The sequence below is a fragment of the Lytechinus pictus genome, chromosome 9, assembly GCF_037042905.1.
Source record: "Lytechinus pictus isolate F3 Inbred chromosome 9, Lp3.0, whole genome shotgun sequence".
NCBI classification, from domain to species: Eukaryota; Metazoa; Echinodermata; class Echinoidea; order Temnopleuroida; family Toxopneustidae; genus Lytechinus; species Lytechinus pictus.
The window spans coordinates 13,180,525-13,252,613 of NC_087253.1; the positions used below are offsets into that span (position 1 = coordinate 13,180,525).

Below are 72,089 nucleotides of genomic sequence, written 5' to 3' on the forward strand. Positions count from 1 at the left end.
AGCCAACTTGGATTTTAAGGCAAAATGGATAACTGCATATCATGGTAACCAGTCCCAAAGTATTTTTTACCCTTAAAACTCTAGTGTAGACACCAAAATAATATACCCAAGGTGTATTTGTAATGCTCTATGTCCACTTTTAAGTAACAACAGTCATTTAAGACCCCCATTTTTTATAAGCCATCTTCGATTTTTTGACACACCTGACTGTCCTTTCAACTTAACCCAATGTATTAATTGACCCTTTAAACTCTAGTGCAGACAGCAAAATCATACCTCCAAGGTGTATTTCTAATAAACTATGTATACTTTTAAGTAACAACAGTCAAATTACACCCCATTTAAAAAAAAGTCATCTTGGATTTGTTTAACATACAGACAACTGACTGGTCATGTATTGAACTTACCCTAGTCTATCACTTGACACTTTAAACCATTGCTTAGACACCAAATTCATATTCCCCAGACATATATTGAACAAACTATGTTCTTTTATAAGTAACATCATACATTTTTTACCCCATTTCTAGAAGCCATCTTGGAATTTTGGACATACTAGACCACTGACTGTCATTGTAACTTGTAATACATAATTTGACCCTTGAAACCATAGTTTGGACACCGAAATCTAATCTCACAGGCGGATATAAAATGAGCTATGCCACTTCAAAGTATCAGCAGCCATTTTAGAACCAATTTTTGGAAGCCATATTGGATTTTCGGTCATACCAGACCACTGACTTTTCTTAAAACTTGTCATTATGTGTTATTTTGACCCTTGAAACCAGTGGTTTAGACACCAAATCGCATCCCCCAGAACGGTAAAGAATAAGCTATATCCGCTTTAAGCAACAGCAGTCAATTTAGAATCAATTTTTGGAAGCCAAACTAGATTTTTTGACACAATTAATTATATTTTAAACGATTTTGTAACCCTCAATACAGTAATCTTAAGTGTGATAATTGTTTTTCATAAGCCTTTAAAGTTGCTAATAACCAGGCAGCTTCAGGGACGCTACCGATTAACCTCCGCCGGGGGCTCTGCACCTGGACCCCGCCGGAGGCCTAAGCGACCCCTTGGACCCGACTGCTGGTTGTCCAGGGGCCCGTTGTAGAAAGAGTTACGTTTAAACGCAAGTCAAAAAATCAATCGCAAGTCCCAAATATGCGCTGTTGATTGGTTGAAAATCAAGTTACGCATGATTTTTAGAATTGCGATTGATTTCAACTCTTTCTGCAACGGGTCCCATATCTTTTATTTTTAAAATGTAGGCAGGTATCAAATCGTCCTCATATCCCAATACACTCAACCCTAAAAAAAAACCCACACAAACACAATGATGGAGTGAATGGGGGTCTCATATGACTTATAGGCAAAAGCCAAATCTATATTTGACTATGATGTATACATTGCACACATTGCAACAATAAGTGGAGTTAGGTATTCCCCCTCCTGGCTCCCTTTTCTCCCCTCCTGCTCACTGATGAATCTCCTCCCCGAGCTATATTATGTTTGGAAACAACTATTTTATTTTAGTACATATACGTGGGCTCAAAAACGGAATAGGTTAGAGTAACCCACAAGACAATACCTTTTCCCCGGTATTCGATGAATGTTTTTTTCAACTTCACATCTGAGGGAATCTCTTCTTTTTGCATATACCCATTTCCCACCTTATATACCGACACTCGCACCCAACCACAACCCCAAATATCTCTCCTAGAAAGATTGAAGTGCTAGACAGTGTGTTCACATAGTAGACTATGTAGAAATGTAATTCAGACCTGTAAAATATTACAATTTAAGACAGTACCTCACCGCGGACACCTCGACAGTGTGAAAGTTCACAGCGTGTTCACATAGTGGACAATGTGACAATGTAAATCACACTGTTAGAATAACCAAGTTCGAGATAATACCTTGCTATGGACACTCCTACAATGTGAGTGTTCACATCGTGTTCATATATCGAACTAGCTGAGAGTGTACTTTACAATGTTAAATGTTCAAATTTCACAATGTGAACACCTCTACAGCGTGGGTGTTCACATAGTGGACTATATGAAAATGTATTCACGCTGTTCAAATTTAACATCCGAAGGGGATTTCACATTGTGTAATCCACGCTGTTTTAATGCTCAAATTTAACATCTGAAGGGGATTTTCTCATTGTGTAATTCACGCTGTTTTAATTGCTCAAAGTTAACATTTGAGGGGGATTTCTCATTGTGTAAATCATGCTTTAAATGCTCAAATTTTATATTTGAAGGGTATAAATGTTGAAAAAACCAACAAATTTTACCGAAAGCAAATATGTACTTCCACCGTACATACCTAATACATACAATATTAGCAAATAATATCTGATTTCGAAAGGGAGGCCGATCAACTTGAGAAAGAACATGCGATTGATGATAACACGGAGGGGGTGGGGCATTATTCGCAAGCAATGTACATCATTTAAGTGAACTAGCGTTTATTAGAGCACGTGTGCATTCGGATAAAGGAGACATTCTTGTCTTTTTTTTTGTGACAGCTCGTGACTTTATTCGTAAAAGTAGGTAGAATTCTAAGTTCACAATACACCCGAACAATATTATTGTTTGACCTCATGAATAGGTTTGATATTGAAAGATGATTCATTTGAATTGTAAATTGGCTGTTCACATTCATTTGTCCCTTAGGCTACATTACGCTTGCTCTTTGTGAACATTTGTGATTACTTCGTGGCTCGAGAATTCGGTGGGATGATGAGCCGAAAATGTGAGGGTGGTCAGGTATGGCGAATAAGGCCAAAAAAATGTTTTTAAAAAGCTGCGACCGAGAAAAATTGGCAATTTCTTTAAAGAAAGTTTGATCTAATAAAATAGATTTTTACTTATTCTGATATATTAATACCCCCGCAAAACGAAGTTTGAAGGGGTATATAAGAATCACCGTACGGTACGTCGGTCCATTGCAAATTTGTGCATCGAGCTACTTCCTTAATTTCTAACCAGTTTTCATGAAATTCGGAACATACGTTGGTCTTGGGGTAAAGATGTGTAAGACATAATTTTCTCATGTTTGACATTTTGTTTTAACCATGGTATCATATTATGTTAAACATTTGGTAAAAATCTTGTGGTCCGAAATACTGCCTCGAGTTCCTCAATTTTTAATTAATGCTAATGAAATTTTTCTTGAAGTAAGAATGTGCAAGATATTTTGTGTGCCAGAAATCACGTTTCCATGGTAACAACATCATTATATGGTGAAAATTAGGTGTAAGCCTTGCGATTCGAACTACTTCATCAGTTATTAGCCAGTGCTCATGAGAGTTGGCACAAATCATCATCTTAGGGGAAAGACAAGCAAGATTCATTCATAAATGTGTTCAAAATTGCATTACCTTGGTAACGCCACAGGGCGGCGGTATTTAAATACTTTTCCTTTCTTCTTCTTTAATTGAAATTGACATTGAAAAGGTTTTATTAAAATTATTGCACTTTGCAGCCAAAAGGCTGAATTGCGTACAATTTGCAGGTATATATACATAGAGTGTACAGATTTAAAAACATCAAACTTGAAATGATGACGAAAATATAATGCAACTTAATATATCATGTATACTAACAAGAAAAGATGAAGTAAAACAAAAACACTGAAAGGTGGTGGTGGAAGGATGCTTATTGATAAACATCTTAATTCAAACAATAAAAAACTTAGTTTTAAGCATGAACAAAAACGAAAGACAGGAGGGTGTCTGGGGACGAGCGAGCAGTCAAGTCCAATGCACAGCTCCAGCCAAGGATTGCTAATCCCACAACACCATTCAACCTGAGCAATGGAATTGGTTATTCAAATCCATTGCTCAGGTGGAACTTTGTAGGGTCAGCTATAACTTCACCGGAGCTATGCATTAATAGGGCCGACAAACAATCACTTTCAAAACAAAACAGACATTCATACCACGCTGCTCATTCATCCAACAACCATAAAGACACTAAGTCAAACAACTGAACTCACCCACCCAGCAGTCACCCCTGGCACCTTGCACTCATTAAGCATACGGATTAAAAAAAAAATAATAACATATGCGGGGGGGGGGGTGAGTGATCGCTCGTCCCAAGAATCCGTCCTGCTCAAACCTGAAAACATTTACTTAAAATATAAAGGATGACGTAGTTTTGTAAAATGATATAAATGTCTTCCACCACATACATAAATTTTGATAAAAATTAGTGAAATATTGGTATAAAAATCCAAACATCGTTTCCTTTTAGTTGTTACAATGTGCATTAAAAGCATTACGAAAACAACTGTAAACCTATTCAATTATGTTTGAGTTTGAAAAGTTCTAAAAATGGTAAAATTGTAAATTTTAATCACAAGCTTATGAACTAATAAACAAATTGGTATCAGGCGCGATGTATTAGCATAACACGACCTGTAGAGCAGAGGTTTGTGTGTATATCAACCGGGTAACTAAATAACTAGTCAAGATCTGAACGCCGGCAGCCGTTCTTCGGCGGAACCCCACGGCCACCCGTCCCATACGGCGCGTGCACCAAAACCCGCCCAATCCTCCCACCCCTCGCTCTCTGTCACAAGAGCGAAAAGTAGGAGGGCGAGGCTCCCGTGAACGTACCACGTGGGACCGGTGACCGTGGGTCTCCCCAACGCCCAGCAACCAACATTCAGATCCTGACTAATACCACGGTCACATTTGCTCTACGGCGGCCGTACGGCGAGTCGAAAACAGCAGTTTTATTCATTTTTCATAAAACCAATTATGTAGCTGGTACAAACAAATGTTAAAACGGCTGTTTTCGACTCGCCGTACGGCCGCCGTAGAACAAATGTGACCAAGGTATAAGGAATAATACAAGCTTATTTCAAATTACCGTTTAGTAAATTTATAAAGTAAGGTAATGGACTGTTTAGAAAACGTTTGGTTTTACAATGAAACTGACGATATTTAGGTCTTCTCCTCAATGAGTAATCAACATCGTTGTTGAGAGGTAGCCAATGGTTACAAAGTGGACTGTTGGCAAGGGATACAGCAAAGTTCATACACAATTGTTTTCGTCTTTCAGATAAAGATTGTAAAGAACACACTTCCAAAGCATCGGTATAATTAGTGTATTTTTCACCCAGCATAATTATGCATGCTCTTGACTGAATACGTTCTAAACAGGAAATTTGGTTTCGTGTTAGGTTTCCGTAAAAAAACTGGTACTCCAAAATCCAAAATTGGCCTAATGTAACCCTTATAAAAATTATACAGTTATTAAATCGCAAAGTGGTAATTTATACGTTTTGAGACAACGAAGCATATAGAGTTTTTTATTACTACGACGTAATAGGTCTGAAATATGACTATCCCATTTTAAGTTAGACTGAACCGGACAATTATCCCTAATATTTTAGCTTCTTGCACTGTTCTCAAGCATTCATTTCCAACGAAAATACGACTTTGATCAACAACATTTTTAGAGAAAGTTATATGCATGCACTGACATTTAGATGGATTAAGTGTCATGTTATTGCTAACAGACCATTGGTTAAATTCATTAAGCGTATTTGGAAGTTTGGATGGTTGTAATTGTACCCGACTTTCAACCAGAGTGAGATCATCAACATATTTAAAATATGGAACTTGAGATTTTATACATGCATCATTAATCATTATTAGAAAGAGAATAGGCCCAAGTTTTTTACCTTGAGCTACACCTGCATGTGACACTGACCAATCTGAAAACTGACCAAGGTACTTGACTCGTTGTCGTCGATTTTCGAGGAAGTCCAAAATCCAAGAAATAAGACACGGTCTAAATTCAAGGTTCAGTAATTTTTTTGCAAGGATATTGTGATTAATTCTGTCGAAAGCTTTTGAGAAGTCTGTAAAAATGAGTGTTGATGTAGTTTGGGATTTTTCTGCATTTTCATACAATTGGTGAAGCAATCGAACTAGGTAATGATTTGTTGATAGCCCTTGTCGGTTTCCAAATTGGTTAACATCAATGTGATCTGATATATCTTCTAATAACCATTTACATATGAACGACTCTGCTATTTTTATAAAATAGCTAGCTAATGCTATTGGTCTTAAGTTCTGCACTGTTACTGGTAAACATTTATGAATGGGTATAATCTCAGAGCGTTTCCACTGACATGGTACAACAGACCGGTAAAAGGAATTGTTCAAGATATCAGTTAGTGGTGAACACAGTTCCAAGGCGAACTCACGAATGATTCGGACGGGTAAGTCATCACTTATACCATATTTTTGTTGGTTCAAAGTTTTCAATTGTTTATATACTTCGTAAGGTTGTACAATAGGGCAGGTTTTCTAAGATGGTAAATAAACAGGTAATTCATTTCTATTTAAACTTTGTAGATCACTTGCTAAGTTCAAGAAATGCTGATTAATATAATTAGCAATATTTTTATAATGATTAGGATCATTTGGGTCAATATTCGGAATTACTAGTTTTCAAAGTTCTAACTCTGGTTCTAGCTGGATTACTAGTTTTCAAATTTCTAACTCTGGTATTATAATATGCAACTTTTCTTTGTCTGATTAAGCGTATCACTTTGTTTCTTAAATAACGCCACAAACTTTGGGAGTTGTTACTGAAAGCTTGCTATCTTTGATGTATAACATCTTTGACTTCCGCATTGATCCAAGGCTTATTTCTACAATGCATTCGAATCTCTTTTGTCGGAATGTGAATATCTAAGTGAGTCATCATAGTATCTAATAACATTTGACATTTCAAAGATGGATCATCTTCCCTATACATTTCTTCCCAAGTAAACTTAGTTAACCAACTACCAAAAGCTCTTTTGCCACTGTCAAGAATCGGGCGAACAATTCTTTTTTTAACTCGATTAATACGATGAGCCTTTTCTTTGGGTATCCAAAGGATACAGTTATGATCACTCATGCCAATAGGGGCTAATATTTCGGTTTCTTGGTACAATGGGTCTACAGTGGTTACAATCTTTTCTTTTTTCTTAGTCGTAAAGATTTTGGGAGATCCATGGCCCCAAACCCGCTACCCAATATGTACACCAGTGCACGTACATGGATTTGCAGTTCTCCCTAGCCACTATTTCGTTTAAATAAAAATCAAAACAAAACAAAACAATATCCACAAACGTCATTTATTTCAATAGTTTTTAGTGAAAGACAGCGATACACAACAGCATAAACCATACTAGAATACTTAATGTATATGCAAAAATAGAAATCCTTTTTTTTTTTGCACGAGAAGAACATCGATCTCACCATTCATTTAAAAAACATCACTTTAAAAAACCACCTAAGAAATATACCTGAAATATCACCGGATTGCCTGAGATGGTGTAAAAACAACAACACTAAAAGTTTCACAGACTGACAGATCAGGAGAGCGTTTCATGAAAGGACTTGTCAGACGTTTTATCCGACAAGTCCTGTCAGTTTTATCCGACAGTTACCATGGCAACAGTGCTTCTCAGCCAATCAAAATCAAGGAAAGTTGTCAGATCCGACAACTTGTCGGACAAAAATGTTGATGAAATGCTCCCCATGTGATATGTCAACACAAGATGGTGCTACGCAAAAACTCCGGTGTTGATTTAACCCAAGCCCGGAATCTATATATGTCCACACCAGATAAGTGTTAAACAACACCAGTTTCGTTTTGGTCTAACACCAGAAAGGTGTTTATACAACACCAATTAGTATTAAAACAGCATCGGTTTGATTCCAAACTGGTGTTGTTTCAATACTTCCCTGGTGTGGACATATATATATATATATTCTGAGCTGGTGTTAAATCAACACCGGAGTTTTTGAAGTGTGTCAATATGGGCTGCATCTAATTTTACCTTGACCAAAGTCGTTTCTCATGTTAAAAAACTTCTCATAAAATCCTCAAATCAGATACATGGACGGTTTTGACGTCGATGGCGTGCACTGTAAAAAATGAAGTGCTAATTTAGCACTTACAGTGCTTTTAAAGGGACTGCACTACTAGTGCTGATTTCTAGTTCAATTTGAACTAGAAATCAGCACTAGTAGTGCAGTTTGGAGTTACATGATGGAAAATTGTGGTCGAATGACTTCATTTCTTTATGCAGATTTCAAAGCAAGATATTATATAAGCATGCCTTACATAGCAGGACGCAGGAATTGCATAGACCAGGTGACTAGAATAGCAAAGCAATGAACACTTTGTAAAGGGATGTGTTGCATTTTCTACTTTGAATGCATTAGTATGTTAACAATGTACTTAATTGGCCAACTGTGAAATACCAGTCGCTAATGGATGCGTTTTTTTTTTTAGGAGTTAATGAAAAACACAAGTCAAAAGAATACATGAATAATCAAGACATTAAAGTTTGTGCTTATATCTCATTTGATATAAAACCACCATGTCACGTAAGTATAAATGACCTTCTGATCATGAACAGAATGGAACTCCGAACGGGCTTATCTACCATCGTATTTGGCATTCAAGTGGTTAAATCTGTTTTCTTGAAATGATAAATAGCTTTCTTCGCCGTCGAATCGTGGGAAGAAGCCCAGTGAAAGCATGACAGTTTTAAGTAGATTTTTGACACTCATAGCTTCCCATAATCTTAGCCCGGACGTAGACCTTGAACCAGAGTTCAGAATATCAGTACGTGTATTTATATGTCATTAATGTTAAACTTAAATTTACCGTGTAACAAGTGGTAGGTAGGTAAGGAGTCGGTTAATGTATAGGACGGAATGTATTGTGTGTATGCGCGCGTGTGTGGGAGAGGGTGGGCATTTGCGTGTGTTAACTGAAGGTTGAAGGTGGAGAGTGAAGAGAGGGTCCGGGTTTATTTAAGCCTGAATTATTTTGTATATTCGATTGTATGTAATCATGATTAGACATTGCACAAAAAAGATTTTTTTTATGCAGACATATACAGCTGAATTTGTTGCTCTGTATACACTATACAGAAGTGAAATACGTGAATGAAAATATATATTTCTTCCACCGGCATTCGACATTCAATACTAAAAGTATATATAATTTTATTAAAATCTCTAAATAAGAAATGCGACAGGAAACTCGCAACAGTTTAGTGTTTTCCGAGCAAAATGCATATTTCTTTTTTCAAACAAATTCGACAAGTAATCTTTATGGATTTCAGATACACAAGCAACTCATCCTCTTTAGTACACATTTAGGTTTACTGACGGTTGGTCTAATCATCATATGGGCTAACAACATTCGGACTAAACCCACTTAGTCCAATTCTCTTTTGGTGTCATGACTACTTGGTGTAATAGCCCATTGGTCTAATGACCACTTGGTCTAATAGCCATTTTGTCTAATGACCACTTGGTCCAATAGCCAATTGGTCTAATAGCCAATTGGTCTAATGCCCAGCTGGGCTAATCGTGACTTGGTCTAATTTTCATTTGGTCTATTTACCATTTCGTCTGTTTTTTTCACTTGGACTCTAATACCAGTTTGTCTATTAGTCGATTAGTCTAATACTAGTTGGGCTCATACCAGTTGGTATAATCCTCACTTTGGTCTATATTGCAGTAAGTCTAATGTGGAGTTGGTCTAATGTCCAGTTGGTCAAATGTGCAGTCGGTCTAATGAGCAGTTGGTCTAATTTCCATTTCGGCTAATTTCCACATGGTCAAATTTCCATTTCGGCTAATTTCCAGATAGTCTAACATCATTTCGTCAACATACCACTTGGTCTAATTTTGTAAAGTTTGGTGACTTGGTGGCTTCGAATCTTCACAAGCGCGCTTGTATGTGCTCGATTGGAGTAGACTTTCAGATTAGACTCATGCCGTGAAACTAAACTGTCTTCCTTTACCGAGGCTCAATCATCTAATAATAATTGTCGAACTTGGCTTACATCTCAGACGACATGGGAGTTTTTAAAACTTCCAAAGGCAAGTCTTGCATATCCTACCAAGACTTCTCCTACACGGAGAGGAGGAGGGCAAACGGGTATATTTATTGACGGTGCAGGAACCGGAGTGAGGGGAGAGGAAAGGAAGGGGGAAGAAAAGGGAAAATGGTAAAGGTAGGAGAAAAACGGAAAAATAGAGGGAAAGGAAACGAAAAGGGTGAAAAGAAACACACGGCATCGAAAAAAACGTACCTTATACCAGAAGTAGTAACCACATACAAAACTGCAATTAATTCAAATATTTTGTTGGGGACAATATTCATAATCTTGGGCATCGCGCGCCCGTTGCCCCCCACCAGGGTTCCCTGCTTTTCAAGAAAACAAAAATCCCTGAATTTTCTCTGATGAAGTTTAAAAATTCCCTGATAATTATTTAAACCCATTCCCAGTTTCGCATGTTTCTATGTTGTTTCAGTGAATTACATGTATTATTATTTTTAATTATAATTTATGTACCAATACTTAGTACTGCAGTACCAGTACTGCAGTAAAAGAGGCTACACTAAAAAAAACCCCACCATAACCAGTCATTCAATGGATGTTGTTGTGATAGGCAACAAAATATAACAGAGTATGACTCACTATATATTCCCTAAATATTCCCTGACTGGTAAAATGTAAAAAAAATCCCTGATTTCCTTTATGGGCTTGGAACCCTGCCAATCCATTTTTAGGAGGAGGCGAAGAAGCAGAACAAAAACAGAATGAGAAGATAAACTTAATGACCACTAACAAAACATTCGAAAACAAAAGTACGTGATCTAATGGCTTTATAACCATTATAAGCTACAAGGTCCTCAACTTATTGATCACCCAATACCGGTACTTAGTATCTGTAAATGTGCATGTGGTAATGTAATGATTATGCAGGGGCGGATCCAGCCTTCGCCAATAGGGGGGGGGGGGGGGGGGGCCGGAATTTTTTTTCAGCCACATTTCCCCCGATCGGCCGCTCGAAGTTAATTTTTGTTTGTTTCTTTGAAGGGGTAGTCCTAATAGTCACTTTTAAGCTTTATATATATATATATATTCATATAATATCATAAGCCTTATTTAAAAAGTGCGAGCGCGAAGCACGAGCAGAAATTTTTAATATGCATTTTGATCTGATAAAAAAAGCAACTGTTGACGGTAGCTTCTTAGCCATGAAGACGTTTCATATTTCAACTATCAAATGATGCGAGCGCGAAGCGTGAGCTGAACATTTTGACATATTTACCTGAAGAATGGAAAACAGTTAGTATATAACTAAATAATGATGCGAGCGCGAAGCGCGAGCTGAAAAATTCGAGATCTAAACCTAAAAATGGGATACTCTATTCATATTTTGTAAATCATGAAAAGGATGAGTAATTGGAAATCTTCCTATATTAATAATGCGAGCGCAAAGCGCGAGCAGAAATCTTTTTATTTATTTTTATTATACGTTTTGATCTGATCAAAAAAGGATCTGTTAACGGCTGCTTGTTAGCCATGAAGAAAATTTTGACATTTCTACCTAACGGACATTCTAAGCACTTTTTGTAATCGTGAAAAGGATAAGCATATAACTAAACAAGTGATGCGAGCGAAAAAATTCTGGACACTCTATTCATGTTTTGTAAATCATGAAAAGGATGAGTAATTGGAAAGTTTCCTACATTAATAATGCGAGCGCAAAGCGCGAGCAGACAATTTTTGATATTGTGATCTGAAACTGGATAATGATTTAAATAGAGAACAAGCTGCGTATCTGAATAAACGTGTGTTTCAGATTTCGACCTAGAATTTAGGCATTCTAAATACATTTTTTTGTAATGAAAATCAAAGCGAGTGCGAAGCGTGAGCTTAAACTATTTGATATTCCGATCTGAAAAGAGAGTAAATTTTAGCTCTATATTTCAAGCACTTTGTAGGAAAATTGTGAGATTGATATGGATCACACTTAAAGAGCTGATATTTTTTTATTATTATTATTACTTTGAGTTTAAACATAGGACCGGGACATCCTTAGGACATGAATATGAAAATGACTATTTTCCTATTCCTCTTGCTATAAAGCGCGAGATGAAACAAAAGGGACAATTTAATTATTTAAGTAATATCTTATTAATTAATGCTAATGAGGGCGCGAAATTTGATGACATAATGGCCTGAAAACTGGACATTCCAAGTCTTTTTTTAATTATAAATAGGATGCATCAGTTAATATATTTTACCATAAATGCGAGTGCAAATCGCGACCCAAATTTGTTTGATAAACTGTCATGAAAAGGGGATTTTAAGTTGTTTGTTGTATAATCAATATTGAGACATACATTACTCGCCAATCAAAATGCGAGCGTGCAGCGCTAGCTGATACGTTTTGATAATCAGACCTGAAAAGGGATATTTTGACAACTTTATGGAAAACACAAAAATAATAGGTACCTGACAAATCAAATTTTGCCAGCGCGCAGCGCGAGCAGAAAATGTTTATATTCAGACCATAAAACAGTTTTTTTTACAGAGCAATTTTTAAAAATCAATTTGTAAATCAAACAAAATAATGAAAGTACGATATCCGAGCTGAAATATGTTTTGTATATTGAGTTCAAAATTTTATATTTTAAGCTCCATATTGAGCAAGATATGTAAATCACCTAAAAGGCAATGCAAGCGCGAAGCGCAAGCGAAAATTTTATATAGGGACATGAAATTTTTTTTAAAGAATGTTTTCCAAGTCTTCCCCTCATCTTATTTCATTTAATCGTCTTCGTCCTTTTATGTTTCCCCTTCTTTTTTCCCTCTCTTTTCCCTTTTTTTTTTTTTTTCTTTCTTCCCCCTTTTTTCTTTTTTTTGCTCCGCCAATAGGGGGGGGGGGGGGGGCGGGCCCTTCGGGCCCCCCTGGATCCGCCTATGATTATGGGTATGATATGACTGTCATCCTCATCTCTACAATCGATAATTATAAGAATTATTTTTGATTAGAATTCATTCGATGATCCCGTCATCGAAAGTCCTTCACGGTGAGGTTTTGCGCACACCAGACCTACCCTGGCTCTACCCCCTGGATCCTGGCGACATGTATTAACTGATGCATGGCGTATTTATTTATTCATTACCATACTTGTTAATTATAGGTCAAATAAATCATATTGAATGATGCTATATTGGACTAAAGGGACATTACACCAAGTGTGAATTGGACCAAATGAAAATTAGACCAAGCGACGATTTGCCCATCTGGGCATTATAACAATTGGCTATTAGACCAAGTGGTCATTAGACAATTTGGCTATTAGACTAAGTGGTCATTATAACAGTCGTATATAAGGCCAAGTGGTCATTAGACCAATTGGATATTAGACCAATAGGAAATTAGACCAAACGGTCATTAGACCACATGACAATTAGATGAAATGAAATAAGACCATATGGACATTAGACGAAGTGAAAATTAGACAAAGTGATGTTAGACCAACTGGAAATTAGACTAAATGGATTTAGCCCAACTGCTCATTAGACGAATTGGATATTAGACCAAGCGAGAATTAGCCCAACTGGTTATTAGCCCAAATGGAAATTAGACGAATTGATATTAGACCAAGTGGGAATTAGACGAATTAGATATTAGACGAACTGGTTGTAGACGAAATGGGTTTAGACTTTGTGAAGTTGGACTAACTGATAAGTAGACCAAGTGGTATTAGACCATCCGATAATTACTCCACATTTACTGTATGATAAATCATATAAGATAAAAACCGACTTAAATACTTAACTTTATTGATTTATTTTTGCTGCCGTATGAGTAAATTGCATTTCATGCAAGGAAATATTTTAAATCCCAAGAGCCGTAATCAACGAACGAAGAGGGCGTACTTCTCCTGATCTACATCCAATTTCCCGTATTCTGAAATCGGGTTTGACTTAAACTTAGGTTTAAAGTTGTGGTTTAACTATGGACAGCCAATTGTTACATATATCACTAACAGTAGGGATAAAATATTTCAGCTAATTTGGCTCTCAAATCATTCACAATTGTATAGGAAATATAAATAAATGATCGTCTTTACCATCGATGAATCAGGAAAGAGCACAGAAAACATAAGAAACATACAACTTTAAACAAATTTTGACACTTCTGGCTTCCCATAATTTTAGCACAGAGTTAGACCGTGGTCTAAGTTGAATCTGACTTGAGAATACGGGCCAATGGCTCTGTATCTACATCAAAGTCCTACAAATTGCCTACCACATCTCACCTGCCACCACAAGTAGCAAGAAGTGGTGGCAAAGCATAATCAATTAGAGCGACCCATGGAGTTAAAAAGCATGCGACATCGTCGTGGCAAAGCATAATCAATTAGAGTGACCCATGGAGTTAATAAGCATGCGACATCGTCGAATGAATCTGAAGAAATTGTTGATTACAAAGGTCCGGAAGTTCCGGGCGACCTTTGACCGGGTCATGAGGATACACCAAATAACGACAGCGAGGACGGTATTGAAGGTCCATCGGAGGTTACGCAACCTGAAGAAATGTAAGTAAGTGCTATCGGGGTCATACATTATATTGAATCCTTTGTTTAAAAAAAAAATATTTTGTCTCCAATATAGATAATAATAATACAAATAACAATGATAGAATAATGGTAAAAATATTAATGATAAATAAATGAATAATAAGAAAAACCTACTCAAGCATGGAATGGGCTGAAAATATCAGGATATAAATTTTTTTTTGTAGCTTTTTAATATTAAATTACTAAATTTTTTAAGTAAGGTTGTTTTTAAATGAAAAAAAAACACCTCGAGAGAGGGTGCTCGATGCTTCAATATGAATTCAAATGGCTGAAACAAACGTCAAATTTTTATTCTCCGGCTGAAAAAAATCCAATGACCACAAAGCGTTGTAATGTTCGGAATGTTACATGATACAAGAGTCTAATTCACAAACCAGTTGAATTCATATTAAATAGAGGACTAAAAGAAAGGATCGATACAAGTTTGAGGAAGATTGAATGAATAATAAATATTAAGAACATTTGAAAACTGAGATTACCTAAGTTATATAGATCCTCCAATTTGTAATGCGAATAAGATTTCTAATGTCATACACATACAACTTTCTCATTATAATATCTCACTTAAATTCTCTCTTTTTTATTTTTCTATCGCCAGATTAAGTGTTCTTTTTATGAGAGCACACGTATTAGTGGTTTAACAACATGCAATCGATGAATTATTGGTCATATCATTAGAATGAGCAAAATAGATATTCATCTCGTTCACATTGCCAATGAAAAAGATAGAGCTTACATTCTTTGATGGCTGTGTGCTGCAGGAAGATTTTCTATATCTTCATTTAGAATGAATCTCTTGGCACCAAGAACGTAGGCTTTCATGTATGACGGCCCATGGAGCGTTCTCACATCAGTGAAAAATACCTGAAAATATAAGATGGCGCTATATAATAGAGATTCATTTTATCATTTAGTTATTTTGCAAAGAAAATAAAGTTAGAGAGAGAAAAAAAAAATTATACATTCAACTTTTCGCTGAGCCATTTTACTTGCATCAGTTTACTTGTCCGATAAAAAAAAATCGTTACCTTGGCAACGTGAAACTTGAATACCATTGTTTTTGCTAGGCAACCTGACATTATCAATCTCCATTCATTTTCGATATGAAAACTGTAGGTTTAGATAGGTTTTAATAGGTTAGCGATAAAAAAGAGGAAATAGTAAAGTTGCCAACTTGAAGAAACGAAAGCTGATCAAACAAGGTGTTAATTAATCTATTATCATGAAAAAAAATGCAGCAATCAAGATAATAAAATAGTAATGTTGCCAATTTGAAGAATAAAAGGTGATCAAATAAGGATGCAGGTAATACTGGGTTCGCCTACCTCCCTGTCTTTCTCGTTCATTGCAGTGGAAAGAGCTTCTATATTTTGATGGCTAAAGTCCCAAGTGTTAAACATGAAGTACCTCAGTGCGTAAACCAGCCTTACGACCCTTTGGTTTATCTTCATCATCCTGTAAAAAAATAATGACAACGAATCAGGTCGTCTGACGTCTATTTTTATCGTCAGTGGCGTAATGAGCCAGAAATTTTAGGGGACCAGACATGGCGTATTGGGCAATTTTTTTCTAAACAGCTACGAGAAAGCAAATCGACCGAGCAAAATTTTGACCTTTCTAACACAAAAATCCACTTGTAATTGACTAAGATATACTGTTTAGAAAATGTCATATTTCACCATTTTGGCTTTCCTTTTCATTCTTTTTCTTCTTTTTTCTTAGTAGAATTTTTCTCGGGGGGGGGGGGGTCCATGGCCCACATCTGTACGCTAGTGGTCATCTGGAACGCAGCATCGTAATAATGACGTAGTCATTTAGATATGAAATGACTAGTTGACAATATAAGTACTTTATCATAATTATGATCATGATGTGACAAGTGTGGTTTTATCTGACAGTAACCATATGAAAAACGTTTCTCAGCCAATCAAAATCAAGGAAAGTTGTCACATTCGACAACTTGTCTGACAAAATGTTAACGAATAATTTGCCATTAAATTTAACAATCATACCATCACTAGAGACCTTCAAATCTAAACTGAAGTCTTATCTTTTTTAACAGTATTAGTTATTGGCACTTTAACACTCATCCAAACTTTCTTATTCTTTCTTTTCTTGTGCGCCTCGGAATAGAAAATTTCTAGATAGATGGCGCTATATAAATTTACATTGTTCATACAAATATGTAATAAGAGGCTGCATTCTACAAGCTTCGCTTTTTTAGTAGCCTCCTCCGTTTCCGACCTGTTATCTTAATTATTACATATAATAAGTTTCTTTGTTTTATTGATTATATCAAGATGTATGTAACACAACTTATTATAAATGATTGTAAATGATTGTTGGAAATGGAAAAATAAATGAAATGAAATGAAATAAATGCCTATAATTATTATTATTAATGAAACACTCCGCAGTATTCATTAAAATATTGACAAAATATCAGCAAATTGTCACCGTTAGCGCCTGTTATGAAAAAAAATCCGAACTTCTCAACAAGCATTAGGATATTACCATTTTAAAACGAGATATCACCAAAAACAGGGTCGGCGGAACTGGAGAGAGGGGGAGGGACTAGCTTTTAAAAATTCCTCGTAAAAAAAATGCAGTTATTTTTTAACAAATTAAATGTGCCTTTATTCAAAATGACTTACCTTTTTTGAGGAAAAACATACACTTTAAATTAAAATAGCGCAAATTTGTTGGCTCGTGCTTCGCGCTCGCATCAAATATTGTTTAGTAAGGTACTCATTCTGTCTTTGGTTACAAAAATGATTATAATAGATTTGAATATCACAAATTTTCGTCATGGGCTTCGCGCTCGCATTATTCGTTTGATGAGATATATATCCTATCAGTCACTAAATGTAGTCCTTATCAGGTACCTTTTCTGGTCACGCTTGCGTAAATTTTTTAGTTAGATACACAACTTTTTCATGATAACAAAACAGCTTGGAATGTTTAATTTTCATGTCTTATGAAATCGCAATCTTTTAGTTTGCTATTTGCGCTCGCAACATTTCGCGAGGATGCCCTTTTAACAGTAATTAGCGCCATAATTGACCAAAAGGCGAGTTTCACAACTTCAGATTTGATTTTTTTTTACCGGTCGCGCGCTACGCGCGCTAGGAAAAAAACATAAATTATATTTTATCAATCAGAAATCACTTCAAAAATGCTTTGCTCAACTTAATTACTTCTAAATACAACTACTTTACGCAGATGATAATCTCATTTTGAAAATATCCGTTTGCACCGAAATGCCAATTTTGACATATAAGTGCCCTTTTTTACTCCCCCCCCAAAAAAAAAACGAAAATACGTACCGCCGCCCCTGATAAAAATGTGAGCAAAACGTGGTACTGATCGATTTTAAAGCTTATTGCCGTCTATCTTATATAAATATCTCACCTTTTTAGCTTTAAATATTTATTCAAATCTCCACAAAACTCTTGTCCGCGAAGTTAGATCACACTTTTTCAGAATGGTTTTTCTCAGCACAAGTCATGCAGCGCGCATTCGTCGATCGGAATAGAATTTTAAAATCGCAATATCGGCGAAACACTTTGACCTGGTTCTCATTTTCGTCAATAATTTCTATTTTACGATCTTCCCGTCAATTCGATAGCTATTATTTGTTTTTTGTAAAATGTAAATATTTGGTAAATTAATTTAAGCTTAATGAATATTTTTGAAATGTCGGGAAGTTTGGACACCCCATCATACTTACATAGGTTTCTGTCCCCTTAGCTTCGAGACACAATCAATGAAAAAAGCTGGTATCTTCCCATTAACCAGGTTCATCCATTCAAATACTAGCCTATCAATAAAACATGGGAAGGAAATTATTGGTTAATACTGTGCACTTGATACATAGAGTGTACAGAGTGTTACAGAAAAATGTGACTTTTAAGCCCCTTTAACTTAAAGTCAATATCAGGGAGCCGGTTCCCATTAGAAGAAGGTGCTCAAAAATAAATGAGATGGAAACATAATGAAGGGGTATAGTTCAATTTTCCTGAAAGCTAGAGCGAATAAACAAGGATTTATGCCAAGACAATGGTAAATACTGCGGATGTCTTGTGGAGATGATTCCATATACAATGTCCCAGCATATTGAAATGAGGTTGCCCTCAGCGCGATGTTTGTATTTGCTATTACCACATGCCTTTTAGCAATGTATGTAATTTTCTAGTAATTACAATAATTACAGCGCATTAATAGAACGTAATTATTCTTACGAGTATTTGGTGAGTTGAACCATTGGTCGTCCAAGTGCCTTCTCCATTGGAAATATCTCGAGACAATTTACGAGATCAGCTGTGTGGAAGTGGAATAGATATAGCCAACATTTAAATTCAGCATGACGACTATTGTAATCATCTTATTCAAACTCAACAATAAATAGTCATTTCAAATAAAGTTCTTTGTAAAGGGTTAAACAAAAATTAGTCAATTATATTTCAGGAACCATGTAAATGGGACCTGGGGAGCATTCCAAGAAAGAATTTTTGTCGGACGTTTGTTACGGTCTTAAACTGTAAATTGCTGCTATAGAGTAACTCGCTTCCTAGCTTATTGAAAATGTGTCCAGTGTGTGCGCGCACTGCCTCTGTGTTTTTTGGTACCATTATTTGTTGGCGATATTACATGCAGATTGCAGATATATCGACCGAATGAAGTGTATTAGATCGTATAAATTCACGCCTGCAATTATATAATTACTCCCTAACATTACATAACCGATATAGTAAGATTATTTCAATAATAATCACGTATTTTATGGAAAATTGGTGGTACGGTTTACTGACGTGATTTTCTCGTACCAACTCCCCATTCAGTGCGGGTGTGTACATTATTATTTGCAATAGAACACTTTTTCGCGAACTTACCCGGCGAGTTGCAGGTTAAGCCCGAGTCGCTTATAAGATCGTAACATACGTTTTATCCAACATGTCCTGTTTTATCCGACAGTGACCATAGTAACAGCGCCTCTCGACCAATCAGAATCAAAGAATTTTGTCAGACAGATCTGACAACTTGTCAGACAAAAATGTTAATGAAACGTTCCGTCGCCACCCCAAACCAACAATAAGTCCTTAGGATATCGCTTCTACCATACTACTTGTTTGGGCTATTGTTGATCACTTTTGACAAACCATATATCATTGCAAGGCTTATAATGCACTTTAATGTTCAAACTCAATAAAAATCTCAAAATTCATTTTGTGCGACTTTTTTATTGGTTTTGGGGTGGCTGGTCACAATTATAAATTTGCGCATCGGATAGAGGGTTACACTTCGTAATTCCGAAGGTTCGTAATTCCGAAGGTTCTTTATTCCGAAGGTTCGTAATTCCGAAACACGTATATTGCCTATACCTCGATGTTCGTTAATCCGAAAACGTAAAAGGGTTCGTTAATCAGAACATTTGTGGCGTTATTCCGAAGGTTCGATAATCCGAAAACGAAATAAGGTTCGTTAATCATTATGTGTTCGGACTAACAAACCTTCGGAATTACGAACCTCATTTCGTTTTCGGATTAACGAACCTTCGGAATTACGAACCTCACTTTGTTTTCATACTAACTAACCTTCGGAATTACGAACCTCATTTCGTTTTCGGACTTACGAACCTACGGAATTACGAACCTTCGGAAATACGAACCCTTGGAATAACGAACCTTCGGAATATCCGAACCTTCGGAATAACGAAGCTTCGGAATTACGAATGTATGCGGGATAGAGTACTATACTGTTAAAAGATTTCTTTAAAAAAATCGCAGAAAAGTTCCTGCAGCAGAGTCTCGAGAACACCTGTAGTCTGACATTGTGTAAATTTACAGAAAATAGGTTATGGGATATGTAACCTTACAAATTTCTTGTAAATAACCTTTGATTGCTTTATTGCTCCATAGACCTGTTTTGTTAAATTACAGAAATTTCAAATTTCTTGTAAATAACCTTTGATTGCTTTATTGCTCCATAGACCTGTTTTGTTAAATTACAGAAATTTCAAATTTCATGGCATAACAATTTACAGAGTGACTGTATTTCCTCTTCCGATTTTGTATATTATTTGAGCAACGTATCTATTTGATTTAAAATCCTTTTAATAATTGATAATTTCATGTACTTTGTACGCTATACTTACCTACTACCCATATTGCATACAGCTTTCAGAAATTGACGATCTTGACAAATTTAAAATATACATGTAGCTTATGAATAGTTGGTACTTTTTAAACCATCGTTATTGAAGGCAAATGTATTACCAGTGCATTTTTTTTGGGGAAACATTATACGAACGTTGCTGTACTAGTCTTCAATTTTGAACTCATACATTTCAATTAAAGGTGGACTGAGTTTCAAGAAGTTCTAGCACCAAGCACACTGTATATAGAGCACCAAGAATACCACCACAGGATCACCACATCACCTGAAACACTGGCAGCACCTTTCACAGCACAACCCTCTCCAGGTCAGCGTGTACGCTTTTTGGGAGAGTACTTCTTCAAGGTTCAAGGCCTGGGGTGTTTCATAAAGCTGTTCGTAAGTCCAGAGTGACGAAGAACGACTGGTGATCCTTTCTTGCGCGCTAAACAATCGCCAATGAACGTTTTGCTGTACCATTTACCACAAGAAAGGATCACCAGTCTTTCTTGAAGTCAATCTTAACTTACGAACAGCTTTATGAAAGGACACCAGTACAGCCGAATCACGAGGCCGCTGGAGAAAACCTTCCCCATAGACTTTGTACACGTGACTCGGACCGTGGTCAAGGGCAAGGCCGGCAAAATTTGACCTTGAAGTCGGCCTCGACTACATTCTATGTGGTTAGGGAAAATCTTAAAGGGGAATCCAACCCAAATAAAAACTTGTTTTTAAAAGAAAAAGAAAAATCAGACAAAAAATAAGAAAGTGATGAATTTTCAAAAGTTGTAAATATTGGTAATTATCACCCGTATCAGACATCTGAGCTGGTCATTTACAAAACCGTATTTCCCTGTATTTTATTATTATCAGGAAGGGATAGGTATATTGTTTGTATTTTCCTCGGTCTCAATCTATGGTCTCAATGCGCGTATTGACTTTGCATGCAGAGACGACGCAAAATATACCTTTGTATTTTCCCTGGTCTCACATCCGGGCCTTTGAGGATGCGAATGAAGTGATGAGTGATACGCTTCATAATGTTCCGCGCACCAACGATCTACGTCATAATAAAGACAACGCTGGATCTGGGCGCTTGCAAGTACGTCATAATGGTAAAGTGCAGAGCCTAGACACTGATATTATCATGACACATCAGAACTCTATTCTTAAAAGATATCACTGTTATCATGATTTTTGCTCTAGATATCTGATTTGGATGATGAATTTTCAAAAGTTGTAAATATTGGTAATTATCACCCGTATCAGACATCTGAGCTGGTCATTTACAAAACCGTATTTCCCTGTATTTTATTATTATCAGGAAGGGGTAGGTATATTGTTTGCATTTTCCTCGGTCTCATTGCGCGTATTGACTTTGCATGCAGAGACGACGCAAAATATACCTTTGTATTTTCCCTGGTCTCACATCCGGGCCTTTGAGGATGCGAATGAAGTGATACGCTTCATAATGTTCCGCGCACCAACGATCTACGTCATAATAAGACAACGCTGGATTTTGGCGCTTGCAAGTACGTAATAATGGTAAAGTGCAGAGCCTAGACACTGATATTATCATGACACAACAGAACTCTATTCTTAAAAGTTATCACTGTTATCATGATTTTTGCTCCAGATATCTGATTTGGATGATAATAAAAATATTGACTGCCCTTCTTTCGGGGAACATCAAATATATTGCCCTTAAAAGACCCATATTGCCCTCGTCTAAAGACTCGGGCCAATATGATTCTTTTGCTGGCAATATATTTGATGTTCCCCTCAACACCAGTCAATATTATATAATTACTATACCTATGGACTCGTGGAGACTTCACATTTGCCGCATATGTGATGTCATAGTGATGTAAGGCAAAATCTACTCTTCCATGTCCCTTATACATAAAATGGCTAAATTCTATTTTTTTCGAAAGCTTTACTTCACATTATATTTTTGTTGTAAGAGGACATAAAACAATATACTACCTGGGCTATATTTGGTTTAATGCCCCAGCGGAATGGGTACTTAGGAGAAAAACGACATGGCCCATGGGAAAGTTGTCCTTGCCGCTCGTAATAATTTACTTACCCGGTCGCTAATTTGAAATCTACACTATACATAGGGATTTCAACTTTAAAGCAGCCATAACTTCCTTATTGCTTGTCCGATTTTAATTCGTTCAAACTTTCACCATTCTGTATTATTTATTTTCCCCTTTCCACCACAATATGTCGTGACGAAGGCTGGATTCCCCTTTATTATATTTATTCCCTTCTATAAAATAAACAACGCTTATTGCAAAGTTTGGTTATATTATTATTTTTTAAAGAATGCTTTCAAGTATAATACTGCAGACATTTCGTTATGAGGAAAACATAGTATGAAAATAGCAGAAAAATGAATGATCATTCAAGTGGGCATGTATTATAAGACTACGTAAACAAAATGTTGCATCCTGGGTAGGAACCCAAGAACAAGATGGGTATATAAATTAGGACTTGCGTAACTGTGGCATTATGTCTTTAAAGGCCAAGTCCACCCCAGAAAATTGTTGATTTGAATTGATAGAGAAAAATCAAACAAACATAACGCTGCAAATTTCATCAAAATCGGATGTAAAATAAGAAAGTTATGACATTTTTAAGGTTCGCATTTTTTTCACAAAACAGTTAGACGCACTACTCAGCGATATGCAAATGAATGAGTCGATGATGTCCATCACTCTCTGTTTATTTTGTTTTTTATTGTTTAAATTATACAATATTTCAATTTTTACAGATTTGACAATTAGGACTAACTTGACCTAACCATAAATTGTTAAAATAATGGTAATTCCACATGTTCAGGGAGTAATAAAATTTTGTTTCACATGACAATGAGAATAAAATTAGAATTGTTCATATTTCATATAATGAATTCAAAATAAATAGTTAGTGGATGACGTCATCAGTCTGTCAATTTGCATACCGTCCAGGATGTGTACATAACTGTTTTGTGAAATTAAGCGAAACCTTAAAATGTCATAACTTTCTTATTTTACATCCGATTTTGATGAAATTTTCAGTGTTTTGCTTGTTGGATATTTCTCCTTTTATTCAAATTAACTTTTTGGTGGGGTGGACTTGTCCTTTAATAATTGAAATGAACTAAATAGAAGTGCATGTAACATAAAAAAAATTGACTGCCACTATAATGATGACAACAAATTGATATATGCAATACAATGATATTAATCTTCCAAATGAAATGTAAAATTGAATGAAAAAGCAAATCTACTAATGAATATAAAATATAAATTCATGGAAAAATATTTGTGCAATAACAAATAGATATCGTAAGTAGGAAGTATTTATGGAAGTGAATGTTATGAATGGCTCCTTCTCAACTTACCCCAATGTGTTCCTAATTTGTATGGAATATCGTGACTGGTGACCAAGTTGTAGACTGAGATGGAGGCAGGTCTGTGTATGATATTAACATATGAACTGGATTACCAATCTCTTATACCCTTTTTACACACGCTAAAATTTCCTTAACCCCGTACTATAGGTGGGGCTAAATTGCTATTTAGCCCCACCTATAGTACGGGGTTAAACTTAGCCCACTTTCTTTTTACACAGCATTTTTGCAAAGTGGGCTAACCCCACCTTTAGTACGGGATTATTTGGCCCTGCAAAAAAGCAGGGTTATCCCAGCAATTGCGGTGCTAAGAGCGATAGTACGGGGTTAAGATCGCTAGTGTAAAACGAAAGTGGGCTAAGCTTAACCCCGTACTATAGGTGGGGCTAAATGGCAATTTGGCCCCACCTATAGTACGGGGTTAAGGAAATTTTAGCGTGTGTAAAAAAGGTACGAGTGAAGTACTTGTACTACGAATGATCGACAAAAACCACTAGTCCGGGGTTAGCGAGTTTCGTGTGTGAAAAGCAAGCATTCCTTATCCGGGGTTAGAAATAACAATTTGGTATGTGTGAAAAGGAAAAAAAATAGTACGGGGTTAAGGATAGTACGGGGTTAGCGATAGTCCGGGGCTAAGAAAATCCTGTGTAAAAAGGGTATTAGTGTACTAACAATCATGGTTTGGATTAACAGGACTGGTAACCAAGTTATGAACTGAGAGCGTAGAAGGTGGGGTATAATAGATCAAACATATAAACTTGAATTGGGTTACCAATCTTTCTTTCTTTTTTTTGTTCTTAAGAACAATGTTTGGATTATAACAGGGCTGGCGACCATGTTCTAGACCGAGTTAATTGCAGATCTGTGTACAATACCAAACATATACATTCGGTTACAAATCTTTCTTTTCTTTCTTAAGAACAAATATCGACTAAGATGGTGACAGGAACAATCAGCCATGGACATGATGGAGACAAACAATAAAAACAGGTGCGTTAACCTTGATCAACCGTTGTTTTTGTGGTATAATGCATAGGTATCTCATCGTTATGTCATCTACAGTTACGTCATATTTGGAATTATCTACTGCTAGTGGGCAATGACTCAAATAAATAATATTAACTATATACACAGTGGCGTAACTACGGGGGGGGGGCATGGGGGGGGGGGCACGTGCCCCCCCCCCCAATCGGCTGGCCAAAAAAAAAAAACGGGGAAGAGGAGAAAAAGAGGGAGAAAGGAAGAGAAATGTAGTGGGAATGAAGAAATTATTGTTCATTATAATGTTATATTATAATTATGTTATGTTATAATATATAAGAAACATTATTTCATAAGTTTATTTTGCTCAGGCCTAGATGTCTTCATTGTTCCCGGTACTCGCATTGTCTGTTTAACGTTTTTAAGTCAATATACACCAAATATATTTCCTCGCACTTCGACTTATTATTGTTTTATGTATTGACATATGGTTCTTTTTCATGACTACTTAAAGTGATTGCCCCATTTTAAGGTGTTAATATAAAACATTTCCTGTCCGTGCTTACGTTTGCACTAGTAGATTGGTGAGATATGTCTCCTCTTCATGAATTCCTAAAAATCAGTCCTTAAAATGTCCCTTTTTCTGATCTGAATATCAAAATTTTTCAGCTCGCGCTTCGCGCTCGCATCATTTGGTTAGTTAAATACGTATCGTATGGTCTTAGTGAATTCTTACAAACAGGCCTTAGAATGCCTCTCTTCAGGTCTGAATATCCTAAATTTTCAGCTCGCGCTTCGCGCTCGCAATATTTAATGAGTGAGATGCGTAGTATCATGATTACAATGACTACAAAAAGTTCTTCATGTGTTTAGATGTAGCAAAATCAGCAAGCGCTTTGCACTCGCATTTAGATGACTATGGTGAGATATGTATACTCTTAATGGATTCCAAAAATATAGTCCTTAACATGTCCTTGTTTGGGGTCAATATTTACAAAAATTTCAGCTCGCGCTCGCATTGTTTGTTTAGCGAGACAGGTATGTATCATGATTACAAAAATTTACTTATAATGTCCTTTTTTGGTCTGCATATCAAAAATTTTCAGCTCGCGCTTCACTCTCGCATTATTTGCGCAGTGACATACATATCCGTTTAATGGCACTGTCTTTAAAATGTCCCTATTAGGTCAGTATACCTGGCAACCACTAAGTGACTCAAATATTTTGCTGGTGCCCCCCCCCCCATGCCGTGACTCACGGTACGCCACTGTATATACATTTACTTGGATAAGAGACTCTGAGTTAGTGCTACAAGTCAGGCGACATATTCGGGTTCGATTCAGTCTAGTTCGGAGCGCCATGTTCGGCGAACTTCGGTTCGTTTCGGCTCCGTTCGGTCAACTCACTTGTGGACACCTGTATACCACGTGACACCAATCATTGCATTCACTATAACATCTACAGGAGTGACGTCAAGAATAGCCTGTGGATCACAGAGCACTGTAGTTACCAACCCTTTACCAACCTACAAGGAGAGAGAGAATACCACACAGTAAAAACTTAATTTTTAATAAATTAACTTTACAGTACATGTATTTGTACGACACATTAGAAAACCACATTTCATTTACGGAAGATTGAATAAGCATTAAGTGGTTTAAGCTGCTAAACAACTACTTTTCATACAGTAAACAGCTTATATATAAATCTTAAACAGCGTTTCATTGTGAATGGACTAGCATATTTTATCATATTATGTAAGTATTAACATATACTATATTATCTTAATATGATCCGTGATGTAACCACAATTGGCCGAACCAATACAAGTAGAGGTCCGTAACACTTCGCAGCCACTGGCTGCTATGTGTCACGCGCTTTGGTCAAAACGATATCTCTGAACAATCACGGATGAAAGAAACTTTAGAATACATGAAAAAAAAAAATAATAGCTGGCTTTATAAAGCGCTTTTTGCAAGAGGATACGAAGCGCTGCTATTATTACCCCGGCTGTAGCTCGAGCTACCATCACCGGCGCTCAGTGCATGCAAGGAATTATTCCTGCCGGGTACCCATTTACCTCACCTGGGTCGAGTGCAGCACAGTGTGGATAAACCCCAATATAATGGGTAATTGATACACTAAACATTAACACTGAATGTTGCCATTTTCCCTTCGAATCCATATTTTTTCCCTTATTAGGCCTATTTAATTAAAAAAAAATTACATCCTATCTAATTCATGCGCATATGGTATATTATCCTGCAAAAGCTATCCAGAATTTTCTGGTCGCCCGTTTGAAGTGTGATATAATGGTTGTCTAACACTCGTGCCCCTTACTTGGTTGGCAGTTATTCTATTGGTTCCATGACATTTGCTCCGATGGAAAATCTGCACGTTAAGTCAAACTTAAAACCAAACCTCTAAAACTAAATAAACTATTATATAATCCTAATCTTTACATTATTCTGAACCAAGAACTCTGTTACAATCCTAATTCTTACCCTATGCCCTCTGATATAATAAGACTGGAGCAAATGTCGCAGGAGCATATGTCATGTCTCTATCCTGCTGCATCAGTCAAGAAGTAAGAAAAATAAAGTGTCTAGTAACTTGAATAAACTCAAATCAATTAACGAATGTTATCGTTTCTCACAAAATTCCTTTCTAAACTTGAAATCTTAAGCAGCCTCAAAAGAGTGGTTAGGTCTACCCTAAGTTTCCCACTTTCGAACTTCTAAACACAGACGGGGTATTATGTGCAATAAGACATTTATTATTTATTGTTGGAGCAGCATGGTTATTTTCCATTTAAAGCTCGGGATGACTTATTGTATCCCCCGAACGAAGTTCGGAGGATACTATGGATTTGGCCTCGTCGCGCCGCGTCAACCGCAGAGATTTCTTGTGAGCGCTCTACCATTTCTTATCCGATTATCTTCACATTTGGCATGAAGGTCCATTATGGTAAAGCAAAGCTGCCTATTGATTTTTGGGGTGGGCGGAGACATCGTTGCCATGGTAACAAGAGTTTTTGTGGAAATAGCAGAGATGTCCTTGTGAGCGCTCTACCAGCTGCATTTCTTCTCGGATCATCTTCAAATGTGGCATGAAGGTCCACTATGGTAAAGCAAAGCCGCCTATTTATTTTGGTGTGGGCGGAGACATCGTTGCCATGGTAACAGGAGTTTTTGTGGAAATAGAATAGATGTCGTTGTGAGCGCTCTACCAGCTACATTTCTTCTCCGATCATCTTCAAATGTGGCATGGCGGTCCATTATGGTTTAAGCAAAGCCGCCTATCGATTTTGGTGTGGGCGTAGACATGGTTGCCATGGTAACCATATTTTTGTGGAAAATTTGGTAAAACCTGTAACTTCTGTTTTTTTCCCCAGATTTCATAACAGTTGGCACGCAGAAGCAATATTAGAAGGTAAAGCGAAGATGCCTATCATTTTTGGTGGTGGGTCTTTATTGCCATGGTGAGTGAGTGAGTGTTACCAATAACTTTGACAATCCAATGTATCATGCTTACTTCATTCCAAGGTACATGTATCATAATACCATGCTGTTCCCATATAGAAAGTTTGTCATAACAGTTGGCACACAGAAGCAATATTAGAAGGTAAAGTGAAGATATCTATCATTTTTGAGGGGGGTCTTAGGGTTAGGTTTACAAAAATATCCAGATTACTCTATAATTATATTCCCAAACAGGTGCTACTAGACAATACTTATGGTTCTGAAGAGTCATGCTGCTGCGTCATATTATTGTCATCAAATTTGGTACCCACAGGCAAAATGTGGGCAGGGTCATTGTTGCCATGATAATTGTATTTGTCAAATTTCTGTGTGAGCTCTATATATCGCAATGATGGATGATGCGATTGGTTCGGGGGATACATGTGCTCGGCTGCGCGACCCGCCGAGCATCTCTAGTTCTTTTTCTAATAATAATGTTTTTACTTACTGCAACAACGAGTCCACTTGCACCCAGTATGTTATCTACCCAGCCCTGAAAAAGGGAAAATCAAACAAAGTTATAAGATAAAACAGACATGATAGATTTCATGGAAAATGTATTTATTTATAGGTTTATTTTATTTTATTTCAATTTTTTATTTATCTATTTATTTTTTGGGATTTAATGACGTCATTGTGTGGCATTGTTCAAGGCTGAAGCCATCGCATAGCATGCCTTGGTGAACTGCAGTTGGCACATCTCTGACAACTCTGTATAACGTATTAAACGTATTCCTATATCTTCTGAGAGGGGGCGCTATCGAATTCTGACGTCATATGCATAACGTTTATAATATGATTGCCAGTAAGATGTGTAAGTGTGTGTGGGGGTGGGGTGAGTGGGTAAAATTATGGCTCTCTATACTCCATGATTTGCTAAGTTGGAAACTAAGCAAATAACTGACACATGCGTGTATTTCGAATTATATAATTTGCCTAAACTGATTGTGAACCTCAATTTCTCTTTTTCTAAGCGAGTTCTCACATACAAAGAACAAATTATGCTACTAATCATGATAATAGAAACATAAATTTATGAACAAGAAAACAATCACATTCACTAATAATAAGTAGCAAATTAATTATCAAGTCAAACTGACAATGAAAAAAAACAGCTAATTACAAATCAGATAAACAAATATTATGCAACAAGTAGGAAAATGTATATTGATTGTGATTAAAAACGCTCTATTGTGCCGCGTACAGCTAATGTGAACCAAAATAAAATAAAAATACGTCAAGAAATAAAGCTACATTTTGTACATTATAAATCAATTTTGCATTAAGCAGAGTAGATCGTTTTCATCAAGAAATTTTTATATCTGTATGTAAAAGTTTGGATGGTCCCAGTGTGCTTAACCTTATGAAACCAACAAGCACAAACCAAATTGGTCGACAGATGAATGAGAATATGTTTTTTTTTTGTAACTGTCGAATAATTTTCTTGCATAAATCATGGCTAACACCTTCACAAAATCACTCAAGGCAGAAGAATTACACTTTTACTCAAACTAAAATACTATACCATTCAGTAGCTTTATGAACAGAACATTTTGAATGGGCCAGACATGGCGTATGAGCGAAATTCTTAAAAGCTGTGAGGGATTGATTAAACGAGCGAGCAAAATAATACAAAATACAAATTTTGACATAATATTCAGAAAACTAATATATTTCACCACTTTTAATTTTTTTTTAATGGTCATTATTTATTTCTCATTTTGTATTTATTCATTTAATTTTAATCTATTTTATTAATAAAATTAGGTTCTATCTATTCTTTCATTTAATCTTTTAATTGGGGAGGGGACCATGCAGCCAATAAGCCCCATCTGTACGGCAGTGCATTACTTACAGGAAAAGGCTCTTTCCACGCTGCTAAAACAGTAGACGGTCTTGTTATGCAAATTGGCAACCCCTTACCCTCTTCCATAACAACGTACTCTGCCAGAGCCTTGGTAAAGGTGTATGTGTTTGGTCTCTTCCCCAGCAGCATGGGGGTTAAGGCTTCTATCATGTCGTCCGACATCCATCTAAAATATAATGACAAAGTTGTTTGAGAATCTCAAAGATTGACTTTTGTATCATTTTTTTGTTGTTGACAAATGTTGGGAAGAAAATTTTCGAATAAAAATTCCTGGTAATAAATATACTGATCAAACTAATTTTGGAGAAATAAGTTTTATTATCAAACGGATTGTGCTCTGAATATAGATGGTTATTCTATTAAACTCAGGTCTGCAGGTGTGGTTTAGGCATGGGTAGCAAATGGTGACATTAAGGTCAAGATCCAGTGTCTGTGACGATTATGTACGTGAGGGGGTAATCAATTTACTTTGAAGTATTGCAGTATTCAAGATCTTATATGGGTCAACAGGAGGGGGTAGACAACTTACCCTACAGCATCCAAGATCTTGTATGGGTCAAGAGGAGGGGGTACGTAGACGACGTACACTGCACCATCGGCGTTATGGGGGTTGGGGTAACCTACTTAGTCTGCAGCGGCCAAGATCACGGCCCCGTCTTACAAAGAGTTACGATTGATCCGATCAATCTCAAGTATATGGAAATCCATCAATGTCATAATTTTTCTTTAGGAAATATGCACAATGTCCTTTGAAAACAAAAAGAAGCATACTAAATTGTCAAGAAAGCAGTGAATGTATATATGAATATACATCATTTCTAGAAAATATTTTGAACAAACGTGTATTTTAGATGTTGACGTTGCTGGCTTTCCATAGTTGTGATTGATCGGATCAATCGTAAGACGGGCCCCTGGTATGAGTCAACTTACTCTGCAACATCCAAGATCTTGAATGGGTCAATGGAGGGGGGGGGGGGGTTGACAACTTTCTATGCAGCGTCCGAGATCCTGTATGGGTCAATGGAGGGGGTAGACAACTTACTCTGCAGCATCCAAGATCTTGTAAGGGTCAACGGGAGGGGGTAGACAATTTACTCTGCAGCATCCAAGATCTTGTATGGGTCAACGGGAGGGGTAGACAACTTACTCTGCAGTGTCAAAGATCTTGTATGGGTCAACGGGAGGGGTAGACAACTTACTCGACTCGACCAACCCGCAACTGCTAAACTTACCCATGCTTTTGTATCTTCCCACATTGATTACTGCAATTCTGCTCTTTCTGGTATCCCACTGTCACATTTACGCCCACTTCAAAGAATTCAAAATAGTGCTGCAAGGCTTGTTACTCTTTCAAGAAAATCTGAACATGTTACACCTATTCTGAAATCACTTCATTGGCTTCCAATACGCCAACGCATCATTTTCAAAGTTCTTCTCATGACGTATAAAATAATCAATGGCCTAGCTCCTGAATACCTGTCTAATCTCATTTCTCTCCGCTCTTCTAGCTCACTCAGACCACTTCGTTCTTCAACAACCTTGCAGCTTACTTTAGGACCACGTACAAATACCAGTTATGGGGATCGAGCCTTTTCTGTTTTCGCTCCAATCCAGTGGAATAAATTACCATCTTACATCCATAATGCCAACTCCCTTGATCAATTTAAGACCTTGCTAAAGACCCACCTTTTTAATGTATAGGTATCAGTTTTTTTTTTTTTTTTTTTTTTTTTTTTTTTTTTTCCCGGTAATTTAGTTGATAGGCAGAAAACTGAGCGCTTAGAAACACCTGTATTAAGCGCCCTACAAATGTTATAATTATTATTATTATTATTACTCTGCAGTGTCCAAGAACTTGTATGGGTCAACGGGATGGGTAGACAACTTACTCTGCAGTGTCAAAGATCTTGTATGAGACAACGGGGTGGGGAAGATGATTTACTGAGCAGCATCCAAGATCTTGTATGGGTCAATGGGAGGGGGTAGGCATTTTACTCAGCAGCATCCAAGATCTTCTATGGGTCAACGGGAGGGGTAGACAACTTACTCTGCAGTGTCAAAGATCTTGTATGAGACAACGGGGTGGGGAAGATGATTTACTGAGCAGCATCCAAGATCTTGTATGGGTCAACGGGATGGGTAGACAACTTACTCTGTAGCATCCAAGATCTTGTATGGGTCAACTGGATGGGTAGACAACTTACTCTGCAGTGTCCAAGATCTTGTATGAGACAACGGGGTGGGGAAGATGATTTACTGAGCAGCATCCAAGATTTTGTATGGGTCAACGGGATGGGTAGACAACTTTGCAGCATCCAAGATCTTGTATGGGTCAATGGGATGGGTAGACAACTTACTCTGCAGCATCCAAGATCTTGTATGGGTCAACGGGATGGGTAGACAACTTACTTTGCAGCATCCAAGATCTTGTATGGGCCAATGGGAGGGGTAGACAACTTACTCTGCAGCATCCAAGATCTTGTAAGGGTCAACGGGATGGGGTAGACAATTTACTCTGCAGCATCCAAGATCTTGTATGGGTCAACGGGAGGGGTAGACAACTTACTCTGCAGTGTCAAAGATCTTGTATGGGTCAACGGGAGGGGTAGACAACTTACTCGACTCGACCAACCCACAACTGCTAAACTTACCCATGCTTTTGTATCTTCCCACATTGATTACTGCAATTCTGCTCTTTCTGGTATCCCACTGTCACATTTACGCCCACTTCAAAGAATTCAAAATAGTGCTGCAAGGCTTGTTACTCTTTCAAGAAAATCTGAACATGTTACACCTATTCTGAAATCACTTCATTGGCTTCCAATACGCCAACGCATCATTTTCAAAGTTCTTCTCATGACGTATAAAATAATCAATGGCCTAGCTCCTGAATACCTCTCTAATCTCATTTCTCTCCGCTCTTCTAGCTCACTCAGACCACTTCGTTCTTCAACAACCTTGCAGCTTACTTTAGGACCACGTACAAATACCAGTTATGGGGATCGAGCCTTTTCTGTTTTCGCTCCAATCCAGTGGAATAAATTACCATCTTACATCCATAATGCCAACTCCCTTGATCAATTTAAGACCTTGCTAAAGACCCACCTTTTTAATGTATAGGTATCAGTTTTTTTTTTTTTTTTTTTTTTTTTTTTTTTTTTTTCCCGGTAATTTAGTTGATAGGCAGAAAACTGAGCGCTTAGAAACACCTGTATTAAGCGCCCTACAAATGTTATAATTATTATTATTATTATTACTCTGCAGTGTCCAAGAACTTGTATGGGTCAACGGGATGGGTAGACAACTTACTCTGCAGCATCCAAGATCTTGTATGGGTCAATGGGAGGGGGTAGGCATTTTACTCAGCAGCATCCAAGATCTTCTATGGGTCAACGGGAGGGGTAGACAACTTACTCTGCAGTGTCAAAGATCTTGTATGAGACAACGGGGTGGGGAAGATGATTTACTGAGCAGCATCCAAGATCTTGTATGGGTCAACGGGATGGGTAGACAACTTACTCTGTAGCATCCAAGATCTTGTATGGGTCAACTGGATGGGTAGACAACTTACTCTGCAGTGTCCAAGATCTTGTATGAGACAACGGGGTGGGGAAGATGATTTACTGAGCAGCATCCAAGATTTTGTATGGGTCAACGGGATGGGTAGACAACTTACTCTGCAGCATCCAAGATCTTGTATGGGTCAATGGGATGGGTAGACAACTTACTCTGCAGCATCCAAGATCTTGTATGGGTCAACGGGATGGGTAGACAACTTACTTTGCAGCATCCAAGATCTTGTATGGGCCAATGGGAGGGGTAGACAACTTACTCTGCAGTGTCCAAGATCTTGTATGGGTCAACGGGATGGGTAGACAACTTACTCTGCAGCATCCAAGATCTTGTATGGGTCAATGGGAGGGGTAGACAACTTCAATTCTTTTCAATTCTTTTATTTCATTTCCATTCAAAACATAATACAAAGTAATATAAAGTAATACAAATCAAGTACAAGTTTACAGAAGGGCATTCTTACTTCGTAAAAAAACAGAAAAAACAGTATAATATAGAGCATAAATGGAAATGAGGGGGATCCACTAAAAAGCAAAGCTTGTAAAGTGTGGATCCCCCTTGGAAATGAAGAAAGTATAGTAGACTTATTATTATATGCGTACATATATGTATTACAGGAAAGAAAAAGAGAACAAAAGAAATCATACGGATACAAATATGATTACTGAACAAATGCAAAGCTTTTCACACAAAGAGGTATTCGTAGTAAAGGATGTGTTGCGCAAGACAGAAGAAAGGAAAGAAAAAAAAACAGTGTCCAAGAACTTGTATGGGTCAACGGGAGGGGGGTAAACAACTTACTCTGCAGTGCCCAAGATCTTGTATGGGTCAACAGGAGGGGTAGACAACTTACTCTACAGCATCTAAGATCTTGTATGGGTCAACAGGAGGGGTAGACAACTTACTCTACAGCATCTAAGATCTTGTATGGGTCAACGGGAGGGGGTAGACAACTTACTCTGCAGCGTCCAAGATCTTGTATGGGTCAACGGGAGGGGGTAGACAACTTACTCTGCAGTGTCCAAGATCTTGTATGGGTCAACGGGAGGGGGTAGACAACTTACTCTGCAGCGTCCAAGATCTTGTATGGGTCAACGGGAGGGGGTAGACAACTTACTCTGCAGCGTCCAAGATCTTGTATGGGTCAACGGGAGGGGGTAGACAACTTACTCTGCAGTGTCCAAGATCTTGTATGGGTCAACGGGAGGGTAGATAACTTCTATGCAGTGTCCAAGATCTTGTATGGGTCAACGGGTAGGGGGTAGACAACTTACTCTGCAGTGTCCAAGATCTTGTATGGGTCAACGGGAGGGGGTAGACAACTTACTCTGCAGTGTCCAAGATATTGTATGGGTCAAAGGGAGGGTAGATAACTTACTCTGCAGTGTCCAAGATCTTGTATGGGTCAACGGGAGGGGGTAGACAACTTACTATGCAGTGTTCATGGGTCAACGGGAGGGGTAGATAACTTACTCTGCAGTGTCAAAGATCTTGTATGGGTCAACGGGAGGGGTAGACAACTTACTCTGCAGTGTCCAAGATATTGTATGGGTCAACGGGAGGGGGTAGACAACTTACTCTGCAGTGTCCAAGATCTTGTATGGGTCAACGGGAGGGGTAGACAACTTACTCTGCAGTGTCAAAGATCTTGTATGAGACAACGGGTGGGGAAGATGATTTATTGAGCAGCATCCAAGATCTTGTATGGGTCAACGGGATGGGTAGACAACTTACTCTGCAGCATCCAAGATCTTGTATGGGTCAATGGGATGGGTAGACAACTTACTCTGCAGCATCCAAGATCTTGTATGGGTCAACGGGACGGGTAGACAACTTACTCTGCAGCATCCAAGATCTTGTATGGGTCAACGGGAGGGGTAGACAACTTACTCTGCAGTGTCCAAGATACTGTATGAGACAACGGGGTGGGGAAGATGATTTACTGAGCAGCATCCAAGATCTTGTATGGGTCAACGGGATGGGTAGACAACTTACTCTGCAGCATCCAAGATCTTGTATGGGTCAATGGGATGGGTAGATAACTTCTATGCAGTGTCCAAGATCTTGTATGGGTCAACGGGTAGGGGGTAGACAACTTACTCTGCAGTGTCCAAGATCTTGTATGGGTCAACGGGAGGGGGTAGACAACTTACTCTGCAGTGTCCAAGATATTGTATGGGTCAAAGGGAGGGTAGATAACTTACTCTGCAGTGTCCAAGATCTCGTATGGGTAAACGGGAGGGGGTAGACAACTTACTATGCAGTGTCCATGGGTCAACGGGAGGGGTAGATAACTTACTCTGCAGTGTCAAAGATCTTGTATGGGTCAACGGGAGGGGTAGACAACTTACTCTGCAGTGTCCAAGATCTTGTATGGGTCAACGGGAGGGGGTAGACAACTTACTCTGCAGTGTCCAAGATATTGTATGGGTCAACGGGAGGGGTAGACAACTTACTCTGCAGTGTCAAAGATCTTGTATGAGACAACGGGTGGGGAAGATGATTTATTGAGCAGCATCCAAGATCTTGTATGGGTCAACGGGATGGGTAGACAACTTACTCTGCAGCATCCAAGATCTTGTATGGGTCAATGGGATGGGTAGACAACTTACTCTGCAGCATCCAAGATCTTGTATGGGTCAACGGGACGGGTAGACAACTTACTCTGCAGCATCCAATATCTTGTATGGGTCAACGGGAGGGGTAGACAACTTACTCTGCAGTGTCCAAGATCCTGTATGAGACAACGGGGTGGGGAAGATGATTTACTGAGCAGCATCCAAGATCTTGTATGGCTCAACGGGATGGGTAGACAACTTACTCTGCAGCATCCAAGATCTTGTATGGGTCAATGGGATGGGTAGACAACTTACTCTGCAGCATCCAAGATCTTGTATGGGTCAACGGGAGGGGTAGACAACTTACTCTGCAGTGTCCAAGATCTTGTATGGATCAACGGGAGGGGGTAGACAACTTACTCTGCAGCGTCCAAGATGGTACTGGGTAGACAACTTTCTGAACAGCATCCAAGATCTTGTATTGGTCAATGGAGGGGGGGGGGGGGACTTTAATACTCCGGAGCATCCAAGATCTTGTATGGGTCAATGGAGGGGGTAGACAACTTACTCGGTGGCATCCAAGATCTTGTATGGGTCAACAGGAGGGGGGTAAACAGCCTCTTCTATTCTGGATTGGTCACAGTTGCTATATGCTGTTGAAACATGATGAAATACCTGCCAATAGCGAACAAAAAAGGTAGAATTAAGCAGTGTTAAGTGAAAAGAACTAAACATGAATCACAAAATTCACATTCTATAAAATGCGAGCATTTCATTAGCAATGTATGTGATAAGACTGTATAATGTGCAGTGTATAAATATGTCAGAAAACTAAAAACATAAACTCGTATGTTTTGCAATATAAAATTCCATTTTTATTGACCATAATGAAATAAATTGAATTAGGGTGTTTTTATGAATGTAAAAACACAATCACAATTCAACTTTTATAAACAAGTACAGTATTGCAAGGTTGAATAAAATTTATACACAAATTTCTGAACTAATACATAATGACCAATTTTACATATTCCTGTATGTACATGATCATAACGAATTGCGCAGTTATCTCAAAATAACGACAATAACAGTGGCAAATAAATATATATATATTTTTTTGTAATATAGTTCATATTACTTCCAGACTATGCATACCACAATAAAATTGTGTAAATCGCTGGGGGGTTTCTTCAGTCAAAGGAAATAAACCAGACTTTTATCTCACCTTGTACAAACTACCAGCAATTCAATGTGAAAAGGGACACAAAGTTCAAAGATTTCTTAACTGTAATTTTCAGATCATTTCAAAAGTTTTCGTAGGGTGTGACGTTCCTGACAAAATGTTATCTAATCAGACTAAGCATTGCTCTCTGAATTGCAATCACTATTCTATTATTTATTCATTTTTTAAATCAAATTTTACATTAATCATTTATTCTCAATTATGTTACATCCTTATATCTTTTGTCAAGAGGCTTAATTATATATTGTTAAGTTTATACATACGTTAGAATAGTCCTGTACCTGACTCTCAACTTCTGGATAAATATTTATTTACCAATAATTTCTCCATCCCTTTGCTGAGTTGTAAGATCTTTCTGGTTGCAAACACGTTCATCTGGAGGGAGATTCTAAAAATATAGAAAATATTAAATAAATAAGTGTTTTGTACCGCAAAATCGTAAAATAGCTTTAAAAACCGACATCCTGAAGCTTTTCGACATGGACTCAGGAGTAAAATCGCATGATTGACTAAAACACTAGAGCAAAACAATTCAGTATTTATTATGTCCGTTTTTAAAGCTATTTTACGAAATATTAAATATAAAAATCCTAATATCATTTTGTTTTCAAGTGTTAAATCATCTAATTTGTTTTTCTCATGTAAGCAAATATGCCATCACAAAGAAATGACCTGCCAGGTGCACGTAAAGGTCACACTCGCCTAATTCTAGCTAGAAGGGAAAATGTATTCATTCGACCCAACATAGCTGATTGACAAAAGCCTATTCGACACCTAACGTTGATTCTGTGGGGCGGTATGGCCCAGTTAAATAATAATAATAAACAGTTCTTGTATAGCGCATATCACGATTATGAATAATGTCTCTATGCGCTTCCAAAGGACTTGGATAGTCATCATTAAATAGTCATCAGACTTTGAAACAGAGGGTCGTGGGTTCGAATCCCAGCCACGGTATAATTTCCTCCGGCAGGAAATTGATCTGATCCACATTGTGCTGCTGTCAACCCAGGTGAGGTAAATGGGAACCTGGCAGGAATTTATTCCTTGAAATGGCACCGCGCTGAAAAGGATGCGGGGCTAAAGCCCTGGGGCGGTATTCTGAGGTCATTTTATCTTTAAAATATTTTGTTTTATCTCTTGAAATGAAATTGGTATTCTGAGATGACATTTTATTTCTCAGATAAAATCTTATCTTGTGTATCTTTGATGATACGCAACAGAGCAGTAGCTGCGTAGACATACCCATCGCGTATCTGGCAATTGCAACGCGGGTGATGTGCTTGCGCCCAAGTTACTTCATTAATAATGGCACAATTCTCAAAGTGATCCAAAATATGTATGAAAACGCAAAATCTTATGTTATGAGCAATGGACAATGGTCTGAGCTCTTTCAATGTAATATAGGAGTAAGGCAAGGAGATAATATATCCCCATTATTATTTGCAATCTTTATCAATGATTTTGACAATACACTGAGATAAAATTGCAATGGAGTTAATTTACTAACGAGTGACCTGAAAGAAAAAACTCCTCGAGAGAAATATATGTGTATATTACATAGGTTATGTAGATTCGAATCAGTGATAGGTCAATACGCCATCACGTGACCATAGCTGCGAGGATCGCATTTGTTATATTCTAGGTTTTGACGTCACCTCAGGGAATATACTGCGTTATATCCTACATAGAGTAAATCATGTATAGTGATTGGTTCAAGTAGCATCATGTGACCGAATATATTTCAACTATGATGTTGCGTGACGTCAGACCTCGATATATTTTTGGATATACCAATATTCTGACGTCATTATTTCACAAAACTGGATATCTCGGCGCACCGGCTTGCGCGCTCTCTCTCTCCCGGGCGCGCAAGTCCAGCGCGATGCGTCAGCGCAGACACTAATCTGCGTTCCGCTGGGCGCGGTGGCTCGGAGAAAAGTAGGTAATTCAACAGGACTTTGCATACTCAGCGCATAGATTTTGATTTTGGTTATAAATTATTAAAAGTAGGATATAAAGCAAATATATCAGGCGTTTCATTCGAAAGCATAGTGGGAATTATTAATCCTCGGTTGGACTGGCAAAACTACTATATTTCCCTCGGGGCTTCGCCCCTCGGGAAAAAATAGTAATTGCCAGACCAACCTCGGATAAATAATTCCACTATACTTTCTCAAAGCCCGATATATTTGTTTATTGTATTGTCAATTGCGGCGTTATATTCACTAAGGTGACGTCACTCGCTGCATACAAGTTGCGTAACAAGGTAATTGTTTATTTGATGTACGCGCCAATGTTAACGCGTCGATTGCATGAAGAACGCGCTTGATGTATTTTCAACAAAAAAAATCTATTATGACGTAGATAGATCAGAGCTGTAGCAAGAATTTCGGGTTTGAGCCAGATGATGAATGCAATTTCTGATGGCGAATCCACATAGACTATATAATATAACAGATATTGCCTGGTCTATCGTTTTAATAAATAACATTTCAACTCCCCTCCAAAGCTATATTTTTCCCTCGGGATAATATTTTCCCTCAGCGCTGCGCGCTTCGGGCAAAATATAATCCCTTGGGAAAAATATAACTCCGTCAGGGAGAGGAAATGTTATATTCAAACTCTAGGTAGGCAATATCTGTATAATATCTTAAGTTATTTACCCTATTATACGCTGATGACACCATTGTACTAGCAGAATCTGAAAATGATCTCCAAGAAGCATTAATTGTTGTACACAAATACTGTGAAGATTGGTCGTTGAATGTAAATATACAAAAATTATCGTATTCTCTAGTGGTAAGATCCGCAATATACCCATCATTACTTTCAATAATCAACAGCTAGAGGTTGTAGATGAGTATACATATCTTGGAACAGTTTTGAATTTAACCACTTTTCGAAAGCTCGGAAAAAACAAATAAGCCAAGCACAAAAAGCATTGTTCAGTTTACGTTCCAAATCAATAAAGTTGAGTTTACCAGTTGATATGGAATTAGAATTGTTTGAAAAATTGGTACTTCCGACTTTGTTGTATGGAAGTGAGTTGTGGGGTCTTGAAAGTAATATTCAAGATGTTGAAATGTTTTAAAGTCGTTATTATAAACGTCTACTTCATGTGAGTAAATTTACTGCAAACTGCATGGCAAACACAGTATCAAGAAACTAATTGAGTGCAGAATATTAAACTTTTGGATTAAAATAATCGTGAGCAAAACATCAAAATTGTCCCATACTGTTTACGATATTCTGAAAATAATGCTTGATCTGAATAAAGTTTATCAAAACCCGTGGCTAGTAAAAATCAAAAATACATTGGATAAGTTAGGTTTATCTTTCCTTTGGTTTAATAATCAGCCAATAAATCCACGGTGGTTCAAAGCAACAATTAAAACACGATTACACGATATATATTCTCAAAATTGGCATGCTGAAATGTTTTCTAATTCACTGTGCTTAAACTATCGCATTTTCAAAGGAAATTGCAGTTGTGAATTATCTCTTCTAAAATTGCCTTTCAAATACAGAATTGAAATTATAATGGATAAGTTTAATAAATAAATAAATAAATACAATATTTATGTTAACATTTTCTTTTTGAAAACACGTTTATGTATATTTGTAAATAAACAATAATTAGGTAAGGGAAAATAAGTCTTAATTCTCTCTAATTTCTAAAATATTTTTTTATCAATTTTTATGCCAAAGTCCAATATATATTAGAATAATATATTCACTTTTTATTCACATATCGGTGCCTTTGCTTTGCAGTTCCAACTTTTTCAATCCTATAACACCCATTCATTCGCCTATTTATCTATCTACCGTTATTGTTATCATTTATTTTCATTGTTGTTAGTATTGTTTCTTTTAACATTATTGTTATTGTTATAACCATCATTTATATGTTTGTTCTTTTCTTTTTTTCTCTTCCCCTTTTGTTTTTCCATCTATCTTTCCTTTCTTTTCTTCTTTTTCTTTTTTGTTTCTCCCCCTTCTCACCAATCGATTTAGAGACACACCATTCCTTTCACTGACCGTTACGTCTCTAAAGTAATTTCATGTAGTATTTATTCCATTACTCTGTAAATATGTGATTTATATATTTGTAAATACTTTGTAAACATAATTGAAATGATTTTGAATATGTTATGTTCTATATGATAGTGTCCCCAATACCCGAATTAGGGTGACATGGGTAAAAAAAAATCATTGTCATTGTCATTGATGGTCGGATGTGAAATGTAAAAATATATTTCTTGTCTACTGCAAGTAAACAATAGTCCCTCTTTTATATGATTTTTTATTCCGATTGCTTTATTGAACACACGCGTCTTTGTGACAATTATTACATGTGTGAAACCTATACAGTTTTTTTTTTATTTACCGAGGATGCAATTTTGGATCGTGAACTCTTACAATATCATACTCACCAGAATGGTGAATCATTCTCTGCAAGTCTTACAATATTCATAGCATTATATTTGGCTCCCCCAAACCCCCCCCCCAAACGTTACAAGCACAAGCATTTATGTTTTTTAAAATCATTTCGTTTGTCACGCATTTTGTACATTGAAATTAGTCAACAACTTGAAATCAGATATGAATGAGTATTTGTACTTACGATAGTTTTTCATCGAATCTGACAGTAGCTGCAACGTGAAACACAAGCTCTGTCTCCTCCTGAAGAATCCTGATGTCTTCTTCTTTTAAGGCAAGGTCGGGTTGGATGAGGTCGCTCTCGATGGGGACTAGTTTTGCCCGGAAGTTCGGCTGGGCTTCCCTGACTTTATCAAACATCTGTGGATTAGAAACAATAAATAGCAATACTGAATTCTGGAATAGTCATTGGGCCTTTTCACACGTGAATCTTGAATCATCATTGAAATGATGATTGCAATTCGTCTTTAGAATCATCGGACCTCAATTCGTACCGCAATATGAATGAAACTGAACTGGAATATAGCTCCGGAGGAGAATTTGAATTCGTGATTAGTGTGCGTAATTCTAGATTGATTTCACACGTGCTAAGATTCGTCATTAGCCTTATTTTTCACTGGAATCATCATTCAATTTACGATTTTTTTTTCTTCGGATGAAAGGGCGGGGAGGGGGGGGGGTAGTCGTTTTACAGGGACCATTATGCATGGTAGGTAATTAGTTAATTGAGTAAAGAGCAGGAGTATCTCGAATGTGAAAGGCAGCTGAATACGAATGGACAGAAGGCAACCCATCTGATTTTAAGAGTCAGATAACAAAAAAAGTGGGGGGGGGGGAGAAAACAGGTTGAAAGAAAAAGTACCAAGAGTATTTATTAATAATAATGATATAGAGTTATACCGTATAATACACTAGAGCTATTTTTACGTTGAGCGAAAAGAAGTCCTTTTGTCGTCTCCTGATACACCCACCCTTCCCCCATCCCCGAGCTCTCCTTTGCTTATATATGCCAGCCCAATAAATATATAAATAAGCTGGCATCTCTCACAAAGATGTTTCGGAAAATTATGTAAGGGCAGGGGAACCGGGGGAGGCAATTTTCAATAAACATGTAAAAACCCGAAAATTTTACCATCTAATTGTGATTTTGGGGCATGACCAGCCCTCTCCCTCCACTCTCGGCTCAGTATTCAACGTTCTAAAGTCTAAACGAGTTCTGCGATTCCCATGAAATGAAATATCGAAGACCAAATCGCAAGTAAGAACAACTTATCAGTTATAATTAAGCTAAGTCTTTTTTTTACTTTAAAAAGATTCATATATTTACACAACTTGAAAATTGCCTGTATTGCGCTTTCAATATGAAAAAATACCATAAAGCAAGGCTTCGACCTGCGAAATAGTGCTTCCTGCAGACAGAATTGCTTGTGAATGCAACCAACAAGGATCAAACACAAGTTGCAAGCTTCTGATTCGTTGAAAATCAAGTTGCGATCGATATTTGGAACTGCGATTGATTGAAAGTCCTTTTTGCAATTGGCCTTTAAATATACTTACTATGCCAGAAGTGATCTCTTTGATACGAGCGGCCGCCCCCTTGTCCCTTTTCGGTCTGACAAGGAGGAATATCTTCTTGATGTCTGGGCAACACCGAAGGAGTTTCTCTAACAGCACCTTACCAATGAAGCCAGTGGCACCGGTGATCATCAACGTCTTGCCGGCATAGAAGTCACTGACAGAGCGGTACACCATGGTGGAAGGATGACTTTTCAGGGAAAACTAATCCAAGTAAGATCAGTTTAAATCGTTATGCTAAAATATGTTCTCAGCTAACATGACATATCATCAATATATTTTATAGTCCGGTGCTTGAATAACCCACCAGGTTATAGCTGGGCACTCACAAGAATTACTATAAATTTAATTATTTTGTTGAAAAAAAAGGTTGAATCTATACCTGTATTAAGGATTGATAACGTGAATATTGTTTGTACATCTATATGTTTACACGTCAATGTTGAAACGTGTATTGGGTCATAGGCTAGAATATCCCCCGTCCCCTCAAAATGTTGTAAGAGGGACACACACGCACCACCCTCACACTGCACCTGGCACACTACATTGTACCAAGAATAGCACCACAGCACCTGGCACATGAAAGTATGTAGTTGATTTTACCTTTAAAATTCTGTTTCTGTTTCTGTTTATGGTAACTCCCGTAGGAACTCGGCAGGACAGCATTTTTGCTGGTAAACGCCAAGCTGGTATATAACCAATTACCTAGGAAACATTTTACGTCTAGGTTAATCAGTCATAGTGGCTGACGTTATAGACGACAGATATCACTCTCGGGCCTTTTTCTCAAAGTGGAGACAATGGCAGAGTTGGGATTCGAACTCACAACCTTGCGATTATGAGTCCAATGCTCTAACCACTGGACCACACGACCCGATAAATTACATGCCGTTTATTAAGAAAGTCCTTATAGAAACATACAAAGATTAAGTTTTCACTTGTTTTCACCTGAACTGACCCCCTTAACAAGTACAATGATATCTTAATTGTTATGTCACCGACGACGGTGATCATGGACGTCGGCTTTACCTTTACTTTCATTGGGTTTAGTACCACTCAACACACCTATAGCTCAATTGGGAACCAAAACACGTGGTGTTGGGGCAAAAAATAAGTACAAAGTGTAATTTAGTTTTGATACCCTCGCAAATTTGACCGTAAACACGTAGTTTTCCTAGCAAAATAGATACCCTCTGTCATTATTTTTATGTTTTGACACCCTTATTGGCGTACGTAACTTGCCCTACCATGAACAAGACATATATTTTTTACGCCCGGGGGTCACTTCCATTGACGAGCGGATACCATGCGTGACCAAAAAACACGTAAAAAGGATTTTTTTATTTATTTCAAATATTTAAAAGAAGGGTAGCCTAATTAGCAACAAGCTGTTTTCGTTGGGGCCCTCCGTAAACAAACACAAATATAAAACATGGTGACACATTCGAATATAAACAAAGAATAGAGCATAAATACTAATATTGACAAATTGATTAATGAAATAATCATAATTAACTATGGAAAATAACAAATTAGATAAAATATGATACTGTGCAAATGTTACCTTAAAGTAAATGGAAATTATATATACACATGAAAAAGATAAGATATGTACAAAATGAGGAGAAAGAATAGAATAGATTCCACCATTAGTCCCTATTACATATCAAATGTTTTTTTCCCATTTTGCCATTTCCCGTTTAAACTGTTTAATGTCTTCTATGAATCGGAGGTGTTCGGGTAATTCATTCCAATACAATGGGCCTGTGACCAAAAAAAATGATTTCTGGTAAGAGGTTGTACGAGCATATGGCACCTTGATTATCATCTTATTTGTGCTCCTAGTTGTTCGAGAGGATACTTATTCTATATAGATAAACTTTTCACAAAGCACCTGAGGAGCAGCTTCGTGTAAACATTTATGAACCATTAAGCAAGATGCTCTAAAAATACATTGTGTATTTTGGGCCAAGATAATATTTTAAAAATTTGTATAGACGGAGTTTCCCAAGAGAAATTAGACACCATGTATGCTGCCCTCTTATGTAATCTCTCTAACTTACTGTGATTGATTTCAGATCTTCCCGACCAGACGGTACAGCAATACATTATATGAGGCATTACAAAAGCCCAATATAGCTTATTCAATTGTGCTTTATAAAAATACTGTTTACAGCGACGAATAATTCCTAGTTTTTGTTTGACAATTAAAACTATACTCTCGACATGTTTTTTAAAGTCGAGATTGTTATCTATAATAACTCCTAAACATTTATATTTATAACACATTCCAGTTGACATCCTAGTAGCATCGTTTTGGTCTTGTCACTATTCAAAATCAAATTACTTTTGTTGAGCAAAGAGTCCAATTCCCTAAGAGCCCTTGACAGTTTGGGCTCAACCTCCTGCTTCGACCCCCCCCCCAAACAGAAATAGTAGTATCGTCAGCATACATATAAACGGTGCCATTTTGTACAGCGTTAGGGAGATCATTAATGAATAAAGTGAAAAGTATTGGGAATAAGATCGAACCCTGAGGCACACCCATTTATACGTTTCTTAGAGTAGATTTTTATTTTCCTAATGATACATATTGTTGGCGGTTTTTCAAGTATGAATCAAACCATTTGATGAATCAAACCATTTTTTCAAGATAGGGCATGTTACGTACGTAACGTAATAAGGGTGTCAAAAACACTAAAATAAAGAGAAAAATGTATATATTTCGCTAGAAAACTACGTGTTTACGGTCCAATTTGCGAGGGTATAAGGGTGTAGGCCCTACTTTTTTGCGCTGCCCCAATACTACGTGTTTAGTGTGTAATTTGAACGAGGTGTGTAGGGTAGTAACCAAATGAAAGTAAAGGTAAAGCCGACGTCCGTGATCACGTCCGTGACATAGCAATTGTTTAGGGGGTAAATTCAGGGAATACTTGTCAAGGGTACCGTTTTGTTTCCAATACTTGTTAAGGGTAGGGTTTCACACGCAACTACTTGTTAAGGGGTGTATTTTCAGAACATGAAAAATTCTTGTTTAGGGTTCTTTTTGAAACCCCATGGTCACGCATGGTATCCACTCGTCAATGGAAGTGGCCCCTGGGTTTTAACGTGTTTTTTGGTCACGCATGGTATCCACTCGTCAATGGAAGTGACCCCCGGATGTGTAGAGGAGAGCCACCACCTTTGAAAGTTAAAGGGATGGTCCAGGCTGGAGATATTTATATCTCAACAAAAAGAGTAAAATTCACAAAGAAAAATGCTGAAAATTCGATCAAAATCGGATAATAAATAACGAAGTTATTGAATTTTAAAGATTTGCATTATTTAGGTGAAACACTTCTAGGCATGTATTTATGAATATTCATTAGGTGGGCCGATGATGTCATATCACCACTTCTTCTTTTGTATTTCATTATATGAAATTAGGTTAATTCAAAAATTTTCTACCAAGAAATAAAACAATTGGATTGACAACTGATTAAGTGCATTAGTTATTTATTGCCGCAACTTATTTCCTCATAATGGAGACACATCATTTATACATGTGTGAAAAAAATTAAACATTTATGATTTCATGTAATAACATAAGAAAAGGGAAGTGGGGATTTGGCATCATCAGCCCACCTAATGAATATTCATGATGATGCGCATATAACTGTTTTCACAAAATATTGATAAACTTTGAAATTCAATAACTTCGTTATTTGTTATCCGATTTTGTTGAATTTTTCAGCATTTTGCTCTGTGAATTTCACTTTATTTATTTAGATATAAATGTTTTCAGCCCGGACAATCCCTCTAAGAACCCACTGCACTATTCGTGTACGAATTGTCGGTGTAGTGGTCCACCGGCATTCCCCCGTCAGTTATATCAGGAGGAGAGACCCACGGGTCATAATGATTCAGTTCGCTTTTCGCCTCCCAGGCACAGGTGACGCCGAAAAAAATAATCATAATAATAATGATAATGATGATAATAATACTAATACTAATACCATTAATAATAATCATAATAATAATTATAATAATAATATTAGGAACTTAAATACGAAAGTAGTACACAAAGCAATACATACTGGGCGTTGTAGCGTGTGCCTGTAAATCCAAGCTTGGTGATGATGTTACAAATTGATTCAGAGGTTCAAGCCCTGGTCACGTCTTTCGGATGGTGACGTCAAAGGTCAGTCCCAAACGTAAATGATCACATCTGATTGATATACATCTGAATAAACTCAATTTTGCACACACATAGGTAAATTAAAAGGCGAGCTGTCTCTATATCTATATAGTGCTGATCAGATCGCCGGCCTTATCACAGTGATGACCTTTTGCATTTATGTATGGAGATATTGAATATAGGTATTAAAATATGAACGGTTTTGCATGCTGCGCATCGATGAAGATTAGTGTGCAAGAACAGACCCTAGTTGTTAATACACATTCTATCAGTTTGAAGGGAAGAGTAAAATAAATGAACAGATATCGTGTACTGAAGGCATATTCTCCCAACAATGCCAATGACAATGCTAACAAACCTATATTTTAACTTGCCTTTTCTTTAACCCTATACAAATTTCAAGGAGTCAATGAAGGGTATGATTTTTATAGACTACACATTACCATGGAAAACCCAGAGAGATAATAATAATTGGGGGGTCAAGGAAATTATTTCGCAGCATGACCAACAATAATGGGAAAATGATATGAATACATTATGCCCTTTTCACGAACCCCTCTATACCTTTATGCAGGCACAGACCCGTTGGTTTTCGCAATTTGCATATAGTGCATAATAAGCAGAGTCTGAAGTAGTGAGACTAGATCCACTATGTAGTGTGGCTGGCTCTCGCAGACAGAGTCTGAAGTCTTGACCTGTTATTGGTTTAACTCTTTGCGCGCTGAATTAATTTTGGGGGGATAATAATGACAACTGTTTCAATGTTGTTTTCTTAGAATCAAGATTTCTGCATTGCACCATTTATACTTATAATTGTTACAGAGATATATTCAAGAACTATTGTAATGTATAATCTTCCCTATGTATGTAGAGGAGAGAACTAATTATTACAATTGTAAATTTAATTGTACGAATGTTCAGAGTTGCAACATCAGCACGCAAAAGGTTTAAGTGTCGAATATGAGTCTGTTCTTGCAGACTACCCAATGAGGGTCAGTGCTTGGTCCATACAGTGTTTCTGGGATATTGTGGTCAGTCTATTATAAGGCTGATTGACATTCCTTAGGAACCAAACAAATGAATCCCTTAAAGGTCAAGTCCATCCCAGAAAAATGTTGATTTGAATAAATAGAGAAAAATAAAACTAGCATAACGCTGAAAATTTCATCAACATCGGACAAATATGGGCAACATACTGTCCACTGTGTTGGGTAATGTACATGCATGTTGGTAAAAATATATATATTCTGGGCAATTATTAACCAATTGAGCAAATTTGTTACCCACTTTAATATTAGTTTTTTATAACCCAAATTGGACATATTTTAACCAATAGTTGTGTGAACAGTATGTTGCCCAGGGAAAGTTAAACATTGGGCATTTTTTGTCCAACTGTTTTAAGAGTGCACGCATACTAGGCCTATACGTATAGTGTACGTAACATATACATATAAGCAAGACATCTTTCAAAAATCCAAATTAGGACTCCGAGATGAGTAATAGAATGATGAAATTTGTTCTGTGTCAGGGAGCGAAAACACTTATGACAGACGGTATGTAAACACACAAGTCAGTGATTATGCAAATTAAGGCGACCGCATACCTTACGATTGGTCTGCGACCCGATTTCAGAATAAATGTATTAGAATTTGATGCTAATATTGAGACTTGGTATATCTTAATGTGCAATGTTCTAAATCATCGTACGAATACCTATGTTCAAATATATGACTATGCTATCATCCTTTTTAGAATAAAAGCGAATTTAATATCTAGTCGTAATGACGTCATAGCAATCGTACGATTGGCTACGATTTAAAACTAATTTGGCCTTTACTACAGAATAAAGGCTTGCAATCTTTCAAAATGGTCATATTAGTATTCTTTCAATTAATTTTAACCTCAAATAAAGTGATATGTAATTCCATTCACTTTTTCAGAAAATGAGCAAAATGCGATTTGTTCCAAAATCGGATCGCGAACAGTCGTAAGGTGTGCAGTGGCCTTAGAGTCGATGGTGTCCATCACTTACTATTTTTTTTTTTTTTTACAGTTTGAACTATAATATTTTCACTTTTACAGATTTGGCAATGAACAACTTGACTGCACCACAAACATTTATAATCTCACATGTTCAGGGAGGAATAAATCTTTATTTCACATGACAATGAGGAGAAAAATAGAATACTTTTATATATTTCATATAGCAAAATACAAAAGATACAGTCAGTATGCGACGTCATCAGACCTCTCATTTACATAATGTAATAACGATGATAATGATGATGATGCTAATAATATAATGATAATAACAATAATGATGGTAATAGGTATAAAAATAATAATGACAATTAAACTGCTATACTGAAAGATGTAAATCCACCATCCCTGACCTTGTAAAGATATTTTAGTAGATTTCCGTAACTCTCTGTATACCACTTACACAGCCAATCTCATTGCCACCATAATTACAGCCGGCAAGAATTATGTCTCCGTACACGCCATATCTTAAGATATTGTTACATTATGTGCTTTCATAAAATGTGCCCTTCTTTTTCTCCCTCTCTTCCCGCTCTCTCTCTCTATCTCTCCTCTCTCTCTCTCTATGCCTTTCTCTGTACTAGTACTTATGTCTCGTCCTCCTTGCTCGTGCATTTTATTTTTCATTTTCCCCTTTCTATATCTCTCTCTCACTTACGCACTTTCTCTTTACATTTTATCTCTTTCTCCTTCTCCCGTGCATGCTTATCCCTCTTTTCTATTATTTATGCCATGAGATATTTACTAAAAGTAGACTTAAGTATTAATGAAATACTGTTATGTTTTTGTTTATTTTTATATTCCTCAAATTGTATATTTGTTTTGTACTTCTTTGTATTTTCGTTTCGAACAAGAATTTTGGCAGATGCCAATGATGCTCTAATAAATTCATTCATGATCATAATGACCAGGATGTGCATAAAACTGTTTTGTAAAATTAAGCGAAACTTTAAAATGTCTTACATCCGATTCCATGAAGTTTATATTGTTATGCTTGTTGGATTTTTCTCCTTCTGTTCATATAAACTTGGACTTGTCCTTAAAAACGTCTTTTTCCTTTCTTTCTCTTTCTCGTTTTTTCGTCATGAAATATTTGGGGGTCCATTATGGCAAGTAACCCCCTATTTTCTTACACCAGTATTCAAACATATGTTTAGGTGCCACAAGTCCAATTACAATAGGAAGGCAAAATATATTAATTCGACCCAACCCATTCCATTTTTATACGCCCGTCCTAGACGGGACGTAGGGGACGTATTATGGTATGACACCCGGTGTCCGTCCGTCCGTCTGTCTGTCCTAACTTTTCATTGTAAACGGGATAACTTCAGTTTAACTTAATCCAGGCTGATATAATTTGGTGTGTATAATACTAGCATAAGTCCTAGGATTTCCATCAGCGGCGTAACAGGGGTCGGTGGCCAGGGGGGGCAAGAGCCAAAAATTTCCCGGTCACATCATGGTATGAACAGGCGTAATTGTGTAATGAGGGGACTATTTTGAGAAGGCCAGATATTGCGTATCGGGCAGAATTTATCTTTAAAAAAAATTGCGAGCGAGCGAAGCGAGCGATCAAAAATTTTGACCTTTTTAATACAAAAATCCAATTTTGTGATAGATTTTGACATGATTTCCAATGAATAATATATTTAACTCTTCTCTCTTTAGATTCCTTTTTTTGTGGTCTGTACGCCACTGTGAACTGTAGGCGCAGTACGGTATAGCACATGTGCTAAAAAGCTGCTTTATATAAGTCTCGAGCGAGCGAAGCGAGCGAGAAAAAATCACCTTTTCATGAGAATCTAACTCTGAGCTATTTTTTGACATTATATTCAGTAAATAAAATCATATCCTACACTTTTCCCTTTGCTTTTCTTTCCTCCTTGTTTTGTTCTTGTTTGTAGAACTTTTTGGGGCCATGACCCAACCCCAACCATTCCATATGCAGTGCTGTGTGGTTGGGGTCCGGGGCGGAGCCCCCGGAACTTCTTTATATCAAAGCCATTTAAACCTCGCAGATTGCCGCTATTTTAATCAAATCGCGGGCATATACAGAATATAGCTTTTACACAACACATTTATTCAACCCAGTTGCGCAAAAGTCGCCAGCGTGCAAAGCGAGCTGGAAAAAAAATTGCCTATTGAAATTAAATTCTAATTATGTGATAGATTTTTCCATTATATTCAGCAAATAACACATTTCATTGTTTCCATTCATTTCATTACACGTTGTCTCCTATAATTTCTTTTATTTCCTCTTGGGTGTGGAACCAAGACCCCCCCCCCGCGCCTGTATGCCAGTGATTGAAATTGATTGAACGGGGGGGGGGGGGGCGTTATAGAGCCAATTGAAGGTTATAAATGAAGAGCCCCTACTGTGTGGGGTCTGGGGCAAAGCCCCGGTAGCTTATTTGCATAAAATTTAGCAAGCTTATAGCACAATGTTGTACGCAGTTCATTTTTCTTTCCGCTCTTTAGTTTCAATCATCGGCAGCCCGGTCGTGTTATGTTTTTTTTTCTTGTCCCTTTTCTTTGTTTTCCAATTTAGCTTTTGATTGATTACATTCTACCTTCGTTTCCCGCTATTATTTGCCAATTTGTCATCTTTTAATTTATTTCCCACCGTGTTATTGCATTACATATGCCTATTTCTGAATGATTTGTTCTTTCTCAAATGTTCTTCTTTTGTAGATTTTCCCGCTTTCCTTCCTTTTCCATGAAAATTTTTTTTTTTTTCTTTTCACTTTTCCCTTTCCCTTTCCTTTTCCCCTTTCCTTCCCCTTTCCCTTTCTTTCTCTCTCCTTTTTTTCTTTTTCCCGTTTTTCTTTTCTTTTCCCGGTGAAATCCGCCAGGGGGGCAGCTTGCCCCCCCTGCCCCCCCGCCTGTTACGCCACTGATTTCCATCGATTTTGAGGTATAAATGTAAAAGTTCAAGGTTACAGTGACATGTTTTCATCTTACCCTTCTGCAACCCTTGCAAACGCGATAACTTTAGTTTAACTTAACCTAGGCTCATATAATTTGGTGTGTATGATAATAGCATGGATCCCAGGTAGCCTATTGATTTTGGGTCATAAGGTCGAGGTCAAGTCGCCACCTTCCACTTTTCTTGCTTGACCAATCTCTCTATTTTCCGCGTTACAGGCGGGCGTTTTATTTGCTCGTCCCATCGACACTCTTGTTATTATTTGATATTGCTGATTGGCAAAAGTGTATGAATATGATTGGCCATCCAACACTGAGTATGGAGGGAAACTAAACGGAGCTTCATTTGCCCAAATTGGGAAGATATATTGATGATTTTGGAACTATTTTTGGCTGGCGGAAGAATTAGAGCTACTTTGCTGTTTCAGGTGATGAATTTGATCCCGTCTTCCTAAATGCCGATTCGTTTTTAAAATGAGCTGGCTAAGTGTTCAATACCAGTCCATAACTCCAGTAGAGGTCTAAATAAAACAAGAATTCACTCTGCAAATTCCAACACAAACGTTACTTTAATCGGCATCCATTTTTCTACACGATTCTCTTGTGCGCCCTAATTCGGGTATCCTTGCACTAGTCTTAATTCAGACTTCTTGGTATACACAACACTAAGGTACCCTTTTCTGGTCAGATATGGAATGTCAGATATATATCATATCCACTGGTAGTAAACATTCGACCCTCTAATTTTAACTTTAACATTCTTAACAGTGCCATGTTTACACACAAGTTTATGGGAAATGTTTTACGCATGTGATCCCTTTACGACATAAAAAGCTTTTTGCGAACTCCTTTGGAATTGTTAAAAATTGTGTTCGCAAAAGCAAACGCACGCCGCATATTTTTTTCCTAAGTTGATAATCGATTTCGTAAGGGAGTCATGTGACCAGGTGATCGCTAGCCTTGGCGAATCAAAAAGAACTTCTGATTCGGCGACACCGTCTTATACCGACAACTGCAAAGGCCCAAGACACTTTAGCAAACGTGATTACACGAGCAAGTGTTTCCGGAAAAATATAGATTCGCTGGGAGATTCGCAAAGAAATTCTGAACAGGTTGAACCGTTTGCAACAAACGAACTTTCTTGCAACCTTTGACAAACCTTCTGGAACTTTTATTTGCTACTCTGATATTTTGTTCATATTTTTATATTATAGGACTCATCATGTTCATGCGTGGCCTGTTTGTATTCTTGAGCATTGCATCATTCGGTAAGGATATTTTAAGCCAGAGGCTGTTATAACCTTGCTCGTTATTGTTTTAATAATTGGAATGGAAAGAAGGACATGAAGAAAGTGTTGAAGAGGTAGAAGAAAGGGACAAAGAGAAGAATAAGGAGGAGAAGAAGGGGAGGAGGAGGAAGAGTGAGAGGAATACATTGCCTATTTTTGCAATGTATCCAAATGATAAACGCCCTCACCAACCTAGGGACAAAGAAAACATAACCCGACGGAAAGAAACTCAACGTAATATAGAATCCCTGAAGGTAGATTTGGCTGAAGAAGATATTTACCTAGAACAAAATGCTAATGATTCTTATGAAATATTCTTTAATAAACTTCTTTATTATTATGATAAAAACGTGCCATTAGTAAGATTTAAATCGAGTAAAAAGAAGAACAAACAACCGTGAGTTACACAAAGTATAATTAAATCCATATTTACTCGGATAGATTATATAAAATATCCATTAAATCACCTATTATTCAAAACATAAACAAATACCAAAAATTCGCAACAAATTAACTACAGTTATCCGCCTAGCTCGCAAATCTTACTTCTTTGATAAAATTGAAAATAACAAAGATAATAAAAATTCATTTTGGAAATCTATAAATGAAATATTAGGTATTAAAGAAAAAAGAAAACTGTGATAACATTAATTTCGTAGAAAATGGTTAACGCTTGCAAAACCCAATTGATGTTGCTAATGCCTTTAATAACTTCTTCAATAATATTGGTCAAAATTTAGCTTAAAAAATAATATCTAATGATAATGACTTTTCTGAATACTTAATGATTTTTCGGAACATTCTTTATTTTTTAATCCAACTAATACTCATGAGATCTTAGAAATTGTTAGGTCTTTGAAACCGACTAAATAAGTGTCTATTTATAAAAAAAAAATAATTTACTTTATAGCTTCGCCGCTCGTACACATTTTTAACCTTTCTCTGTATCATGGCATTGTTCCCGATACACTAAAGATTGCAAAAATAATTCCAATATATAAGAAAGATGACCCATGTCTTACTTTCAACTACCGACCGATTTCTTTGTTACCGAGTATCTCTAAAATTCTTGAAACAGTAGTTTACAAGCGATTGTATTCTTTTTAAACAACAATAATATATTAATTCCAAATCAGTATGGTGTTAGAGAGAATCATTCAACCGATTATGCAATTTAACAATTATTCCACAAAATATCTGATTCTCTCTCTAAAAAAGAACACACTGTTGGGGTTTTTATGGATTTATCGAAAGCATTCGATACAATGGATCACTGCATTTTACTTTGTAAATTAAAGAGATATGGAATCAGGGGGTGGTTTTCACTTGGTTCAAAGATTACTTAAGTAATCGACGCCATTATGTTTCTTTCAAATAAAAAACATCCAATATTTGTACCATGAAATGTGGAGTACCACAAGGATCGATTGTAGGTCCCTTGCTATTTTTGATATATATGAATGATATTGTAAATGCATCTCGAGAATTTACATACATTTTATTTGCAGACGATACAAATGTATTCTATTCCCACAACGACTTAAATATACTTGTCCCGACACTTAATTCAGAATTAAAGAAATTATCAATGTGGTTTAAAGCTAATAAACTCTCCCTAAATATAAGCAAAACTAATTTTATGTATTCTAAACACATCCAAACTAAACACATGTTCCTTAACAATATACACATAGATGATATACCTATCATTGAAAAACAAGAAACCAAATTTTTAGGTGTATGGATTGACTCCAATTTAACCTGGAACAGTCACATTAACAATATTTGCATGATGACATCCAGAGGGATAGGAATTTTGTTTAGATTGAAATATTATCCCTCCAAAAAGTCATTATTTATGCTTTGTAATTCGTTCGTTTTATCCAACTTATCTTACTGTAACTTAGTATGGGGGTATAGTAGTAAGATAAAAATTGAAACATTTTTCCGTCTCCAAAAGAAAGCACTCCGCATCTGTACTCATTCACATTTCATTGCACATACTGATCCAATATTTCACAACTTAAAAACATTGAAAATTGAAGATATTAACATTTATCAAACGGCCATATTTATGTTTAAATTTTCATCCAATATTATCCCGATTCCATTTCGCAATTTTTTTGTTTACAACAAAGACATTCATAAATATCCAACACGACATTCAACAGATCTCCACTTAACCAACCCAGGAATATTACTCGCTCAAATGACGATTTCAATTTCAATTTATTTACCATCTTTAAAATAAGTGTACATAAAAATCTGACATGAAATATAAATACATATTGTTTAAAAATGGAGGAATACCCTTAATAAGCACAGTGCGTGTAAGCAGGGTCCCAACATACACTAAACATTTGAGGTTAACATTATAAATTATAACATTATAATACAAATTATACATTAAAAATACATATGTAATAAACACACACACACACATATCATGTATACCTATAAATTAGAGAGAGAGAGAAAACAGAAAGAGAGGGGAGACAGTGAAAATGGAAGAGGTAGAAAGGAAAGAGTCATGATAAATACCATTCACAATTAAAGAAAAGAGAATGAAAATTTAACATCGTATGGATAATACATTGTAATACATTGTAACTCAGCATGAATTCATTTTAGAAAAGTACAGTCTTTTTAAACATGTTAAAGAGAGTTTGAATTTGGAAAGTGTTGAACTTTGTTGAGTAATGTGGTCAAGGCTATTCCACAATTTGATATATTGCACACGGAATGAATTTAAGACCATGGAAGAGGAAACCTTGGGTTGATAAAATAATTTACATTGACGCGTGTTATAATCATATACTGTTGAGTTAAGAATAAACATATCAAATATCTTTGACAAAATTCCAGATTTGTATTTATACATGAAAATAAGGGAATCCATTGAAATGAGATCAGATAAATTAAGGTAAAATATTTATTTTGATGAACAATGGCATACTTGGACAGTTATATGGAGATGATGAAATAAGTCTTATTGATTTTTTCTGGAGTATTGATAATTTAGATAGATGACTTTTGAAAGTATGACCCCAAAATAAGTTGCAGTATGTTAGGTGAGGCAAGATTAGGCTATAATACAAAGTAATAACTATGTTTTTAGGCAATATTAATTCAAGTTTTAAAATGATTTCTATAGACATCGAAACTTTATTACACACATTATTAATATGTGGTTTCCAAGAGAGGTATTCATTAACTGTAATACCTAAAAATTGAATATTTTCTACACGTGATATATCATGACCACCAATAGTAAGATTTGAGAGGTCACTTGGAACCCTCCTAATCCTTGTCCTGAAAATAATTAATTTAGTTTTATCAAAATTCAAAGAAAGTTTATTACAACAGAACCAATCATACAATTTGTCATCTTCTTTATTAGTAATATATACTAAATCATAAATATTCTTGTGAGAATTTATAATACAAGTATCATCAGCAAATAATGAATAATGGAATAATTTTGAAGAATTTGTAATATCATTTATGTATACGAGGAACAAGAGGGGCCCGAGAATAGAACCTTGCGGAATTCCATATTTAATAAGTTTACGCTGTGATTGGACACCATTGACCATGACATACTGATATCTGTTATGTAAATAATGTTTGAACCAATCTAACGCTAACCCTCTGACACCATAAGCGTTCAGTTTACGTAAGAGTATGTCATGGTCAATGGTGTCAAAAGCTTTTGACAGAACCATGAATAAACCAAGACAGTAATTGCCATCATCAATTTTTTGTGATATAAAATTGGCAATGTTTAAAACACCCATGGAAGTTGAAAAACTTTCACGAAATCCAAATTGCTCTGGTATGAGGATATCATTTGCTTGAAGGTGGGAATATAATCTTTTGTGAATAATCTTTTCTAAAATTTTTGAAAAAAATGGTAATAATGATATGGGTCTATATTTATCCACTATTTGACGATTATCTCTTTTGTATACAGGTATTCTTTTGGATATTTTTAATTTGTCAGGAACTATCCCTTGTGATAAGGATTTAATAAATATTGCACAAAGTTGTTCAATAAATAAATGAATTAAGTCCTTAGGAACTCTGGGGGTCAAGTCATCAAACCCACGAGCTTTTGATGATTTCATAGAAGAGACCATTTTTAGAATTTCATGAATAGATGTAGGTTTTAGGAATAATGAAGAGTAACTCTTATCAACAGGCAAGAAGTCATGAAATATGTGAGAAGAGGTAGGTATATTAAGTGAAATTCTTTCAGCAATATTGACAAAGTAATGGTTAAAAGAATCTGCGATCACACGAGGTGAGGACATATGAACATTACCATTATACATTTTAAGTGGTATATTTTGTCGCCTCTTCCCAATAATCCATTGATATTATTCCAAGTTTTTTTCATGTCACCTTTGATCTTATAAAACATGTTATGAAAATATCGCTTTTTAGACGATCTCATAATAGTAGTAAGTATATTTTTGTATGTGACATATTTTTTCTTACTAACAGATTTCTTCAAACATTTATGATATAATTTCTGTTTGACGTTAATTGATTTAAGTATACAAGGTGTGACCCATGGTCTTTTACCCTTCAATTTATAGTTGTGCCTCTGAACAACAGGGAAACAATCATTATACAACTTGGATAATATATGTATAAATAAATCATACGATATGTTTGCATCAGTATTGCTATTAAAAAACAGGAGTCCAATCAACATTCAATAGTTTGTGTTTAAATTCTAAGAGTCGCTCATGTGTAATAAGCCGACCACTGGTTGTGGTGTTGCCATTAACACATTCAATAATCTGGCTATTGCTCACACACCATACAGGTAGGTGGTCTGATATATCTGAATAAATCAGTCCACTTTGAATGTCATTTTGTAAGGAGTTGGTAAAAATATTGTCAATAAGCGTAGCTGTATTAGGGGTGATACGAGATGGTTTGGTTATTAAAGGAAACATGCAGTGAGAATACATTGAGTTCAAGAAATCATTTGTTTGGTTTCAAAAGAATAATTTAAAAGATTTATATTGAAATCCCCAAGAAGGTAAATTTCTTTATTTTCATTACACAATTTTTGCAAATAATCATCAATTGTCTCAGTAAATTCTGTCATATCTGAGTTTGGGGGCCTATAGACACAGCCTACAACAATTGTTTTATCTTTATCTTGTGGTAATTCAATGAACACCGCTTCATATTAAAGAAGAAGTGCTCTCACAAAATTATGTACGTACTGTAAACTCAGAGGAATTATTGACGTAAATGGCAACCCCACCACCATATTCACAAGATCTATTGATGTTGACAAGATAATAATTATCCAATGAGAACATGTCAACAACAGTACTTTCCCTGAAACAAGTTTCAGATATTCCTATTACCGTAAATTCATGGTTTAATTTTTTAAATAAAAATTGCAACTCGTCAAAATTTCTCGGAAGACTTCGAGCGTTTAAATTCAAAATTGAAAATTTATTATTAGAATCCTGGTATTTTGTTTTAAATTCTTCTGAAAATAAATACTTAGTTGCGATCTGGAAAATAGTCGTCAGATTCAACTTGAAAGGTTGTGTCAGATAAAATATCATCAGAAATAGTAAGATCATTATTCATTTCAAAAGGGTTAGTTTTCAGATATTGTAATTTATCAATATCTATTTTTTCATCTAGTTCAAAATAACTAAATAAGTTCCAGAGAAATTCGTTGTCTGATATACACTTGTTAATTGGGAATAACTCAGCATTGCACTGAGTACAAAAAGTAACAGATTTATGAATACCGGCATAAGAATTACACCGAGTTTTTTTTTTAATAGTTTGCAACAATTGAGCATATCTAATGTAAAATAGAAGAGAAAAGAAATAGGAACAGAATCAAAACCACATTCACACATAAAAAGTATCACTTACATGTAAATGTAAGTTACAGTCTGCTAAGAACCTTATAAAAAGTTCTAGTTAGGAAATCTACACTGGGGCCGGAAAAAATATCAATAAATGTACATAAGTTGGGAAAAACCAACCACACACACATATATGAATTTTACGTGTGAAAGGCTTGACCTCCAAAGCATCTTTTGGGGGGCGGAGCTTATATAATATGTGTCCTTTCAAGAACTTCCGTAGATAATACAATTGTCATACACTCATCGTATCAATGCAGTGCTTTGATTGACTAGTCACCAAGGACACATACTGCCTATGCTTGGGAATTCGAATTCAAATCACAGTTTTTGAGTGAGCGTGTGAAAGATCCGCTGATTCTAAAAACGAATTACAATCATCAATAAAATAATGATTCAAGATTCACGTGTGAAAAGACCCTAAGACAAGCTTATATTTAATGCATTTTACGTCAAAGTCTCGACACTAATTTTGATTACAATTAAGGTTAACCCGAAGAATGTCCATTCTTCTGCAAAGATTGAATAAAATAGTTTGGGGTTTCAATTTCATTCAAAGCCTCAATCGTTTCGTCAACTAAAAACGAAAAGCTGGTTACTAGCTGTTCGGATGGCTCCGGTCTGGATTACACCTTGACAACTTTCCACGAATGTAAGAAAAAGCTCCATCCCAATGGAAGCATGGTGCAAACAATTCCAAAGCTCATCCCCTACACAACGTTTACTAAAGGGGTTGCTTGCCCGAGAAGGAATAGGCCTAGAGCAACGGGAATAATGTCTGGACACAGAGTTTGTAGATTTCCCGGTGAGTAGTCCCTTTCATTTTGACAGTACGTCGGGAGGGGGGAAGGGGTAACCAATGACGTTTACAAATAACCAGGGGAAATATACATGTAATTGAGCACTTTCAGTTACTGCAGATTTTATACAATTATGATCTACATACATGTACGAATGTATATAATGTACAGTGGTTCTCAAAAGTTCGTGAGCCCGACCAGAAAAATTAACATTTTCAATTGTTCAATTTCTGCCATTTTTTTTTACATTTAATTGTGAAGTCGGGTGATAAAATATTACATTTAATTATAGTTTTTTTTTTCACTCTCTCTGGGCTCACCGGACATTGTAGTGTTGTCTACATTCAACTTTCGGCACGATTTTCGGATGGGGTTCACTAACTTTTAACCCCACTATATATATATATATATATATATATATATATATATATATATATATGTACCGGTACATCAGTGATGTGTCCGAGTCCAGTCAGTCCGAGACCGACTCCGGCATGTTCGAGTCCGAGTCCGGAACATAATTATGTGCAAATCAATCAATCAGAACATGGTCGTACGTAGAATTTTTCGGCGAAAACCCGAAAGCGAGGGAACGAAGTGATCGAGCTTGTCATTCGGGATCTTTTGCTCTATTCTGAATCATCAAAGGCTGAAAACGCCCCCGCCGGGAATCGAACCCAGGTCCCTGGCTCTGAACGTCAATGCCTTCACCACTAGATCACAGAAGTTAAGCGAGACCGAGTTCAATTAACCGGCAATTTTGAACATTTTATTTTGATTTTTTTTTGGTGCAGATGAGTTAATGAACAATGAGTGGCCTCTTGCCGAAGTTGGATCCCAGCTATATAATACAAGCCTGAATATATGCATTCATCAGAATGGGGACAATACATTGACAGAAATTAGATAAATGTAAACAACTTGTGGCAACTATCTTGTAAATTATGTATGTATATATATATATATATATATATATATATATATATATATATATATATATATATATATATATATATATAAATGTGTAAAGTTATACATGTACAACAGCATTGGCAACTCTTTTTATTTAAATATTGTAAAGATATATATATATATATATATATATACATGTATATATATATACAAAACCAATTTTTCCAAAAAGCAGATCGCTCTGGGGAACCTTGATCAAGCTACCCCTACCATTGTTCTCTTCATTCACTTTTTTTCAAATATTTAAATACAAGAGTTGCCAAATCTGTTGTGCATGTGTAATTTCTCACATTTATAATACAGTATATACATGTATATATACATATATATGCTGTACATATGGGGGCGATTCCATACGTGTCGTACGGGACATTTTGTCAACAATTTCTAGTCTCTTAGTTGATTGCTTGAGCAATTCAAAATTATTTTTGGTCAATAATAAAGTTATAGTGGGTAGTCATGTGAAAAACTGATTACCGACAAAAAGGATTTGGTTATGGCTGAATTAAGGGCGAAAATGTTGTGTGTCGTACGGGACTCAGAAATGTCCTGTACGACACGCAACATTTCTAATTCACCCATGGACAGCATATTTTCGTTGGTTGCCATTTTTTCATATGTCTACCCAATAGTACTCTATTATTACCACAAAACAAATTGAAGTTCTTCATTTGTTTGGACAATAGGTTTAAAAATGTTACGAAAATAGCTGATTTTTCTAGCATGGAATCGCCCATGAATGAAATACAAGGTGACTTAAACTGTTTCATAATGCATGTATAGTTCCTCACCTGATGAAGGTATATGTATTATTTTATACGACGTATCTATGTTAAACCTAGTAATATTAATCGATACACGGCTGATGTGTTATTATCATTTGATTTATTCTTGACATGCTTGATGTGTTTTCCTTTTGGCTCTGCTTTAATTGTTTAAATATGACTTATATTGATTTTATTCAGGGCCGTAGTCTTTCTTGAGGGGTGTCCTTTTTCAAGCCTTTGTGCTTATGACTGTCCCCTCCCATGCAATGATTGTTTATCGTTATTTTACCGTGAAATATTGTCAATATATTTTCTGTTGTATGATTTATCTTTTGCATGGAAATTAAGAATCAATCAATCAATCAATCAATATGTGCTAAAATTAGTCTCTCTACGGTTGCTTCATTCACCTTATAGTTTTGTTTAATATACTTTACATCGTTTGATATCTTGCCAATATTTTGAGTTCGTGAAACCATTAAAAACGTGTTATGTCGATTTTTTATTTCATTTTTATTAACTTCGTTGGAGCCAAATGCATTACCTCGCCAAGATAGTTTGCTATGAAAAACTTATTTCTTATTATCATTATTGTAAGAGATAATGCATCTACATTTAATTGGTCCATTGTTTCGACGGCGCTTGGAGTTATCAAGGATAGATTGGTAGGTTCATCATCATTTGAAAGTTATTGATGATTGATTTTTTTTATAGATGCATTAAGATGCACTGTCATTTGTTTTTTTATAGACGCGTTAGCACGTTTGTTATTACATCGACATTGTACTTGATGCGTTATTTTGGCGACGCTTTTATTTTTGTAACAAAATACTTTTTTCTGTTATAACAAAATACTTGTCTCGTTTTTTGTTGCATCAACATTGTTCTTAATGCGTTATTTTGGCGACGCCTTTTTTTTTATAACAAAATACTTTTTTCCTGAACTTAAACCCGAGTTCAGAATACGCTGGCTTTTAAGTTGAGCGTTCCATTGCATGAAAATGACTTTTGCGTTAACTTTGCAATCTGATGGTAACGTACATTAAATCCTTGATTTTGATTGGCTGTAGTGTTGAGCATCGTTTACCCATGGGAGCCTTGATCAGATGTGAGATCCTAATCGGAGTAAAATTCTCTTCTGCTATTATGCCCGTCTGGAATAGTATGAAGGCACAGACGCTGATTGAAACTTTGATCATCAAGTGTGTCTCCACGCAAAGACTAGCACATACAAAACTTGCTGTGTCAATTCCTTCATTACACAAGGCATGAGTAGGCTGCACATTCAGACCCTTAACTCGAGCGAAGGGTTTACACAGCAGACTAGTCTGGACAGAGATACTTCGACCTCCCTCCATTCAAGATAGATCCTACTGTCGGGTCTGGAGGTAGTAGAATATCATAGCTTCATGCACACAGCAACAATGGTTACCTTAAAGGAGAATGAAACTCTTGGAGCAAGTTAGCTTTTGTGAAAGCAGAAAAATCAAAAAATAAGATCAACAAAAGTTTGAGTAAAATAGGACTAGCAATAAAAGAGTTATGAGCATTTGAATGTCGAGATCACTAATGCTATGGAGATCCTCCCATTGGCAATGCGACCAAGATCTGTGATGTCACACACGTACAACTCTCCCATTTGGACACTGAAAATATACCCCAAAACATTTCTTTTTGCTCATTCTAATCATATGACAAACGATTCATCAATGATATAATGTTGTGAAACCTCTGTACTTGTCATCTCATAAAGAGAACACCTCACCTTGTGATAGACTCTATAAAAGTGAGAATATAAGTGAAATAAGTACTAAAGTAATGAGGGAGTTGTACGTGTGTGATATCACAGATCTTGGTCGCATTGCCGATGGGAGGATCTACATGGCACTAGTGATCTCAATATTCAAATGCTCATAACTTTCTTATTATTCATTCAATCTTCCTCAAACTTTCAACAATGTGTTCCTTTGATTTTTCTCTTTGATATGGATTCAGCTGGTTTCAAGGGTTTCATTCTCCTTTAATAATATCTTTATAAGGGTACCAATATATGTTTGGTCAGATATCATCCGAATCACCGAATATAATATCATGAACTAAAAATTGCCAGGGGCACCTACATGATGGGAACTGGCATTAAAATGTCACATTTCTTTATCTTTTAAACATTCAGATTGCCGTCATAATATTTGTCAAGGCGGCTGGTGTGAAGAGACTATGACTGCCTTCAAATGCCACTGTTATGAAGGATATGAAGGGAAACTCTGCGATCAACGTGAGCCCCCCCCCCCGAATGTTTAAATGTTTATAAGCCAATCTGAATTTGGATAGAAATCCAATAAGAGAGAGGAATATGGCAGAGTTACAATATTTTTTATTGTAAAAATGAATACTCTTTTTTTTATCATGATAACAAATTCACTCAAAATAAAAAAGGAATCATCATTGAATGAAAATACAAACAGATGCCTCTCTGAACGACGAGGAATCTACAATTGTACACAAAATTTAATGTGTTATATTCGTACGAAATGAGGATTCAACAATAAAACTAATACTAATAAAAATATTATGGTTATATCAGTAATAGTTATGATTGTGTTAGTGATGACGACGAAGATGACAATGATGATGATGATGGCGATGATGAGGAGGATGGGGCTTTTGCTGATAATGATGATGGTGGTAATGATGGTGATGCTGATATTGATGGCAATGATGATTATGGTGGTGGTGATGATGATGATGGAATTAATGATGATGATAATGATCATGATCAAGATGATAATGATAGTGCTTGTGGTGATGATAATGGTGAATATGGTGATTATGATGATGATGATGATAATAACGGTGATGATGATGATGCTGCTTCTGTCGATGATTGCGGTGGTGATGATAATGATGATGGTGCCGATGATGACAAAATTATACACACAGTAGCTAATGAGTCGCGTCTCTTTGGAGTAACCATGACAACATGCGTTATGTTTCTTTTTTCAGAATCAACTTCTAAACAGAACATCACAGCGATCGATTCAAACAAAACCACCTCATCTCCTACAACTATGCCGCTAGAGCATTGTAAGAAAAACGAATTCCCCGCTCTCTTTTTCCTTCTCATTATTTTTTGTCACGATGTCGGAAAGGTCTAGTTACTCTAGTACAAGAAAGTCAAATGCCTAGTCTACAGTGTGTTTTAAAAAAAGATTACACTTAGAAATAATCCTGTAAAATTATATATTTGTGATATCCTGAACCTATTTCCACGTTTGAACATTGATACAGATCTCTTTAAATAAATGACGATATAACTGTCGAAAAATCTTTCTGCTTGAGTAAGCCGGGGAGTGAGCACCACTTGCTTTTGAAAAGTTTGTGAAAAGTGATTTGCGCAGAACTTGGAAATAGTTATATGACTAAAAGTAAATGTAAATCATGAAGAATACATGGAATTTAGGTAGGAAGATTGATTTGGAGATATCTTTTTTAACTCGTTTCCGTGCCCAAAACACCTCATAGAGCACCATTGTGCCCCCTCCCCTCCCCACACACCGAGGCCATCGTGATGATATCTGCTTTACACGGAGCTATGATTCACACGAAACGTCTTAGGCTTGATATTCGTTATGTTAATCATTGTCAAGTTTGGAAGTGTGGAAAAACAAGTATTAAATGGAAAAAAGTACCAAATAAAATATGAAATAAAAACTTAGTGAAAGAATGCTGGAGATGTCTCAAATATATATATTTTTTTACATTGAGTTATGTCCTCAGATCAAAATGGGTAAAGGTTATGCATTCGTACAGTTAAAATGTTAATTTTGGCGGCAAAGTTATTAAAACATGTTTGAATTTATCTGTTTTATTTCATTTTGCTAAAAATGCTAAATAAATGTATGTGAAATGTACCTCACAGTTCGTTTGTTTTCGTCGTATTTCCTTGACACAGCGTGAAAATTTGCATTTTTGCGCAAACCTATTTCTGCGAGCTTTACAAAAATGGACAGTGTTCACTCAAAGTGTAACACTGTCGAAATGTTTACTTTAAATTGATAAATGAGACCCTAACCTAATAATATGGGTGAAAAAATTATTCACACGTTGTATATTTTTCAATTCCTAGGACTTTTTCTAAGTGTAAACTTTTTATTGATACGCGCTGTATATACAGGGGCATCGATCCATGTTTTGGATTGGAAGGGGCCAAATGTGAACAATTCATTGGTCCTTTTGTTTCTGACCTTGGGTTTGATTTCAATTCTGGTGATTGGTCTAAAGTTTTTGATTAGTCATCGGTAGCCAATCATGACACAACCAATAACATAAACATTCAACAGCTCATTTCAAATCCAAATCATTCCTAGTTGTCTTGGAATGATAAATAAGACAGACACCTCCATCATCAACATGATCAAAGAATAAGGAAAGAGCACAGTAAACATGAGAAACATACAATGTAAATAAAATGTTGACTTCTTTTTGTTAACAGGTGCATAGGCCTAAATAGTTACAAATAATGCATATAGCATTTCCATTTTTTAAAGGTCTGAATGTGGGATGAAAGAGCACTGTTAATTACATGCTTTGCTTGCGGCCATGTGTGACATGGCCGTAGATCGAACCACGGGCTCTTATGTCTTCAGGCAGGTCGATCCATAGACTACTCAGCTATAGCATCTCAAGTTAACTGATTTAACATTATTGGCTTCCCATAATTTTAGTGTGTGGACGTGGGGACGGCGTTATAAGATACATAAAATAAGTTGTTGTTTTTTTTGTTTAATTTTAGGTCCATGTTCTTATCAGTCGTGGAGATTTCACCAAGGAAGTTGCTACCAATATTTTGGCAATGCAGTCAATTTTCACGAGGCTTTGTCCTTCTGTCGGAGTTTGACTAATAAGCAATCGTGTCCGATAGACTTGGTCTCTATTCATAGCCGGGAAGAGAATGAATTCGCTGCTCAACTTTGTTGTAATAATGTGAGTGTTAAGTTAAGGGGTACTCTCGGCTGAAAACAATATGATGTGAACAGATAAAGTAAAATCAGGTAAATAAACATCAAAGTCAGGCCATGAATAACATTTTTAATTTCTTGCATTATTTTGGTGAAACAGTGCTATTACTATGAATGCCTTTTATATTACGTTTTTTTTCAGATTTGTACACCAAAAAAGATTGACACCCATATGCTTACGATTTTCATTAAAACGCGTTTCAAGGGAGGCATATCATACACACATTTATATGAGGCGCCGAATGTACCAATATTATATAGAACAATTATTTGTTATATAATCATTATTTATTAAATAATAACTATTATTTATATATAATTTACATTTTATTTGTAAATAACTACTATTATATAAAATATCATTTCTAATTATTTATATATAATTCCAAGTAATACTTCATTATTTGTAAATAATAATAGTTCGACATTCCATTATTTATAAATAATGATTATTTGTTTTTCATTATTTATAAATAATGATTATTTGTTTTTCATTATTTATAAATAATGATTATTTGTTTTTCATTATTTATAAATAATGATTATTTGTTTTTCATTATTTATAAATAATGATTATTTGTTTTTCATTATTTACAAATAATGATTATTTGTTTTTCATTATTTATAAATAATGATTATTTGTTTTTCATTATTTATAAATAATGATTATTTGTTTTTCATTATTTATAAATAATGATTATTTGTTTTTCATTATTTATAAATAATGATTATTTGTTTTTCATTATTTATAAATAATGATTATTTGTTTTTCATTATTTATAAATAATGATTATTTGTTAAATAATGAAAACGTCTACTTCATTATTTATAAATAATTTTTTCGAGTGCACCATTATTCTCATTATTTATAAATAATCATTATTTAATGTTCGAGTTTTCCATTATTTATAAATAAAGATTATTTGTTAAATAATGAAATATCTACTTCATTATTTATAAATAATAATTTTGTTTCAATATCCCATTATTTATAAATAATCATTATTTATAAACAATTTTTACAGTTTGCCATTATATACAAATAATCATTATTTATATACAAATAACCATTATTTATTAAATAATGCCATTATTTATTAAATAATGCCATTATTTATTAAATAATGGAAAACTCGCTATAACATGCAAATGTGGGACCGCCCATGATATGAATATTCATGATGCGATTTCCTTTTTCGTGATTTTTCTTCACAAATTTTTGTCCATTTCCTCTTCATAATGACATTTCTTGAAGCAATTTTCTAGGGATATGGTCTGATTGTAATATTCTTCATTTTCTATATAACTTCGTCTTCGTAGAAATATCAAAAAGTGTAATTTTATACGATTTTTCCTACAGTTCACAATCCCCATAGGCGCGCGTGTACGGTAGGGACAACCGGTGAATCGACGGAGTGCTCTTCATCGAAATACTACGTTGGTTGGTCCCCGGAAGTGGCGGGCGGAATTTAGCCCGAATCCTCGATGGAAGTCGATCAAGTGCATATGAGCTGAGAGAGTGAAATATCAGTGGACTTGTACAGGCCCTTCTACTTTTTATAAATATTTCTTGTTGCTTTTTTTTGTTAAGTTAATTTTTCCTGGTGTAGAGATAAGTTTCAGTTCTAATAATGCACTTCAAATACAATTTGGAGTGTCTGTTTGAGGCGTTTGGGGCGATTTCACCCTGGCCCCAAAATGCTCGCAACGACAATACGGGGGCATGATGACCCCTAAATTTTTAAAAACTTATTTTTCTATTGAAAATTATCACAAAATTCACCAAAAGTGTGCACGAAAGCCTTCGTATTTCACTTTTAAAACTCCAAAAAGTGCCCAAATGACAAGCTTGGTCGCTTCGCTGTGTCGCTTTCAACTTGAGAACGTTTACGCATCTGCTTCCCCCCCCCCCTCCTCCGAAAGAAATTCTGTATACGGCCATGCTCTAAAGAGCCTGGCACATTGATTTATGTATACTTTCATTTTCATTATTTTTATCTCATTATCAACATGGCCTTACGCAGAATTTTTTCCAGGGGGGCCGGGGCCGGAGCATGACGCGCGTAAACTTTCTCATAAAAATCTTGAGAAAGCGAAGCGACCAAGCTTGTCATTTGAGCTTGGTCGCGTCGCTGTCTCGCTTTCAAGATTTTTTTGAGAAACTTTACGCGCGTCCTAGCTGCCCCCCCCCCCCCCCCGGTAAAAATTATGTGTAAGGCCATGATGATAATGTGATAAAAATAATGAAAATGAAAGTATACATAAATCAATGTGCCAGGCTCTTTAGAGCATGGCCGTATACAGAATTTCTTTCGGAGGAGGGGGGGGGGGGGGGAGCAGACGCGTAAACGTTCTCAAGTTGAAAGCGACACAGCGAAGCGACCAAGCTTGTCATTTGGGCACTTTTCTGAGTTTTAAAAGTGAAATACGAAGGCTTTCGTGCACACTTTTGGTGAATTTTGTGATAATTTTCAATAGAAAAATAAGTTTTTAAAAATTTAGGGGTCATCATGCCCCCGTATTGTCGTTGCGAGCATTTTGGGGCCAGGGTGAAATCGCCCCAAACGCCTCAAACAGACACTCCAAAATGTATTTGAAGTGCATTATTAGAACTGAAACTTATCTCTACACCAGGAAAAATTAACTTAACAAAAAAAGCAACAAGAAATATTTATAAAAAGTAGAAGGGCCTGTACAAGTACACTGATATTTCACTCTCTCAGCTCATATGCACTTGATCGACTTCCATCGAGGATTCGGGCTAAATTCCGCCCGCCACTTCCGGGGACCAACCAACGTAGTATTTCGATGAAGAGCACTCCGTCGATTCACCGGTTGTCCCTACCGTACACGCGCGCCTATGGGGATTGTGAACTGTAGGAAAAATCGTATAAAATTACACTTTTTGATATTTCTACGAAGACGAAGTTATATAGAAAATGAAGAATATTACAATCAGACCATATCCCTAGAAAATTGCTTCAAGAAATGTCATTATGAAGAGGAAATGGACAAAAATTTGTGAAGAAAAATCACGAAAAAGGAAATCGCATCATGAATATTCATATCATGGGCGGTCCCACATTTGCATGTTATAGCGAGTTTTCCATTATTTAATAAATAATGGCATTATTTAATAAATAATGGCATTATTTAATAAATAATGGTTATTTGTATATAAATAATGATTATTTGTATATAATGGCAAACTGTAAAAATTGTTTATAAATAATGATTATTTATAAATAATGGGATATTGAAACAAAATTATTATTTATAAATAATGAAGTAGATATTTCATTATTTAACAAATAATCTTTATTTATAAATAATGGAAAACTCGAACATTAAATAATGATTATTTATAAATAATGAGAATAATGGTGCACTCGAAAAAATTATTTATAAATAATGAAGTAGACGTTTTCATTATTTAACAAATAATCATTATTTATAAATAATGGAAAACTCAACAAATTATTTATAAATAATGAAAAACAAATAATCATTATTTATAAATAATGAAAAACAAATAATCATTATTTGTAAATAATGAAAAACAAATAATCATTATTTATAAATAATGAAAAACAAATAATCATTATTTATAAATAATGAAAAACAAATAATCATTATTTATAAATAATGAAAAACAAATAATCATTATTTATAAATAATGAAAAACAAATAATCATTATTTATAAATAATGGAATGTCGAACTATTATTATTTACAAATAATGAAGTATTACTTGGAATTATATATAAATAATTAGAAATGATATTTTATATAATAGTAGTTATTTACAAATAAAATGTAAATTATATATAAATAATAGTTATTATTTAATAAATAATGATTATATAACAAATAATTGTTCTATATAATAATGGTACATTCGGCGCCTCATACATTTATGACAATATGAACTAATTATGATTTCATGTCATAATAACATAGAAAAGGGACAGTGGGGACACAATATCATGAGCCCACTAATATGCACGGAGCCTTTAAAGTGCCATCGACTTGACGACTTGGCGAGATACTTTATCTTGCCATGTATTATGTCGACATGGAGAGATACGTTATCTCGCCAATTCGACTTATAAAAGGTTATATGACGACATGGCGAGATACGTTATCTCGCCAATTCGACTTATAACAAGTTATATGTCGACATGGTGAGATACTTCATCTTGCCAAGTTGACTTATAACAAGTTATATGTCAACTTGGCGAGATATTTGGACTCTAGCCGGGCCTTGGACACTTCATATCTTGCCATGTCGACATGTTTTATAAGTCGACTTGGCGAGAAAACGTATCTCTCCATGTCGACATAATAAGGTTGTTATGTCGACATGGCAAGATAAAGTATCT

At 36.0% G+C, this 72,089-nt stretch overlaps 1 protein-coding gene across 3 annotated transcripts; it reads right to left on the bottom strand.

Annotated features, from left to right (window-relative positions):
* Nucleotides 1–11,903: 11,903 nt before the first annotated feature.
* LOC129267719 (fatty acyl-CoA reductase 1-like) lies at nucleotides 11,904–48,147 on the bottom strand. Of its 3 annotated transcripts, XM_064104725.1 has the most exons (14): nucleotides 47,884–48,147; nucleotides 43,790–44,011; nucleotides 42,417–42,592; nucleotides 38,105–38,177; nucleotides 37,115–37,221; nucleotides 30,404–30,581; nucleotides 28,997–29,041; nucleotides 26,434–26,552; nucleotides 24,038–24,108; nucleotides 18,735–18,813; nucleotides 18,224–18,313; nucleotides 15,819–15,948; nucleotides 15,230–15,357; nucleotides 11,904–14,441 (listed from the first exon to the last, which is right to left on the bottom strand). In XM_064104725.1, the coding sequence occupies exons 2-14, from the start codon at nucleotides 43,982–43,984 to the stop codon at nucleotides 14,270–14,272; spliced, it is 1,563 nt and encodes a 520-aa protein (XP_063960795.1). In that variant the 5' UTR covers nucleotides 43,985–44,011; nucleotides 47,884–48,147; the 3' UTR covers nucleotides 11,904–14,269. The 3 variants fall into 3 exon arrangements, with proteins under 3 accessions (XP_063960795.1, XP_063960797.1, XP_063960796.1); XM_064104727.1 differs by lacking the exon at nucleotides 43,790–44,011 and having other exon boundaries at nucleotides 11,909–14,441; XM_064104726.1 differs by lacking the exon at nucleotides 18,224–18,313 and having other exon boundaries at nucleotides 11,909–14,441; nucleotides 47,884–48,126.
* Between the last annotated feature and the right edge of the window lie 23,942 nt (nucleotides 48,148–72,089).

What these genes read in the sequence shown, in the direction of transcription:
- LOC129267719 (XM_064104725.1), bottom strand. Translation starts at nt 43,984, where the DNA reads ATGGTGTACCGCTCTGTCAGTGACTTCTATGCCGGCAAGACGTTGATG. An exon ending in CAAGTGGACTCGTTGTTGCA is followed by an intron (nt 26,553 to 28,996) that starts GTAAGTAAAAAC and finishes CTCTCCTTGTAG; the next exon opens with GTTGGTAAAGGGTTGGTAAC. An exon ending in GCACACAGCCATCAAAGAAT is followed by an intron (nt 14,442 to 15,229) that starts GTAAGCTCTATC and finishes ACATTTCTTCAG; the next exon opens with GTTGCGTAACCTCCGATGGA.